Below are 72,089 nucleotides of genomic sequence, written 5' to 3'. Positions count from 1 at the left end.
TGCAAACAAATATTTATATAATGAACCAATATGTTTATAATGGAAGTATGCCGTAAAAATTAACTTAAGTTAAGCCTTACAAATAACGACTGCTAACTCCTCTTATAAAGCATTTTCCCCGCTGCTTCATGATGCAAATACTTTTCAGACATTTCTAAAGGTAGGTCGATTTGTTTTAAGAGTTCCTAACAATGTTCCTAATATTTTAACAAATATTATCAAATAGAATTTCAAGGACTTTTTCAAATGTAAAAAAAATAAGTAAAAAGCAAATGCATACAGGTGGCAACTTTAAATATATTTTGAAAACCATGGAAAGAACAACCATATTAATTGTATACATTGTATTAAAATAATTCAAGCGAGTAGCCAACCTATTTAACACTTTCTACGCCATTCTTGAGACTCTCCCTTATCACGCAACAACTCTCCACAATTTACATGTTTTCCGATATCTCATAAAAAAGCATTTACAGTATTAACAGTATTTCTGTATGCCTTGAACATCATTGTCAATCAATCTTGAAAAAAGTCGTTGACCAAAGCACAATTTCCCATGCTTATTCATTATGTTGTTTATGAAGAAACCTACTTGCATTCAGAAATATATAAGAGAAAAAAAATCTAACATAATTTCTCATGGGTTTTGTTTGTTTAGATGCAAAGGAAAATTCTTGACATATTTCTCACATTTACACATATTGTAAATACAAATTTTAATACGGTTAATAATGAAATAGAACAAAAAGTCAAAGGATTACACCAACATATGTTAAATTCACATAGCAGAGACACAGTTCTTTGTGCTTCTTTTTAGATATATTACTATTCAATTTTGTTCATTGAATATGAAAATGTCCTAAAAAAATATACAGATTCTTCATTTAGAAAATTCATATTTATTTGATTCATCTTAAAACGAATGATCCCTTTAAGACTGGATGCAGTTTATTTTAACACTTAAAAAATTGATAAAATTGATATCTCAGACCAAAACAAAGACGAGGGACATTCAAAGAATAAATACATGATACAGTATCGTTTACTAGTATATTTGTTTCTTTCTATGGGCATTTGACAAGGTTTCCCAATCCCTCATTTACATTTTCTGCTCATCACACATTTCTTCCTCGTTGTGTAAAAGAAAAACACAATTAAAACATTTGAAATTGTGTTTATGGTTTTTTAGTCATAAACACCTAAAAGTAAAAAAGAAGGGAACGATTCACCTTGAGCCAGTTGAAAATGTTATTTGGATCGCAATACATGATTTAAACAGCAGGGGGCGTCAGGTGTTTACTGAAAACTTGGAAAACGTGGATCTGCTGAAATTTCTTAAAGAATACAGTAAAAAAACAATAAAAGCAGTTGGTTTATATTAAAGATTTTAATATAAAAAAAATATATTTTTTAATATACATAAATATACAAAAAAAATATTGAATACTACTTGAGATCATTTTAAAAACATACATTTGCTCAGTTGTGCTGTTTTAAGAAACCACTAATATGAACTAAAATGTGTTAACAATTAATTAAGTTACCATGTGGTTACAGGTGGTAACTTAATACATTTAAAATACAGCCCAGCCGGCATTTCAACGTTGATTCACCGTTGAAACAACGTCAGGTACCATGGTTGAATCAACGGTGAATTACCTTTCGATTTTGCAAAACGGATCAACGTTGATATTGTGACGTCGTTTCACCGCGGAAGAAACAACGTTGATTCACCGTTGAAATCGCGACGTTGATTCACCGTTGAAATCGCGACGTCGTTTCACTCTTGCCTTTCGGGTTATGGTCTTCTGTCGACGTTGAATCACCTTTCGATTTTGCAAATTGAATCAACGTTGATATTGTAACCCTGTTTCACCGGCGTACATGTAATTCTGCTTAAACGTCAACACTGAGATGTAAACTATGATTTTCGGTACACATAGTGTTTTCAGCAACTAATAAAACTTGCTGTACATGATTTGCAATTGGACGGCATAAAAAAAAAAATATCTTTCTAACAATTAGATGTTCATTAATCTGCAGAGCAGGGATGAGATGCTTCATTTTCTAAAGAAAAAGTTTTGAACAATTACACCAAATGGAAAAATATTTTTCTTAGAATTTAAATATACATCTATATTCTACATTTACACTTTCACATAATTTATTGAAAAAAATCCTCATTCAACAACAAAGCACTTTATTAAGGGTTTAATAATATCAGAATGCAGAGGGGAAAAGCTTTTAATTCTAATTTCATTCACACTACAAATATACACAATAGCCTATATATAAATAATAACAAACATATGTACAATAACATAACACAACAATTAAGTGAAAAAGAATACAAGTAAAAGTAAGGAAAGTTTGTAGAACAAGAAGTCTTTAGTAGAACTTAACATTTTACTAGCAACAGTCATTAAAAAAGAAGGAAAAAAAGGTGTCTTCAAGGAAGAGTCTTCTTAAGGCCACTACCACCCATCCTCTCTGGTGCATATTTTAAATATTTGGACATGGTCTCCATTACTTTTGTACTGGTTGTGTTGTGTGCATTGACGACTGCATCTAAAGGGAAAAATCAAAACAGCCAAGATCAACAAAATTGCTATAAATTTATGGAAAAGCTTTTAAGGATGTCAAAGTTATTAGGATCACAATTGACCTTATGCACAGTAGCTTCCCTGTTTTCGATAAGCCAGCTCAGTCATTCTCGCACATTATACATCATATGTCTGCTTCAATTCAAACATCTTGATCCAGTAATACCAATTTTCTCTTCCATACAATTCTGTTCTATTATTACTGCAGAACTAAATCAGAACGTTCTGTGCATCAGGTCAATTAGGTGACAAAAAGAAATGTGCACAAATATTTTACAGAAAAATACAGATTTACAGTGGCAAGCTGAAAACACTATCTTTCTCATATATAACTTCATATACAAGAACAAGATGTACTATTAATATAAAACTAACTAACAATGATAATGTGGTACAAGAAAACGAATGTGGAGACATCGTTTCAGTCAGTATTTTTAGCTTATGTAACGTTACACTTTTTTTCCTGAAATTTTGTATCTGTGTGCACACGTATAATGTCTTATCCCTTAAAATCGATGTAGCAACCGCAAAAGCACAAAACGACACTGAAGCCGCACGAGTAACGTTAGGCCTCAATCGACATCTTTAAAAGTAACGTTAGCCCTCCGCGACACAAATGTGGAAAAGCATTCCCTGAATATCGAGTTAGTAAATTCATTCAACAAACTGTGCATTTACAATTTCCCAAGAACTGACATAATGCGTTTAACTCATGACCTTGCGTATATTTGTGAAATCAGTCTTACCTTTTTGATCCCGCGCCCTCGCAGACAACTTTCTTTCGTCCTCTTCCCTTGGCCAGACCGGTCTCGCTTCAAATGACGTCCTCGATCAGAAAGACGGTCAGGATAACGGTCATATTTTCAAACATAAAATGGCGCGCGCAGTTTCATTGGCCAGTTTCATGAATGACAGACAGATTAACCAATCATAATCAAAGCAAATAAGGTTAAATAACCAATAGGAATTGTTTCATTGTGGTAAAGCAGCTCAATCTTTTATTGCTGTTGATAATATTTATACCAGAAGGTTCATGATAAAAATGTAAATGGATAATAAAATAATAATAATAATGATCTTAATAATTTAAATTTTGTAAAAAAAAAAAAGTTGATTTATAAGTGTTTTTATTACCCTTTTTCAACCATTTAGCAATTTCAATCAAAATTGAAACAACAGCTGTCATTATTTCAACCATATTTCAACGTTGAAGGTTGGTAATGTACCGGTTGGTTTTCAACCATTTAGCATTAAACGTTATATCAACGTTGTTTCAACGTTGAAACAACAACTGTCATTATTTCAACCATATTTCAACGTTGAAGGTCGGTCATGTGCCGGCTGGGTACAGTCCGTCCTTTGTAAGTACAGGTTTTGACAAACTATCAGAAATGTTTGGGGTTATATTAAAGAGGTTATACCCTACAGCAAGTTATAGTCTGTATATTTATTTTTCAGATTGAATCATCTTCCTCTGCCTCCAGTCTTTTTTCAAGGTGAGTAACAATCTTTAGCTGCTCCTAAAGGTCTTCTTGGTAATGTCTGTTTCATTTAATTAGATTTTTTTAGACCCACACAGGATATTTACATTTGGATATTTTTAGTGATGGGATAATGGCTACGTTTACAAATAACCCTTTTAATCAAATTGATAGCTCAATCGGACTGAGAGGCCTGCATGTAAACAATCCAAATTAAATTTTGAATGGATCGAAAAAAACGAATTAATGTAAATAAATAAACCACTTGATAAAAACAACATTGTACTGCATAATTTTTAATCAATGAAGCCAGTAAATTTATCTATCCAAAAGAAATCCTGCAGAGCCCTGTTTAAATTCATTTTTTTCTATTTTAATTTTCTGGATTTTTTCGAGTATACAATTTCTATTCTATTCTATAGAATTACTATATACTTATAGTAACTAATACAGTTTATGCTACAAGTGTACTACTGTGTTATTTATGTGTGGGACTGACCTTTATTTTGGCGGGCTGCTTCAAAGTTCTTTTCAGTGCACGTTTTACAGTAACGCAAGCTTTTCTCAAAGCAAATTTTTAAATGGGTGTGAAGTAAACTCTCAGAGCAGCTCGAAAATTTTCATCTGTTTATGCCCTTAGAGTAAGACGCAGACATCAAAACTCCATCACATATGTAGCTACACATCCGCATTATTCCGTTTTAACCCCTGGATAACATGAATTCGTCTGCATTCCGCATTGCGGGAGTTAAAAAGCCCTACTTGTAACGGAACATCTTAAAAGACTTGGATACAGCAATTCTCTATGTTCCTGTCTCCTTTTTGTGACATTTCAGAGTTTTCCCGCTAACCTTTCAGTCACTCACTCTCCACACTTCAGCTGCCACCTCAACTCTGATTGTTTTTGTTTTTCGGGCTATGTTTCAAGGAGACCAAACCATTAACCATTTTTGGCGAGAGGGAATCACAGTTATTTAGAAAAAGTTTAACCTAATAGTTTGTCCGTTTGATTTTGTGAGGCCCCTGGGCATTGGGGGCCCCTTTTATTGTCACCACCTTAGACTCCACTAGCGACGACCCTATTGCTTTCCAACAGTCTTTCTAATTGCTGATGGGTGACTTTATGCCACTCCTGGCACAAACAAGTTCAAGCACCTCGGCTGACTATCCATCTTCCTTTTGATAACATTCCAGAGGTTTCAGTGGGATTTATATCCGCTGATGACCATGACATCTTGATCTGGTTGTCCTCCATCCACACCTTGATTGACCTTGCTCGGTTGAATTGAGCATTGTCCTGCTGAAAAAAACAATCCTCAGTGTTGGGGAACATTGACCGAGCAGAAGGAATCAAGTTTCGGGTGATTCAGGCTGGTTTCAAGCACACTACACAAAGAACGAATTTGTCTGATTACATTCCAGATAAGAACCCTCAGATAATCCCTTATCCTCTAATGTCTAACCATGGGATGAACAGGCATTGGAAAATATGATAACTGGACTCATCAGTTTATGCTATAATACATTCCTTTTGCAATCCTCAGCCTCTCATTGATCAAGTGGCTATGATCTACTTTTGCCCTGTCCCTAGGAGCCTATTTTGAATTGTCCTCGCCACTTCACCCCAGTTGCCGTTTGCAACTCTTTTTGCAGGTTGTCATGCCTTCTTCACTTGGAGATCAATAATGACCACTGAAGACTCCAATTAAAAGGAACTGTTTTATTGTATTTCTCATTAAAAGGACCATGAACTATGGCCGGAGAACAGCATCATTCTAGTCTCTCACTGAGGTGAAAAGAACACCTTTGTGCCTGTGGGAGTTCCTGGCCAAGTTATTCTGACCTGATAAGTCAGCATGATGGGCTGAAAAGCACTAGCTATGCGTCCAAACTTTGTGTCAGCGGTACTTAAGTAATCACATCCGGTGTGCCCATGGTGGAGTTTTGTGGCATTTGGCACTTTATCGAAAACAAATAGAACCAAGGCAACTGAGGATGTAATGAACAATGTATAAAAAGTCTTTATCGTCTCATAGCTTTACATTTAAAAAAAATCACAAGTGCATAGACACGTGGTGGCTGGCAAACCTTTATCTAAGTTTGATTTGCACTTTGTTTGCAGTTAAGGTATTTTTTTATTTAATTTTATGATCATAAAAATTTCAGTAGAATGTATTGTTTATTTCTTTTTTACAGACCATTAAAATGGCCTCAGGTTATCTTAAAAACTGGAGAAAGGTCAATTCCATGGTAAAGAAAATGGCTGAGGATAACAGTGAAGAAGAGTTCATAGATGACCAGTACATGCCCGAACTGGATGATGAGCATGATGCAGGGGATTACAGCAGGGATCAAGAAAGATACCATGTTGAAGATCCTGACACAGAAGACGAAGTATTGGAAGAGACACCTGAAATAGCTGATGCACGCCTAGAAGGAAACAGACTAGACCTATGTAGTGACTTGGCAGATTGGACAGTGACCCATAACCAGACACACAAATCCCTCAATGACTTGCTTAAAATTCTACACGAACATGGACACAGTGAACTGCCAAAGGACTCACGGACACTTCTTTGTACTCCAAAAGTAGTAGAATGCCAGGCAAAATGTAACGGCGAATACATCTATTATGGTTTGGAAACTGGTATACGCCGCACACTTTTGCAGTGCCCAGCTTCAACAGATCACATTGCAGTCACCATTAATGTTGACGGTGTGCCATTATTCAGATCCAGTGCTGCTCAATTCTGGCTGATGCTGGCAAAGGTTAAGGGGTTTGAGCCTTTTATCGTCTGTCTGTTCAGTGGCACGACTAAACCTGTACCTTTGGGAGACTATATCCAAGACCTGGTAGAAGAAATTAAGAGGCTCAGGGAAACTGGCATCCAGCACAATGGAAATGTCATACAGGTTCACATAAAAGCATTTATTTGTGATGCTCCAGCAAGAGCTTTCCTTAAAAATCTACCACACTGGATACCAGCTGTGAGAGGTGTGAAGAGGAGGGTGAATGGTTGGGCAAAGTAGTATTTAACAGCACGGATACATTCCCTAGCAGGACAGATGAAAAGTTCAGCCAAATGGCCTACAGAGCACAACACCAGCATGGGGAGACACCACTGATCAAAGCAGGCATTCCATGTGTCAGCTCTTTTGTGCTTGATATGCACTTAGTATGTCTTGGAGTAGTGAGACGCATTCTTTATTACCTGTGCAGGGTCCCTAATCCTCGTAGACTCTCTCCGAGACAGAGAGCTGAACTCTCCAGTGAACTCATTAGATTGAGGAACTCAATGCCTAGTGAGATGGCAAGAAAGCCCAGATCCCTTCAGGAGTTGGAGAGATGGAAAGCCACCGAGTTCCGGCAGTTTTTGCTATACACCGGACCAGTGGTACTCCATGGAATTGTGGACTCGGATTTGTACCATCACTTCCTTTGCCTGACAATTGGAATGTCGATCCTTCTTACTGCAGATCGCGAGCGAAGAAACCACTTCCTGCCATATGCAGAAGACCTCCTTAATCATTTTGTCATCAATAGCTCTGAGGTCTATGGAAATACATTCACTGTCTACAATGTGCATGCCATGAAGCACCTCCATGAGGATGTTGCACATTTTGATTGTTCATTAAATGAAATATCTGCTTTCCCTTTTGAGAACCATCTTAAAACCATCAAGAAGCTTGTCAAGACCAGCCATAACCCTTTGGTACAAGTGGCAAAGCGTAAGGCAGAGAAGGAGCATGCACAAAAAAATATGAAACAGAAGCAAACTCGCCCGCAGCCAGTGTTAGGAAAGCTGAGGGACAGCTGCTTCTTGCTCCACGATGGCAGCATAGCTTTTGTGACCGAAAAAAACCCAGATGGCAAATTGATATGCAGTGTCTTTCCAGATCACCAGACCTCCAACCTCTTTGAAAAGCCTTGCCTATCTAAAATCCTGAACATTGCTTTTATTGGCAGTACCCGCAGCAAGAGTGCAACGCAGCTGTTCCAACCTCAGGACTTGAAAACAAAAGCTGTTTGTCTGCCACATTGTGGAGGCTATGCCATCTTCCCTTTATTAATGTTGCTCTTATGTAGTTTCAGATATGGTTTTTGCAAGGGCTGTTTGGATTGAGGGTGACAAAAATTTTGAAGGTGTCATCCCAAAAAACTGGATCCATGAAGAGAAAAAGGTTGTGAGATGGCCAAAGACCCAGGTGCAGTCAGCACATTAAAAAAAATTAGACCCAATGGAAGACTGGCTCACTTTCCAGCTGGTGAAGATAAAAATGACATCAGGTATGATGGCTCTCTTAATAAATTAGTTTTATGTTTGTTTTGGGCATCACAGAGTTGTTGTTTTGTGTTTCCTTTCAATTTATTAAAGCTTTATCTATATGGCACCTTTTAAAAACAGTGTTCATAAAATGCTTTACAAAACAGTTTGTGATTTAGACTAATAACAACCCATGGTCTTTCATCGCGAATGGAGTGTGAAGTAGCCCAAATTCGTACGCTGTATCACAATTTAGAGGCTGCATCATTTGAAGGCTTTATTCAGAAGCTGATTGTTTCACAGCAGCAAAACGAAAACTTTTCAAATGTTGAGTTGTATCTCAAACACATATCACACACAATGCATTTATGTGAGAAGCGCTTTTTAAATTGTTTTCTTTTTGCAGTTAGCGTTTTAGCCGCCTGTTTTGCCTGGCATATTTGCTGGAGCATGCTCAGCACCTGAAGTTGAGAAAAAGTCAACTCTGAGCGGAAAAGCGCCCGATGTCATTCGCGTTGTCTATTGTCCAATCGAATGAAGGGAGAGACGGGCCTTCATTAATTAACTGTCAGGACAGCTGAGACAGTGGTTCCCTGGAATCAATTTTTAAATCCAGTACAGACGGCACTCCCATTCATCAATGGCAGCTGTCACAGATGCTAGGCGACAAGAACAGACCTCCTTAGGCCTTAGGCTTGACCATTCATCAGTCTGTGTCTTTTCAAGGACGTGGCCTCCAAATTGGGACACAGCTAGTGTGTTCCTCTGATAACTTCTATTACTTAACTGTTATGTGTTAGATTCCAATTACTTTATATTTCCACTAATCATGGCAATTGATTTCTTAGAGAACGAGAAAGATTGTGAGCTTTATGACTACACATCATCGGCCCAAACTGACCACGGAAATATCACCACTATGCCAGATAAGAAGAGGAAGAGAGTTTTAAAAAAGAGGAAATTTAATGATTATGTTGAATGTTAGTGAATAAATATTCCAATAAATATTTTGTACATTATTTTTCTTGGAAAATGTAGGCTTAATTATGTAACAATTGCAGGGCCATGTATGTCAGAAGACGATGTCTCAAAAGTCAAGACAAAGCCTAAGGGTTTTTAAAAAAATTTTTTGCAAAAATAACAAGATTATCACAAGATAGTGTGCAGAGTGATGTAAAAGTGACTTTTTGATGTTTGTATATAGATAAGATTACAGGATTTCAGGCATTTCCAAAGCCCCCAGAACGCCAGAAAAACCAAACCCTTGCTACCCCAGTTCAAACCACTTCCAAAGGTAAATCGAGAGAGCTAGCTCTATAGCTTAACTGTTTTAGGTCTTTTCTAATGCAAGCTTAACTGTTGAATAGACAGAGACCAATATTGATTATTGTAGTTTAAATAATCACAAGGACAACATTTTTATAAATACAACCTAAAGTCCAACCATAACTTAACCCTAAAATCTGAGGGAAATGATTAGTGAATAACAATGGTCTAGAAGCAGCTAATCCTGCTTGTAAAATATGATTTATTTTTTAAACCTGATTGGTTGACTGAAATGTTGTCCTGAGAACATCAACCACTTAGCAAAGTCAGGAGAGCATAATATAAAGGTTCATTACAAACCAAGTAATTTCAAATTACTTTTCTTTATTTTTCCAGAATTACCCATTGAACAGAATGGCGAGTTGCCTTTGAAAGTGAATTTCAAGGTAGGCTATGTGTGTATCCTTACACTATTGCTCAGTTCTGATTGGATAATCTGTAGATGTTAGTCAAGGAACATAACATGAATGGGTTTGATGATATTCTGAAAATCATCATGGTATGAATTGGTTGTAGATGATGAAGATGATCACAGCCCAATAAATGAGCACTCCAACTCTTCCAGTCATCAATCACACCATGGAAGTGATAGAGAGCGCTCTGCTTCTACTTCTAGACGTGGTAAAATAATCAACTTGTTAGATAAAAATGCTCCAACATGTTGCGTATGAAATAATGTTTGATTTTGATAGTTTGAAACTATCACATGTAAACTTTTAAACAAGTTTTTTTTAAACAGCACTCAATGTTCTTTAACTGTAATAAAATTTATTTTAAGTACATAATTCTAATATGTATTAAACATTTATTTGGTGTAACAGGACATTCCAGGCCAAGAAGGGAGCGCTCCAGCACGTCCAGTCACCAATAAAGCCATAGAAGTGACAGAAGGCACGTCACCCCTTCTCTTAGACATGGTAAGATAATCAACTTGTGTCGGTGCCAATAGCCTGTGGTTAGTGGGCCGAAATTAAGTGCCAGTGCACTTGCAGTCCAACCCAGGTTTGATGTCTTTTGCTGGTCCCACTACCCTGGTCCCACTATCCATTTAAGGCATATCATTTATTTAAGATAAATATATCTTAAAAAATATATAATCAACTTTTAAGGGAAATTTGTTGGATACCTACCTGGCTGTAATGTGAGTTTTTAATTTATCCCAAAGAGAAACAGAAAGACGACACTTTTAAAAAACATACACTTAATGTAGTGTCAAAGAAACAGTGACACATAGTGTACATATTCATGCAGATGCTGCTGCATATAAAAGGATATGTGGCAGACTGCAAGAGGTATTTACATTTTTTTAACATGTTTTGTTGGTGTTACAGGACATTACAGTCCAAGAAGGGAGAGCTCCAGTGCTTGTAGTCACCAATCAAGCCAAGGTACTGACAGAAGACACTACACCTCTACTTCTAGACATAGTAAGTTTTATCAACTAATCCTGACAAGCATATAAAGTCTCCTCCCCCTGCACATAGTCACATCTTCAGATGCTATTCAAACATGCTTAAATATGATAAATAAGCATTATATTATTATAGATATAGACCTATTTCAGACTGTAGTTAATATTCATAGTTCATATATTAATAAAGTTCATATTTATTTATAACATACATTTGACACACCTTGAATACATTTTGGACCACTTTTAAGCATGTTTTTATTTGTATTTTAATGTAGTGGGGATTATGACATCTGCCTAAAGTATGTATTTAACTTTATTTTGTATATGTTCAATGTGTAATGTGTATAGTCATTATTAATGGGACAACGCTTTGAAGAGACACTAAAGAGATTAAGGATATGCCATTTCACATCTTTTAATTATTCCGTCCTCCTGTAATTTCCTTGCTCCCTTTCCTGGCATCCTAAAGGCTAAGACGTGAAAAAAGGAAGCGAGGAAAGGAAATTGGGATGCACAAAAAGAATCGAGAAGCACCCATAGAGTGTACATATCAATGCAGATGCTGCTGGATATAAAAGGATATGTGGCAGACTGAAAGAGGTATATTTAAAAAAAAAATGTTGGTGTTACAGGAGATTCAAGCCCAAGAAGGGAGTGCTCCAGTGCTTCCAGTCACCATTTAAGTCACGGTGGTGACAAAAGACACTACACCTTTACTCCTGGACATGGTAAGATAATCAACTTTTTCGATAAAATTAGTTGGCTACCTGGCTGTGAAGTGAGTTTTCTATTTATCCCAAATGGAAACAGAAAGACGACACTAAAAATGCATACACTTAATGTACTGTCAAAGAAACAGTGATACATCGTGTGTACATATCCATGATGATGTTGCTGCATATAAAATGATTTGGCAGACTGAAAGAGGTATATTTAAAATAAAATGTTTTGGTGTTACAGGACATTCCAGCCCAAGAAGGGAGCGCTCCAGCACTTCCAGTCACAAATCAAGCCATAGAAGTGACAGAAGACACTACACCTCTACTCCTGGACATGGTAAGATAATCAACTTGGTAGATACAATTAGTTGGCTATCTACCTGATTATGATGTGAGTTTTCAATTTGTCCCAAAGGAGAGACAACAATTTTAAATTACATACAATTATGTAGTGTCAAAGAAACACCAATACATAGTGTGTACATACCCAAATGCCCTTGAGATGGGGTAGTGGGAGAGAGGAACAGAAGCAATGTGGGGGTGAGAGGGGGTGGGATTGGGATAGAACCACGGGCCGGGACTCAAACTCAGGTTGCCCAAAGCGCAACTGCGCCATTTGTCTGGACACTGCCTATTAGTGTCATGGTTCCACCTCTCCTTGTCAGGTATTTCTTGGTTTAGAGGTGGAATCATACAGAATCCTCTGTTTCTTGTGGGAGAGGGACGATTTGCTAATCCCCAGCACCTGTTGCTCGTTACCATCCTCTGTTTGTTTCCCCTATAAAGAGTCCTCATGTTTCTTTGTCTCGTTGCTCGTGCATTGTAAGTTGTTCCTTTACGTCTTACCTGTTGATGTTCCTGCCCTTCAGAGTTTGTCCATAAAGTCTTGTTACCTTGTTCCTGTTCCCCTGTATAGTAAGTGTCAGTTTAGTGTTTGTTTCAAGTGTTAGTTTCTTAGTTTTAGTTTAGTAAGTCAGTGTCCTTGTTTATTGTTAAGTATATATTTCCCTGTATGGTTTTCCCCCATCGTGGGTTTTTGTTTTGCCTGTTTGTTTAGTCTTGTTTATTGTTTAATAAAATCTCTGTTAACCCCTACCATCTCGTTTCGTCCTGTGTCTGCCTGCAATTGGGTTCTACCTCCCCCATACCGTGACAATTAGGCCATAAGCTCTGAAAGGTATTACAATTACAACACTGTGACAGTGCTGTTGGTCAGTTAACATATAATGTTATTTTCATAGTGTTTTTAATTACATTATATGCACAAGATTTTATTAGATTTTGAGAAAATTACCACATATACATTTTATAATACTTAATAATTGGCAGTTATTGTAATTTTATTATTGAGAAACTGTTAGAATGTATTTTGTGCTGTAAGGTGTCTAGGCATACATTATAATAGGCATACATTACTGGATGTGTTACTACACTAGGACTTCCATGAAACCAGTAAATGCTGATGGTGATTGACTATAACACAACAACATTACTCAATGTTCTTTTTAACGGTAACAAACTTTATTCTCCTTTCATCATTAAACCATCAAACCTGCTGCAAAATTATAGCAAAGCGTTAAATCTCATTTCAAGCGTTTGAGCATAAAGACTTGAATGCTTGAGCCACTGTTGCTACGTGGTGTGTGTGAGCAAGAGCGCCCACACCTGTGTGTTAAGAGCAATGTGCCAGAAAAGCCATTAACAATAATAATATTTATTCCCTGTATATTGTTTATATCACAGCAGTAAAAAATTACTTTTGAAAAGGTAGGTATATCATATATTTGTTATCAGTTACAAGCAGCATGAAGAGGGAAAACGAACCAGAAGGCCATTAGTGTTTATTAATTCATTTAGATTGTTTATTTTATTTATTCGATTTCAGTATATGTATTTCTATGTTGTTTTTGAAATTACACTGCCGCAATGCTCTACCACTTAGCCGCAGGAATACTAAATATAATTTTAATGCAAAAGGTTTAAAGAGACAGAAGGCATTCCACTTCACATTTTAAATCCCCCTTGAGTTCATATAGTGGATTTTTCTGGAGGAAGTGTAACTGTTTTTTGAGACAATTTTAGGTGGAACATGGCCAAATATAAAATTACAAAACTATAAAAAGAAGTACATCTGGATAGTTTTTAGTTCTTGTCTTGGAAATTTAGTAGGAGAAGTTTGCAGCAATTTTCATCTTTTTTTGGTATGACCTGACTTTTACCTTTTTATTTCAGAAACACCAAGGGCTCCTACTGGCCACAGAATTGATGTATTTCCAATGCCCATGTCCAGTAAGTAGTTTGTCTTGTATATTTGTAGATAGTCATAAGCATACTTTTATCTGCATATGTTGTGACACCTGACTAAAGGTGCAAGTATAAATCAGAATACACACAGGTTCTCCTCCCACAGGCAGTGTTTCTCAGTTCTGGTCTTGGGGACCACCTACCAGAATTTTTATGTCACACTAATTGGCCTTCCAAAAGATACCTGACTGACAACCCGAATATCCAATCCAATATGTGTGGAGAAAAATCTTTGGCAATCCGATTTGACTTTTAGTTATTCTCAGGATATTCATTTTTGATAATTCTATCTTTATAAATCTTTATATCAGAAATGGAATTTCTAGTAAAAAATGTGAATTCTTAATTTCGGTTTAAGTTATAAGTTAAATTTAAGTAATAAGTTATCTGTATTCAGACTTTAAAGTTCTTCATTTTGGATATCTGTTATTACATTTTGATGCCATTTTAAAATGTATTAATTTATGAGATATCAATTGTTTAATTTTAATGTTATCTTGTATTTCATGGTTTCAAAAAGGACATTTAAACAATTAAAATCCTGATCCTGATATCTGTAACTGACTTCTTGCATTTAAAAGTATTACGTGTTGAAATTGAATTTTGTGAAAATGGTTGTTTCAGATATCATGAATTGCTTTTTGGATATGGGAATAATACATTATTTTAAATATTTATAGGTAGAAGGTACCAATAGCCTACTTGTTCACAAAGAAGAAGCTGAACATTTTCACAACTAAATATATTACATTAATAAACATTAAATATATCAAGAAACATGTCAAGTACAGTTTTTACTGTTTGAAACTATGTTTATATTCATTTGCATCTTTAAAAGAAGGGAATTACCATCCCACTGTTTGATACCAATAATTCACATAATTTACTGAATAATGTATTAATGGTATAAAGATTTTTTTTTATTTTTTTTTATTTAATGAAAATGAATCAGTTTTTATTATTATTCTTGTCGATTTTTTTAACATTTTAGAGTTCCAAAAATGTGTCCTTAAAAAACTGGTGGAAATCATGCAGGAGGTCAAGAGGATTGGAGGTGCAGAACCTGCTAATTCGATGTTCAACATCAGAAGGATGGACACAATAGAGGAACTAAATGCCTTGGAGGAAAAGCTGGAAAATACCGAAGAGAGACATGTTCTGGTGAAAATATACATACTTACAAGTTTGCTTATTGATGCTTATTATTTTCTCCAAAACAAAAGCTTAGCATAATGGACACTAAAACGGCTTTAAAGTTACTGTATTATACTTTATTATTGTAATGCATGTTTTCTCAAAAAGTGTGCCAATATTTGCAGCATTGTTATTTTACAGTGAAAACCCACCAATAATCATACTGCATGTTTGCAAATGCTGCTAGTGAGAGGATAACTACTTCTGAATATTATGTTGAAATTGTGTTCATGGTCCCTCCCATCATGCACATGGAAATGATGACTGTAGTGTAGAAATAAAAGTATTAACCAATAAAAGTAAGATCAATGGATTATGTAAGTTCACTATAATAAACTATCATGGAAAGACTAAAGAGGTTTGTTACCAATACTGTTTAGTGATAATATCATGATATTTACTTTTTTCTACTTGGACTACCCAATTAAGTAAAATAGGAGGGAAAAACACCAGGGACTACACCACAAAGATTATGGACAGGTATGCCTTATTGAAAATTAAAAATACCCTAATCATAAAAGCTTTGATTTCTGATAATAAAAGAATTGCCTGTTGCCTTGAGTCATCACTTTTTACAGCAGCATTTTGCCCACTATTTTGCCCTACTGTTTTCTTACTAGGGGCTATGTAAGTAGGGGAGATGACTAGGATAATCCAGAATACAAATTAAGTGTGTGGAAAGGCAATGTGTCCCTCCCTTTATCACGGTTTCTATTTGCAATCCCACCTTAATCATATTCTCTCCCTACTTCCATATGTCACCCCCCTTCTTCGTCTCTCTTTCAGGATAATGACCAACAATCTAATGTCGCAGCTGAACATGAAGGGCCACGGCACAAAAAAAGCCTTCCAGGAAGCTGCACTGTACACCACTGTCTTAGGTATCTTCTACTATTACTTTGAGTGTGTTTTATGGAATTCATAATGATGTAAACAAAACATGAATTGGAATGGCATAAATAAGCAACACCACTGGCAAATCTAGGGGTGAGACCAGAGAGGCACTGTTTAAATCTTGTTGGCCCCTGAGGTGCCCCTGTCCTCTAAGGGCCTCTGTAGCCTACACCTGACATGCGTTTTGGTCGATAGGATCACAAGTGGACGACGTTAAATACAGGTGTAAATGGGGTGTAAAATGCTTTGAGCTTGTCGACTTTCTACCACTTCCAGAATTGGTTGAAACGCATTCGACCGGATTGTGCTTGTGGTGTAGACGTTCATGCGGTTGAATTTGGGACAGAACGCTGAGCTAGGGCTAAACCGAATACCATATTTTGTGCTTCGAAGCTTAGGTAGTAATTAATTTACACCGAATATTCGAAGCTTCAGAAGGAGTTGGCTGAACATAAACAATGTGGACCATGCTTTCAAAAATTCCTAGATCCGCCACTGTTCAACACAGATAATTGTCCACAATGTATTGCGAAATTAAATTAAATTCACAGTCAAGTTAATTCGGTTTATTATTAATACTTTTCACATTTCAAGTTTTAACATAAATTAACATTTGTTGATGTATTATTATCGAACATCAAGTAAATAATAACAGTTTAATAATAATAAATACAATTTGACTTAGCAATTCATGAAACCCAATGTAGTAACAAATCAAATGTTATTAAAACGAATTAAATCCTCTTTTAGCACAAACAGTTTTTAAAGTAAATTCTTAGTGACGCAAATAACATGCAAACCGTGTATGTAGAGTCAAAACACTAAAATGATTGCAAGCTGAGTGCACAAAACGGATAGAAAATACAGAAAAATCATTTTCATGTTAAAATGTCATACATAAATAAATATATAAAAAAGTTTCAGAAGAAGACACAGATAAAGGGATGAAGCATTAATTAAGACTTATTATTCGAATGAATGACTCACTCAATCTTTACACGTGATTTTCCGCCACCTACTGGATATTTTAGTTTAGGAGTACAATTAATTTTTTAAAAAAAATTTACATTTCGATATTCATTATTTAAAAAAAAATGTTCCAATTTTTAATGCCCATCTATTATCATTGTTTATGCTACGTTGAATCTAAATTTATTTCTAGCAGTTAAGTATTTTCAATTCTAGTTTATTCCTGCCTTGTACTGATTGGGAAGTTCAGTGTTTAATTTTTTCACATTAATTCCACACTTGTCTTGTACAAATATTTAGTTTTGTTTAATGATGATAGTGCATATTTTACTTTACATTTACATAAATAAAGACAAAATGTTTTACATTTAATCTCTGAACATTACCTCACAAAAAATCGGCACAATACCACTGCTCCTTCCAAACGTACTTATTAAGGTGTCTGTAAGACACGTGTATCCTCCATTCATCTTACTAAATAAATTTGGGAGCCGCAGTTGTCTGCATATATTTGTTATTTAATAGTGAAACACTTTGTCTAATCGGGCACCTTCCTGAAGTTTTTTTGGAACATATCTTTTGCGTAACATATGCAGCCAAAATGGCATATTGTTTGAATTGCCTGTTAAATTTCGAAGACAGTGTTTCTTAAAATAACAAAGCATGAAAGTAACAAAACGGCTTTTTGTGATTGGACGGAAGGCGCGGTAGGCCTACTTTTAACTGAAACCGTTCATCGAGGCATTTCATAGGCTACATGCGAACTGGACCATCCTGGACTCACTAATTATTTATTTTGAGTAAAAAACTGAAAACAATACATGTCTTTTTCTTTGTCATTGTAGAAGCCGTCAAAAAGTGGGACAGCAAGTCGACGGAGGCAAAGCCGTGGGAGACCACCTGAAACATGCCCCTGGGCGATCTGGCGGGTATCATGTAAACTGAAGTTATTATACATTTACAAATGTTCTTAAAATGTTTCGTTAGTTTGTATTTAATGTGACATCCAATAAATGTTTTGTTGTACTTTTTGTCAGTTGTCTTATTTTGAGAGAAATAATATAATATTGAAAACATTAAAATTAATTTATTCTTAAAATGAAGTTAAATTAAAGTATAGACGTCTTTCAACAACCCGAAAAAGACGTCATCTCAACGACCGAAAAAATACGTCTTTTCAACGACGCGAAAAAGACGTCGTTTCACCTTTCACTTCTCGACCACATTTCGACGTTGTTTGGACGTCTGGCACTGACGTCTTTTCGACGACTTTTTGCTGGGTGGGTAAGTTCTTATATTTGTCGCGATAGAAAAAAACGCCTAGAAGTAACGTCTAGTCTCGTGGATGCATTCGTGGACCTGTGCTGACTAGATATACGCCTCCTCGATGTTGTCTTAGGCAAAGGGTTCCTTCAAATGGCCCAAACTTTAATAAATATCGGTGCCAAGTACTTTGTAGTTGACGCATTATTTTACTACCAGAGATTGACGGATTAGTTCTAACATCACAGGATCTGGTAACATCATTCTTTAAACAAAGGGGAAAAAGTCACAATCAGGTACTGGTATGTTGCGGATATCTATAGCAGAGAAAATTATACATTCGGCTGGGTGGATAATTTATTTGAAGCAGTCAATGCGGGTGACATTTTAGATCATCCTCGCACATCTACTATAATAAAATCATAAGCAGCCCAAGGTATTTAGATTATTTAAAACTTTGCCAAACGGTTTTGCGGTGGCGTTTTGACTATTGTAAATGTTTAGTTGGGTGTTTCAAAACCAATCATGTCTCACTGTCAGGTGGTGTGTGGTGTCCTTTTATATTTGGACGTGAAGTGAGGTGACCTGCCCTTGAAGAGCACCAAACCACCTAAACAAGGTATGTTTTATGACCTCATTTCCTTTGCACATACCCCAGTCAAGTTAAAAGTAAAACTAAATGAACTTAAATGGACGTCTGTGTTTACAGATGGCTTTAAGAATGAGACAATGGCGAAAACGTCAAAGAGAGCTCGATCAAGTTCTATGTCATTCTGACAGTGATGATGAACATTTGGGCATTCAAAATATTTCTGTCAGTGTGCCTGGCACTCCAATTAGTTGTAGCAGTGACAATTTGCCTGGGACCCCACATAGTTTCATTAGTGACAGTGTTCCTGGGACATCAGATAGTTTTGACTTTGATACTGACATGGACTATTGGTCTACTGACTCTGAAAATGAACCAAATGATGAAGCTGAGGTGACAAGCAGCTTTGAAGACGACCTGAGACAGTGGGCCTTAGAGCACAAATTGACACACAGAGCGCTTAATGGTTTATTGCCCATATTAAGAAAACAAGGACACATATTGCCTGTGGATTGCCGTACATTCCTTGCTACACCACAATGTAACACAACAGAGCCTAAATGTGGCGGCCAGTACAAGTACTATGGCTTAGAAAAGGGTATCTGTCGTTTTTTAAGTCAGATGGACAGTAATGATGTGCACCTCAGTGTAAACATTGATGGCATCCCCCTTTTCAAAAGTAATAGTATCCAATTCTGGCCAATACTGGTGAAGTGTGAACAATTTGATCCATTTATTGTTGCTATATTTAGTGGACAACGTAAGCCAACTCCACTTGAGGAGTTTCTTAAAGACTTTTTGACGGAGTACAAACATCTCAAAGAAAATGGTGTAGTTTATGAAGGCCAGACTTACACTGTCAGTATTGATGCTCTGATCTGTGACGCGCCAGCAAGGGCATATCTAAAATGTATTAAGGGTCATACTTCATATGAGAGTTGTGAAAGATGTTTAATCAGAGGTGCACGTGTTGAGAGAAGAATCGTTTTCCGTGAACATGAATGCACTTCTCGAACAGATGACGGGTTCTCCAGGGTGGAGTACAGAAACCACCAAACTGATGTCAGCCCCCTCATTGAGCAGGAATTCCTTGTGTTACTTCATTTGTCTTGGATTACATGCATATGGTCTGCTTGGGAGTTGTTAGACGCCTGTTAATTTACTTGACTCGTGGCCCAAAAATGTGAAGTTTATCTGTGAGGCAAAAGGATGCAATTTCTCAAAAACTTATTGCACTGAGAGGGAAGATGCCAAGTGAATTTGCTAGACAACCAAGGGGCTTACACGAAATGGATAGGTGGAAAGCCACTGAACTACGACAGTTTTTGCTGTACACAGGACCTGTAGTATTGAGAACTGTGTTGTCCCCTGAAAGATACAAACATTTCTTGTCTTTGACAGTAGCCATGTCGATAATGCTGGAGTCTGATGACCGGATTCGAAATGCCTATCTCCAATATGCTCATGAACTAATCAAGTACTTCGTCATGTGCTGTGCTGACCTGTATGGCAAGACCTTTCCTGTATACATGGATTAATTCATCTCCATGAAGATGCCAGCCACTTCAACTGTTCCTTAAATGACATTTCCTGTTTTCCATTTGAAAACTACCTGCAACGAATCAAGAAACACGTGAGGAGCGGGAGAAGTCCCCTGGAACAGGTTACCAGGCGTTTGTCAGAAATGGAACATTCAGAAGTAATCAAAAGCAAAATGCTCCCGAAAGTGTTTATCTCTGATAAAGAAAGGGACAGTTGTTTTCTCTTGAGAGACGACAGATTCGCATTTCTCAGACAAAGAAATGCAGATGGTACCTTTGCTTGTGAAATCCTGCATCAGCGTCACACTTCACCATTATTTCACCAACCATGTAGCTCTGGACTTCTGAATATAGTCTGCATAGGAAATGGTCATGTCAGGATGAAAAAAGCACTACTACATGAAAGCGATCTGTTCCGCAAGGTGGCCTGCCTTCCACAAGATACTGGTGGATCTGTCCTCTTACCCCTTCGACATGGTCTGGAACACAAATTTTAAAGGTAGACTTTTCTTATTCTTTTATCTAGATCACAGCAGGGTTATCACTGCCGATCACCTGTTTGTTTTCTGCATCTTCCTCAGTGACTCCTTTCTCACTGCATCCATAAACATCCCCTTGCCTCCCTCTTCACTATTTCCTTCTCCTAATGTAACCCTCATCCCTCTTCAGCACATGTCCTGTTGCTCAAATAGAACACCATGGTGCTAGCAGGGCTGATAAATTTTTAAAATTGCAACTTGAATGCAATGTAAGAGCATGGATAAAAGCGTCTGCTAAATGCATACATTTCCAAACCGTATCAACCTAACCTCACTTGCTTTATCCACTAACTTAACATGGGCTGACCCTCTAATGCACTCATTAGTGATCTTGTCACTCCTAATGAGAATTTAGCATAAGCTAAATTAAAATATTAAAGCTTTAAGTTACATGCATATGCTCTACTTTCCAGGTCATGTACGTCAGGGCTGTTTGGAAGGAGGGTGAACAAGAGGAGGAGGGTGTAGTTCCTTACAATTGGATCGACAGGAACAATAGAACAGTTAGATGGCCACATAACATGAGCACCACAAAAACCGAAAGAGCATTAAAGGTTAAAATGAACCCCCAGGATGACTGGATGATGTTTCCTTTAATTAAAATAAAAATGACTTCAGGCAAGTAATTTTTATGAATCGAAAATTAAATCTATATCCAAGTCAAATATTACTGAAGAAATGTTTTTTTTAAGTTGAATTGTCTAACTTCTAGATAACCATCGTGAATGCAACAACTACAACCTGACCAGTCAGGCTGAGGAGGAGGATGAGGAGGTGGTAATTAGATCAAGGAACCGCACTAAAAAAGGAACTCCGGAGGGTTTTGTAAGAAATGGTATGTTTCTCATTCTTAAGTAATTCCTGTTATCTTTTGACACAAATTGTGGCTAAAATTTTAGAAATCAATATTTATGTACTCTTTTTTGCAGAATTAACAGATTCAGATGAGGAGGCGAGCGTCAGGGGTAATGACTTTCTATAATTAATTTATAATTCCGGTTTCAAAATGAATACGATTTTCTTATTTTTTGGAGATGTATATGCTTATTTTTACTTTATTAACTCTGTATAGGTGTCAAGGTACCCAACTACCCTACTGCACCAAGAAAGCTGCAGCCAATTCATGACCCCAACATGTTTCACATCGCTTGTGAGTACTGATGAAAGCTTATGAAGAAAGGTAATGTGTAGTGGATACACTACGTGATAGTTACAGGCTGATTCATGTGTTTCAGCCTCTGAACATGAAACCATGTCTGTCCAAGCTGAGCGTGCCAACAGCTCTCGGGGCGGTGAAATGTCCACTCCTTGTGAGTATTTACGTCTCCACTTTCATGAACCATTCCATTGCACAAATTTAAAGTTCATTCAACACCGGTAGTTTTTTTTTTACTGCATAATAATTATGTATGGGAATGACTTAAGTATTCACAACATTATAGTTACAGGCTGTTTCATGTGTTTCAGACTCTGTAAATCAACCCTCAGATGGCTTTGCGGAAGCTGCAGGATCTTGGTGTAGGGAAATGTCCAGTGAGTATTCACTTAGTCCAATGCACCAACAATTTCAAAATTATATTGATGGCAAAGTGTTACTCACTGCTTGAGAATCAAGTGTGGTAATGATGTTTTTACACACAAGACAGTAGTTACACGCTTAATCACATGTTTCAGACTTGTCTGGGCTGGTGGAACGTGCCAATGGGGGAAGGGAAATATCGACACCCAGTAAGGATCCATCTCAACTAATGTTCAGCTTTTTGTTTAATTTCAATAAATTTGCATCTTTGAAGGTTATTTTTCAGGATCTCAGGATGAAAGCACTGCACCTCTTCACAGAGACCTGTCGAAACCCAGTGAGTAGTAATCTCATCACACTTTGTACAGTCTCTTTTTTTTCAGGCCTTGTGAAATGTAAGAATATTCTTTGTGTTTTTCAGGATCTGGACATGTAGCAAGAGGTTGTGCCAGGGATGACTATCGCTCCAGGTAAAGAAACAGGATAAGCCTCAAGATCTCCAGCCCTTTCAATATTATGAGATGGTATTGTATGATGTCAGTTATAAAATGGCCAAGTGACTATAAAACATTTAAATGGTACTAGGTCCAGCGGTGTCTCCATACACAGCGATGTCTCCAGTCAGAGGTCCATGTCCTGGAACAATGATGGTTCAAGGCACGCTGCCAAGTCCAGACATGACAGATCACGACACGGGTCTAGATCTGAAGGATCACGCCATAGTGACGCCTCTAGATGTGATTCCAGATCCCGTAGTGATGCCAGATCCCGTAGTGATGCCAGATCCCGTAGTGATGCCAGAACCCGTAGTGATGCCAGAACCCTTAGTGATGCCAGAACCCGTAGTGATGCCAAATCCCGTAGTGATGCCAGAACCAGTAGTAATGTCTCCAGGCCCCCCGCCAGGTCAAGACATGATGGAAGATCAGGGCACAGTGATCTCACCAGCTCCCCTTATGACAGGCCAAGGCATGGTGAGTTGTCTAAAGTTGTCAAAGCACTTTGCAATTCAGTAAGTAGTAACGATGCACCACTAATCGTTACAATATTACTGATTTATTATTTCTCATTTGAAACGGCACAAATCTGTTGAAAGTTTTGTCATATGGTAATTTCTAAAACAGACTTTCTGTGGTGCAGATGCAATGACCGAGAATGGAAGATGGAGATTCCCATTGCCTTGGGGTGGTAGGTGTTGATTTATTGGCAGTGTGAGACAACAGGACACTCATGAGCAAGATAGAGAGTTTTATTAGGACAAATGTTCCTCTCCCTTTACTGATCTCTCTGTCCACACAAACCGCTTTTCAATTATAGCAATGGCTTGTTTTTCTACTGTCAATTGTATGGTGGTTTCTATCATTAGATATAAAATTTGTTTGAACTTTTTTCTTTCTCCTACACTCTACTGTATTTATAAAAAGAGTGAAGCTGCTTACAAAGACATTTGTGTACCAGCTAGCTAGCCTTGCTATTCTAATTTGAGCTAACCATTGTAATCATAAATGTTTATTTCAGTTTTCCAGAAAAAGGTCTTAGGCATGCTGGTTGACCTCCGCAATTGCCTAAACGAGCACAGCCTGCCTGTTCAGCAGTACACATTGAGCGGATGGAGACCATAGAGGATTTCGAGAGAGAGGAGCAACGCCTCTGTGATGCACAAGCCTTTGATACCCTGGTAATTTCACAAGTCTGGAAGTAATGGATACTCGCACTCATACACTGTTAGGTTCCTCTGGGGAGTGTCAGTAAACTTAATGGACTTATTCCAACAGGTGCTGCAAATTGTAAGAGTAGGAGGGAAGAACACCAAGGACTGTGTCCACAAAGTTCTTGACAGGTAGGTTTCTACATACAGTATGAAATGTGTGAGATGTAAGGGTGCTTTGGGATTTTCTAAGCGTGAAAAAAAACGTTTTTTTTTATTTAACCCTTGTGCACCTCTTGGTACATTTTTCAATAAAAAAATATATTTTTCTTTAGGCTCTTCACAAACTCCATGATGGCTCAATTCAATATGAAGGGAAAGGGCAAGAAGGGAAAGAAGTCTTTGGCGAAGACAAATATTTATAGAGCAATTACACGTAAGCCTCTATTTCATGTTGACCAAGGAAAGATAATTAGCTCCTGCCAATCTGTTAATGACTTATTTGGACAAAACATTTCCTCCCCTGATGAGATTTAAAATACAATGCTAACCTGGTGTATGACAAAATTGCTATCCACATCCCTAATCATTTATCTTTCTCTACTTGCAGATGGAGTCATGAAATTTGATGTCACAGCCACAGAGGACTTCATAAGGGTGCACACTTCAGAGCATCTGAAGCATGCACCGCAGAGAAGTGGAGGACAAACAGCAGTCACTCAAAACTGTGACATTCACCACAATGAATAATTATTCCTGTTTACACATTTTATAAATTTTCTTTCCTGTGTGTGTTGCTTTTGGTTGGCTTTTTTTGTCAAAACACTTTCAGTTTAGCACTTGTTTTGTTTTATATTATTGTTGTATATTTGTTGTTGTGGTACAGACCTAAGTTAACAGTACCAGTTAAATAAAGATTGAAATAAATGAGTGGCGATTGAATTGTTTTTTTGTAAACCTCTGTGTATGAGTAGTCGTATGTTTCAAGAAGGTGGAGGACCTGTTTCTTGTACCAGGTAACTTCCTGTAGCTTCGTTTATGCCTCTAAAATAAGTTTGAAATTTATGTTGAAAACACATCCACAACAACCACATTTGGACTATATCTAGACCATATATAGAGGTCCTGTGTACGTCATTACTGGGCGTTCAGTAGACGTTGAAAAAAAGACGTCATCTGGCGTCACAGTCCGCACCTGCGGTTAACCCAAATTGGACGTGCAAAAATGACGTACAAAAGACGTCGTTTAGACGTGTCCTTGCGCAGTGGGTAATTACACTTTTTTTGAGTGAATTTATAGTCAAAGTGCACACAATTGTCAAGTAAAGTGCTTAAATAATAAAGTACATAAATACGCAATCCTTGGCTTTAACCCCCAAAGCCCTACTCCTGTGTCCTAGGAAATATTCCCAGATACCCCCTTTTATTCCCTGTCACCCAATTAAGAACTACTGAGTTACAGGTTAACTCAGCTGCTAGCTTGCTACCTTGGCACTCATAAGATGCAGATGATCTCAGAAGTGGTGACAGCAGGGGAATCACTTTTGAAACATGTTTTTCAGTCAAAATCTCTCATGTTACTTCTTCAAATGGTTTCAGGGCATCAATAGATAGCTGGATCATGGACCAATCTTCTTCACTTAAGCACAGTGAGGTCTTTCCAAGACAGAGGACTGTGGTAACAGCTTCCTTCTGCTCAAATAGTATCTCCAACATATAGAACAAAGAGTTCCAGCTGGTTTCAATTGATTGTATTAGTTTGTCTTCTGGGAACGTTGGTTGTTTCTGAATTTATTTGAGCTTTTCTGCTGCTGTGGTGAAAGAAAGCGACAATTGCGCTGCATCTCTGCTGGATGTGAAGAAGATCAGGGAATGCCTTAATGGAGTCCTTTACTACTAAATTTAGGGTGTGTGCAAAACACGGATAATGTGCCCAACCCGCTTTGCGCACAGCAGCAACCATATTGGGACCATTATCTGTGATTACAGTTGTGTTCAAAATTATTCAACCCCCAATGCTGTAAATGGTTTTAGGGAATTTAGTGTACATTTGTAATTGTATTCAGAATGAAATCCTACAAGGACTTCTTAAAGAACCATATGCAACTAAAATGACATCAATTAGTTTTGTAATACAGTAGTAAATGTTTCTTTTGTGAATTCTTCATTGACATAATTATTCAAACCCTTAAAGACTACCACTCTGAAGAACAGAGGTTCAATGAAGTGTTTTCAATCAGGTAATGAAAACACCTGTGGATATCAGGGAGCAGCAATAAAGCCTAGTAAGCACCAATTAGGCAGCTTTAAAATGACTGTGATACTCAGCTCCTTCTAGACATTTACTGGTGTGGTTACAAACATGTTGAGGTCAAGAGAATGGTCCAGGAAGACAAGAGAACAGGTGATTACTCTTCACAGGAAGGGCAATGGCTATAAGAAGATTGCAAAGATGTTAAACATACCAAGAGACACCATAGGAAGCATCATTCGCAAATTCAAGGCAAAGGGCACTGTCGAAACGCTACCTGGTCGTGGCAGAAAGAAGATGCTGACTTCGACTGCTGTGCGCTACCTGAAGCGTAGAGTGGAGAAAAGTCCCTGTGTGACTGCTGAGGAACTGAGAAAAGATTTGTCAGATGTGGGTACTGAAGTTTCTGCTCAGACAATACGGCGCACCCTGCGTAATGAAGGCCTCCATGCCAGAACTCCCAGGCGCACCCCCTTGCTGTCCCCAAAGAATAAGAAGAGTCGACTGCAGTATGCCAAAAGTCATGTGGACAAACCACAGAAGTTTTGGGATAGTGTTCTGTGGACTGATGAAACAAAATTAGAACTGTTTGGGCCCATGGATCAACGCTATGTTTGGAGGAGGAAGAACAAGGCCTATGAAGAAAAGAACACCTTGCCTACTGTGAAGCATGGCGGGGGGGAAATCATGCTTTGGGGCTGTTTTGCTTCTGCAGGTACTGGGAAGCTTCAGCGTGTGCAAGGTACCATGAATTCTCTTCAGTACCAGGAGATATTGGTTGACAATGTGATGCAGTCCGTCACAAACCTGAGGCTTGGAAGACGTTGGACCTTTCAACAGGACAATGATCCCAAGCATACCTCCAAGTCCACTAGAGCATGGTTGCAGATTAAAGGCTGGAACATTTTGAAGTGGCCATCGCAGTCACCAGACTTAAATCCGATTGAGAACCTCTGGTGGGACTTAAAGAAAGCAGTTGCAGTGCGCAAGCCTAAGAATGTGACTGAACTGGAGGCTTTTGCCCATGATGAATGGGCGAAGATACCCGTAGATCGCTGCAAGACACTTGTGACAAGCTATGCTTCACGTTTAAAAGCTGTTATAACTGTAAAAGGATGTTGTACTAAGTACTAAGATTGAATGTCACTTGGGGGTTGAATAAAACTGATAATGATGTGAGCTCAGAAAAGACATGTGTGGTTATTTCATTATAAATGTTATGTTATATTTGTCTGACCTACACGTGCCTCTTTGATTTAATTGTAAGCAGGATGACTGAATGATCATAATCAATGTCAAACTGACCAAAACAATCAATTTCAGTGGGGGTTGAATAATTTTGAACACAACTGTATGTTATATTTGTCTGACCTACACGTGCCTCTTTGATTTAATTGTAAGCAAGATGACTGAATGATCATAATCAATGTCAAACCGACCAAAACAATCAATTTCAGTGGGGGTTGAATAATTTTGAACACAACTGTAAGTGGGAGCGCTAAGCAGAAGGATATCAGGAACGCAAAAAATAATATGAATATTTACCGAAAATAGAAAATTTCTACACACTAGTACTACTACACCGGATTCTGCAGCGAGTGCGACCATTGAGGGATGGGTCTCGAGTCTCACCGCCATCTGAACCGCTCGTCGAGTCTGCGAGCAGCCCCTGTACCCGCCTGGGGGTCGTGTTCACCTTTGATTTGATTATTGTTTACACCTGTGCCTTGTTTGTTTAAGCGTATTTATACACCCAGTTTTTCCCCCTAGTCTCTCGCTCTAAGTTTGTATGTTGTTGCCCGTTCCTTGTTACGGTGAGCTCAGATTTTCTCTTGTTATTGTGAGATTACCTCCTGTGGATTTACCCTTCTGTGGATTACTTTCGGAACTGATTTTTACTTTATGGATTATCTTAAACCCGGCCTGACAGTTCAGGAATTTTTGAGAAATGAATAGATACTAAATGCATATTTTGAAAATTGCAGCGGCTTTTTTTACCTTTGATGCATTTGAACATGTTGTTGGGGACTCTAATACAACATCAGGATCAGAATACAAAAAAACCTCAAAACCTGCTCTTTAGGGATAACTATTCCAAAATAAATTTATACAATTTAAATAAAAAATAAAATAAAAATTTAGAGCCACAGAACCTTAAAAAAACTAAAACTAAATATTGCACAACAAGCTAGGCTTTTTATAATAAATAAAATAAATAAGCTTTAAAATAACTATAACTATAATGGCTATATATTACAACTTGCTTTAAGCCATGTTTGCATTTTAAAAACAAGCTCCCGGACCTTGGATGGGCTGAGGGGATAATCTGCCCAGTTTTAGAATAAATTCTTTCAGATGGAACAGATGTGGTCACAATGCAAAGTCTTGCCTTCATGATCTCAGAAAGTGATTTGTATATTGGTGAACAGCTCCTCCACCAGGCCAGAGGGTCTGATGTGGGGGATAATAGGGGCTCTGCAAGGTAGGCCCATCTCCATCATAGCATCTGATGTCTTAGAAGTGGTAGCAGAAGGCCTCAAGCTTGCTACCCTCTCGTCAAAGTCTTCCCAAAACATGGCCCATGCACTGGCAGCCGCACCAGTGCCAACTGAAGTTCTATCTGAAGTATTCTCTTCCTCACTCTGAGCAGGGTTAATAGCTGCTGTAACCCTCTTTACTGTCTCTTCTGCTGCCTGCTGATTGACAAAAGCTTGCTTTTTGAACCTTGGGCCCAGGCAAGTAGCATGTGTTCCACTTTGCCAAAACTCTTAGTCATTTCCAACATCAGGGAATCCACTAGTCTTTTAACATGGTCAGAGCTGGAGGGATTTATTTGATATCGGGTAATAATCCTCTGAAGACCTCTTACCATCAAAATGACTTTGGAGGCAGTCACAAACCTATGAAGATTACAAATTGTAATAATTATAGCAAAATCAGTACTTCATATACTTCTCTGTTAGGAATAAGGATACAGAAAAACATGCATCATTAAGAGAGTTTAAAATATCTTAAAATTAATACTACTAGAAAATGTTGAACTACACTTACTTTTCTGTACTCACTTCAGTGGTGACCTCCTCAAATGGCTTAATAATGTCCCAATTTTTTTTTGGAAATGTTCCATTCATCTGGCGACAAGGTTGGCAGAGATGCATTAGTTAGTGCCAGGGTGGAGATGATTGGATCTTTGATTTCAGTTAATCTTTTCAACATGTAATATGTTGAATTCCACCTTTTGGCCACATCCTGTTTTAACATCTCTTGACCCATCTGTTTTTGTGTGGCCTTGAGCTTGTCTGAAGCAACTGTACTTCTATGGAAGTATTCAACTAGTGTCTTAACCTTTTGCAATATTGCTTGGACCTCCTTCAATGGAGCTCTGACAATGAGGTTCAGCATATGTGCGAAACAAGGTATGTGGTCCCAGTGGAGATAGTCTATCAGGGCTGAAACAATGTTGCTGGCATAGTCTGTAACACAAGCTACAATTTTGTCACACACACCCCATTCATTTGTAACTCTTGCCAGCTCACTTGCCAGGTGAGCAGCAGTGTGTTTCTCTGTCAAAACGAAGCAGTCCAGGAGATAGGAGGTCATCTGAAAGTCCTCTATGAAATGAGGACTCAAATGAAATGAAATTCTGTAGTCAAAGAGGTCCAGCAGTCTGTTGTGAGACAAACAGCAGAGGCACTCTTGATTTTATCCATTATATTACCTCTTAACTTGTCATACAGCCTAGGCATTAAAGTTTTTGACAATGATTTTCTGCTAGGTAGACTGTATGCTGGCTCCAGAAGATGTGAATACTCCTTAAAACCCTTGTCCTCCACTGTAGAAAATGGCTGAAAGTCACAAGCAATCATTCTCACCAGAGGCCTCATCAAGTTTGCTTTGTCTTAATGGATCCATTGGTCTTGTTACAAAACTGCTCATTGAAGGCCTCAGTTTCTTCAGTTTCTGTTCTAACTTGTGCTAACAGCACAGTAGGATGTGAGGATTTAAGGTGCCTCCTCAAATTAGAAGTGCTTCCTCATTTAGTTGAAAAACTTTTTTTGCATATGTTGCATTTTGCTTCAGTGGCTGAAGTTGCCACAAAATGAGTCCAAACATCACTCCTTTTTCTAGTCCTCATTCTCTTGAGATGTTAGAATATGTCTGAGGCTCTTCTCTGCACCTCACCTAGTGGGGGTGGGTGTGGAATGGTCACCTTGATGACAGTCTAGAGTGACAGTTGTCCTTCAGCTGAACTTTGTGTGACCCAAGCACACTATATTTCTAAGTAAATCACTTTAACTCTCCAGTTTTATGTCAGTTTGGTTACAACTGTTCAGGCTGACGTTATCATAACTTTAATATATTAAACTAACATTAATCATTCAAATTCAAAATGTTATTTGATTTCGTTTTATGTCGCTGTGTCCTTTTTGACCAGTCATTTCATACAAAAATTAGACCAATATATCAAGGCTGCCTAGGAAACACAATTATACCAGCAAAGTCAAAATTGGAATAAAAACTTTGTAAGTGTTTTGTAATTTTAGTCTTAGATTTTTGTATTTTATATCCTAATCCCAGTGTTTGTATATTGATAGACGAAGACAGTGAAATGACAAATCAATCAATATATTATTGTTTTATTTTTATATAAAATAACACAAATCCTCAAGAAACAGTAACAAAAACATAGTGACAGGAATGAGCAGACCATTTTTATTTCTAGGAAAATGCTAATTACACATATTTTAATAATTTTATGATAATTCCTAAAATATAATCCAACATACAAAAAATACAGTTTTACTTTTATAGTATTTTATACTGATCCGGCAAGTGGTCACGTGACAAAAGAACGAACGACTCAAACTCGAAGACTCGGGACATGAACTAATCAATTCTACCCACGTGATGAACGAACGACTCAAACCCGAAGACTGACTCGAGTCGGGACTCGGGAGGTGAGCTAATCAATTCTCCTTCCGGCTCTGACTGGATTGGTTTAGCTTACGAAGCTGTCACGTGATGAACGAATATTGAATTATATTTTGCTAAAATGAACAATAGGACTCGAAAAAAGATTAGTTCATTTTGGTGAACAAGACTGAAAGGTGCGAGTCAGTAAAATGATCCGAACTTCCCATCACTAGCAATGATTAGACTTTCCATGTTCAGCCAGAATTAAAATGAGTGCCAAACATAAATCCTCGAAGGTTTCTTTAGTGGAGGAAGTTAGAAAAGACCATGTTAGGGTGATTAACTCATTCCCCGCCAGCCTTTAAAAAAAAACTATGGATAAACAATCTGTCAAATGAAAGCACTGAGTCTCAGCTTTAAAACAAAAGAAACCGTATTTTTCTATCTTCATTTGTTCGTTTTTTATCACTCCTTAGATGCGGGTAGGTTTCTTCAATATGCATCACTTTGATTAAACAGCTGAGATATTTAACGTTTTTTGCCAAAGATTCCGCCCACATTACACTCAGAACAATCATTAAAAACAGCTAAAACATATACGTTCTAGGTTCTGGGATTCTGTACTTTTCCTCAAAGGTGTTTAACAGCGCCACCTGCTGTACAACACACTGATTGCTGTAATAACTCAACTCAACTCAACTCAACTTTATTTATATAGCGCTTTTTACAATTTTCATTGTTACAAAGCAGCTGTACATGAGACACATTTAATACAAGTATGAATTCTAAAGCAGCCCCCCCGGCCAGGCAGATAGTGCAAAACAATATGCAAACGGTGGTGAGGAACCCAAAACTCCCATCGAGAAAAAAAACCTCAGGGGAACCCAGGCCCAACCAGGGGATTCCAGTTCCCCTCTGGCAAAAGCTGCTGCCTCTGCACAAGCTCAACAGTGCTTGCACAACAAGGCTTAATAAAAATATAAAAATTAAGGATTAAAGATTATCATTAACAATCTAATAGCATTTGAAATGTTGTAGGAAAAACAAAGTTGTCGCGTCCTTTATCCAGCTCTATCCTCTTAGCACTTGTCAGGTCACCGCTTCCCATTCTCAGCTCTGCCATCAGGTCTGGGCATGAACTGCATCCTGCGGTAACCTTGGAACAAAGAGACAAGACTGGCTGAGAGTAGAGTACTGTTCTGCACTCTTTGATGCAACAAGTACATAATTTGTTGTTGGATGTGTTCCTGGTTCCGGTTGATCTAAATAATGCAGCCTAAATCCTCTGAGGATTAATATTATGGAGGTGTAGTGTATGCAAGATTAAAAAGATGAGTCTTTAGTCTAGATTTAAACTGACAGAGTGTGTCTGCCTCCCGGACCGTGCAGGGAAGAATATTCCAAAGTTTAGGCGCTAGATAAGAAAAGGATCTACCACCTGCACTTGATTTTGAAATTCTAGGTATTACCAACTGACAGGACCCCTTAGAGCGTAATGTACGTGGAGGTCTGTAATACAATAGAAGTTCATTCAAATACTGCGGCGCTAGACCATGTAGGGCTTTATAGGTAATAAGCAAGATCTTAAAGTTAATGCGATGCTTTATAGGTAACCAGTGCAAGGTTGACAGAACCGGGGTTATATGCTCATACTTTTTTGTACGTGTAAGAACTCGAGCTGCCGCGTTTTGAACCAGTTGCAGTTTTTGTAATAGGCCCGCAGGGCAACCACCTAGAAGTGCATTACAGTAATCTAGTCTTGATGTCATGAATGCATGAATTAATTTCTCTGCATCTGACAGTGACAGCATATGACGTAATTTAGATATATTCTTAAAATGGAAAAATGCAATTTTACAGGTGTTTGCGACATGGCTTTCAAATGAGAGAGTACTGTCGAATACAACGCCAAGATTCTTAGATGATGACGAGGATTTTATGGAGCATCCGTCAATCGTTAAGCAGTATTCTTGGTTGTTACGCATAGCAGTTTTCGGTCCAGTAAGTAACACTTCTGTTTTGTCCGAGTTTAGTAGTAAAAAATTGTTACTCATCCACATTTTTAAGTCAACTATGCAATCCTTTATTCGATGAAACTGCTGGGTTTCATGAGGCATCGAGGAAATATAAAGTTGAGTATCATCAGCATTACAGTGAAAGCTAATTCCGTGTCGCTTTATTATATCTCCTAGAGGTAGCATGTATAATGCGAAGAGCAGGGGTCCCAAGACTGAGCCCTGTGGTACACCGTACTGGACTTGTGATTTGCGGGACACCTCATTGTTTATTGCTACAAATTGAAAACGGTCGGATAAATAAGACTTAAACCATTTCAATGCTATTCCGTTAATGCCGACGTAATTTTCGAGTCTATGTAGAAGTATGCTGTGGTCAATGGTGTCAAATGCAGCACTGAGGTCTAGCAGCACCAATAACGAAATACAGCCACGGTCAGACGCTAAAAGCAGATCATTTGTAACTCTGATCAAAGCAGTCTCTGTACTGTGACATGCTCGAAATCCAGACTGGAATTCATCATTAATGTCATTCCTTTGGAGGAAGGAGCATAATTGAGTTGAAACTACTTTTTCCAGAACTTTAGATATAAAAGGTAAATTCGATATAGGCCTGTAATTCCCTAGTTCTTTAGGGTCGAGTTTGGTTTTTTTTAAAAGAGGCCTTATAACAGCCACCTTAAATGCTTTAGGCACATGTCCTAATGTCAGAGATGAGTTAATAATACTAAGAAGAGGATCTATAATTTCGGGGAGCATTTCTTTCAGTAGTTTTGTAGGTATAGGGTCTAGCATGCATGTTGATGATTTAGATGATCTAATGATTTTAGACAGTTCATCGTGATCTACTGTAGAAAATAATTGCAATTTCTCCTTAGGGGTGCTGTAGTTAGTTTGTTCAGCGGATTTCACTACAGGTTGCATTGTTATAATTTTTTCTCTTATATCTTGGATTTTACTCGTGAAGTAGTTCATAAATTCATCACTGTTATGCTGATAATCAGAATCTGACGTCGATGACGACTTATTTTTTGTTAATTTAGCCACGGTGTTAAATAAGAACCTAGGGTTGTGATGGTTTTCCTCTATTAGTGTTGAAAAGTAGGCGGATCTAGACGTTTTTCTAGTCTGAGTGTGTTCATTATACCACGGTGTTGGGCTGCTATTTTTAATTTTCTTTAAACGCAGAGGAGCAACTGTGTCTAATATTTCCGAGAAAGTAGAGTTAAAATTTTCAATAGTAGTGTCAAAATCGTCAACGTTATTACTCATGCTAGATATTTTAGACAATTCAGGCAGATTATCGAGAAACGCATCTTTGGTAGTTGAAGTAATCGTTCTACCATATTTGTAACAAGGAGTTTGATTTGCAGCCGTAGGCCATTGAAGCAAACATGATATCAGATAATGATCCGAAATATCTTCACTCTGCTGAACGATTTTAACATCGTCCACATTTATACCATAAGAAAGTATTAAATCTAAAGTATGATTATGAAGGTGAGTGGGTCCTGACACATGTTGACTAACGCCCATGGAGTTAAGAGTGTCTTTGAAAGCCAGTCCCAAGGCATCTGTATCATTGTCTACATGGATATTAAAGTCACCGACGACAAGGACTCTATCTGCGGCCAGTACTAGTTCTGATAAGAACCCACCAAAATGTTTAATAAAATCTGTGTGGTGCCCTGCAGGCCTATATACAATAGCTAGAATAAATTTTAAAAATGTTTTGTCCTTAGTATTAGGTGTCGATACGTTAAGTACCATGACTTCAAAAGAATTGCATTTAAAATTAGACTTCTGAGAGGTAATAAAATAATTATTGTAAAGTGCGGCGACACCTCCCCCTCTACCTTTTAGACGAGGCTCGTGTTTATAGTAATAATCATGGGGAACGGATTCATTTAGAGTAATAAAATCATCTGGCTTTAGCCATGTTTCTGTCAAACAAAGCATGTCTATTTTATGATCGGTTATCAAATCGTTTACAAAAAGTGCTTTATTTGAGAGCGATCTAATATTAAGCAATCCGAGTCGTAACAGCTGATTATCTGTATTTTGTTCATGTTTGATTTGTTTAACGTTTATTAAATTACTTTCAAGAGGTTTACGCAATATCTTATGTTTGCTAATCCGGGGGACAGACACAGTCTCTATTTTATGTTGTTTGTAAAAAGGGATTATTACATGTTGTATATTTTGTGTATTCTGTAACGCGAGACGGCAAGCAGACAGTTGGTTAAGCCATTCTGTCTCCTTCCTGACCTGGGCCCTAGGTAGTCAGACTTTAGCATTATTAAGACTGTGTGCCAAATTTCTAGAGAGGAGGGAAACCCCATCCCAGGAGGGATGGAGACCATCTCGTTTTAACAGGTCAGGTCTGCCCTCAAAACTCTTCCAGTTATTTATAAAATCTATATTATTCTGCAGGCACCACTCAGACAACCAGCCATTTAGTGATGATAATCTGCTATAAATCTCATCACCACGGTAAGCAGTAAGGGGGCCAGAGAATATTACAGTGTCTGACATCGTTTTTGCGAGCTCACACACCTCTTTAATATTATCTTTAGTGATCTCCGATTGACGGAGTCTAACATCATTTGTGCCGACATGAATAACAATCTTACTGTATTTACGATTAGCCTTAGCCAGCACATTTAAATTTGACTTGATGTCAGGCGCTCTGGCTCCCGGTAAACATTTGACTATGGTGGTTGGTGTCTCTATGTTAACGTTCCGGACAATAGAATCACCGATCACTAGGGCACTTTCAGCAGGTTTCTCTGTCGGTGCGTCACTGAGCGGGGCAAACCTGTTCGAGACTTTAATCGGAACGGTTGAGTGATGTTTTGTCCTGCGACTCTGCCGTCTCACCGTCACAAAGTTTTCCAGCTGCAGGGGATTTTCAACCGGAACCGAGCTGTGTACGCTAACATTGCTCGCATCCGAAGTGTTTTCTACGGTTCTTACACTCTTACTATCCTCAAATAAAGATTGGATGCGAGACTCTAATTCTAAAATCTTCTCCGTCAGCCTAACTACTTCCCTGCATTTATCACATGTAAAACCCTCGCCGCTGACAGAGAAGGCTAAGCTAAACATATGACATGAGGTGCAAGTAACAACAATAGGAATAGAAGCCATAACTCACCGGGTATGAAGTGCAATCCTAACTTACCAAGGTTGCTTGATGAGTCTTAGTATATACGCTTAAAAAGAGAAACAGTTAGCACACAAGACAAATAGGGGGAGATGATATTCCACACTGTAAACAGAAGGCAAGCTAACACGCTAATATATGCTAGCGGCGTTACGCTTCAATTAATATAGATTTTGAAAATAAAGTAATAAATAATTCGACAACGACAATGATAGGTAACTATAGTAAAATACACTAATATTTAGACCAGGAACAAATGTGATGTGAAGCAAGTGTCAGAGGATACAAACTAGCCGCCGGCAGCGATGCAATCAGGTGTGCAACAGGTGTCCTGAACAAAAAGGACTCGTCTTTGGCAGGGAACCATTTTTTTTAAATACAAGATAACTCATAAATGGCAGTGAAAGAGTTAAGAGATAGCTAACATTACAAGAAAAAGCGAAAAAAAGGCAACTTTGACCTAAAATATTATGACTCATATCTAAATTATGGTTTGTGATTTCATAGCAAATCTCAATAACATGATTGTTCATAAAAGAATTTACATCAATAGTGCAAGGCTAAGACCTTAACTAAAGAAAACACTGTTCACCATAATGGTGACCTCAAAATCAATTGTTCTTGTTCATGTTTTCTTCAGTGATTGTGTTTTTTATCAGCAGGTGTTCATCATTAGTGATCAATCATCACTTCATTAATCACATTAATTATGTCATTAACTTCGACATTGCTTCAGTGTTACTTTAACACATATAGATACCCAACAGTGTTCATTTAACACTGGCCAATTTGTTTGTCACCCTGGGTCATTTCAATAACTTTATTTTCACATCTTATCAGAATCAGAAGAGCTTTATTGCAAAGTGTGCTTGCACACACAGGGAATTTTCTTTGGTGTTGGAAGCTTCTGTGCAAATGCACAATGTTGTAAGTATAGAGGTATTGTCACAGTGCAACATTGAGACAGACACTGTGACCACACACAAACAGTACACCCATATACAAACATGTACTTACCTTAATGCACCGTCCGATTGCCGGATTGAAAATATATACACTGACTTTTGTTAGTTTGAATTATATGTTTGATGTCAATATTGTGTTGCTTCCTGCTGCAATGTACCTGTGTGATGTGTTTGCTGAATTTGTCTAGATTATCAGTACAAACCAATTCAAACCACATTGCATAGCATTATCTCATAGCACATTGAAATAACCACCTTTTATTTGAAATACAACAACATAGATTTCATACACTTACCAGTTTCTGTTTTGGTGCATCAAACCAGTTCAATAGACAACCTGGATTTTTATACAACACTAGCAGCCTGTAGATATTGTACATAGTGTACAGTTGATTTTCTTTTTGTTATTTTGTCACTTTCTGTTTACACCTTCTTTTGCTGTAATTTTTGTACTTTGATGAAGAGAACAAAATAAATGTATCTTTCTCACACCAACATTTTTTGTGTCACTTTTACATGTAGAAATAAAATGTAGATATAATGAGGCACTATATTGCTAAAAATAACCATTACATAGTGTCCTTATTCACCTTCTATTCCAACACTTTATATACAGTAAGTGCATGTACATCATTCTCTTTCATATCAAATTACTTTAACTCATACAGGAATTTATTGCAACACTTCAGTTAAATAAATTTAAAGAAATCTGACCTTTTTTTTATAGATTCAATGGTTGTTTGCTATCTGGGCAAATGAAAAGTCTTACTGCATTCAGATAATTTAACTCAATTTATTTCAATCTCACTCAATACATTTATTTCCGCTTGAAAACAGAAATTCAACATTTAATACAGTTCTAAATTTGGACCTTTGGACAATGATGTCAGATGTCGTCGAAAACAAAACTTATATAAACCTTTCACTTTTGGCCCCTTAAGGGCATCTTCTTAACATCAACAAAGACATTTTTCTGACATACCCTTACTCTAGGAGTGATAGAATAAATGTGTGTATTGTTGATATTAGAACAGACATTCTTAAAAAAATCTTACATTCATATTCCACCTATTGTTTTGTTTAAAAGTATCAGAAATATTATTTAATTAGAGTCAAAATATATACAAAATTAAATTAAAAATAATTTAATTAAATCAAAAATGAAAATTAGACTAACATCAAAAACTTGACGTCCATTTGAGACGAATAGGGCTTAAGTTGTACTTTTAACAAACCATCGTGGTTGTGATCAGTATTTGTTTTAGTTGTGCTCATGACTATTGACTTAAATTTTAATAGTTTTTGGCAATCCATGTGTCTTAAAGTATATTTATTGTGAGATCATCACTTCGAAATGATCTAAGTAACTTTGAGTGTGTTGTGTTAGAGATGTGACAATAACGTGTAATACTAGAATCTGATTTTAAAATCGTGTTAAGCCTGTCATGATCTCAGGATGTACTCAAAAACTGTCTGCCAACAGATTCAAATATAGACATGGAGAATCAGTGTATGAATTCATGATGCAATGCAGGCTGGGTAATATTGCAGTACAACACTCCATAACAAAACACCATAACATTAACAGGATCAAGACTAAAAATAGCTTCTTAACTTTATTACTGTTTGAAACAAATAACTACATATTTAACTTCTCAGATCTTCCCTTCAAATGCCTATACAAAAGTGTTTGTATTAAAATCACAATTGTAACCATTGAAAGGCAAAAGGACAAGATAGATATATTTCACAATAGAAAAAGAGACACAAGGCCAACTAAAGCAAACACTTATCTCAATAATGGTTAATTGATGAAGTGCAAAATTGCGGGTTTGTTTTGGTGGCAGAAAGGACATCATTGTGCGGACTTCAAACCTTTGACATCAGTTTGATTTTCATTTTTGACCTGTTTTTTTATGTTAATTTGAAGTCAAGGTGTCCGCTGGGCAATTAAACAGTATGTTTCGATCATTTTTTGGTACGCCGCTTTGGTGCACTTTGCTGCACAACCATATCCCATAATTCCTCATGTCTCCTGTTGGAGCACTCCATCATCATTGCAAACTCTCTATCTCTGTTGAATTGAGATAAAGCGCTCTGCATCTTTAACCCTTCAATCTCTCGTGTCATCCTGTCTGACCTCTCCTTAAAGCCCTGTGCCAGCAGAGCAGCTTGCTCCTTCAGTTTACTCTCCATAGCATGCTCAGCCTGCATTTTATGAAGCTTCATCTCCTCATCCATCTTCCCCTTCATCTGTTTCATGCTCTCTTCATAACTTCGTCTCTCTGCGTCCATCCTCCATTCCAGTTGTTGCTGCTTCACCTGATTAGCTTGGATTTTCTGGTTCTGGAGGGCTGCTTTCATTTGTTCCTCTGTTCATTTATTAACACAAAGAGAAAATAAAATAATTAGAACGTTTTGCTAACATTCAAAGTAGGTTAAAAACGTTCCGGTTCTAATTTAATGAATTAAGAGGGAGGCATGAATTTTTCAACCGTTCAACCAAGTTTGATCTCAAACAAGGATAGAGTTGAACACTTGGTCAATTACATCAGACTTCAATTACAACTACATATGGTTGCATTTTTTACTTTTTTATAACGTACATGGGAAGATTCTACATTCCTAAAAACCTTTGAACTTTTTTAGTAACTTGGTGTTCTGAATGTACAAACTGGGAAATTTAGATTTAAATCATTAATGGGCTGTTTCCCTGACAAGGATTATCTTAAAACAGGACTAGGCCTTAGTTACATAAAGAAATTTAAAGGGGTTGTCAGTAGTTTTACACAAATGTCTGTGAAGTTTCTGCTCAAAAAACACCACAACGGAGAAACACGCTGTTTTGGAGTGTGTGTGTCTCTTTAAATGAAAGGGAGCTCCTAGTCTCCACCCCCTTTTCAGCAGAAAATGTGCTGTGATCCTGTGCTTCCAGCGACAAAACAATAAAGTATGGTTACATAAAGCGAAACAAGGTCTTGTCTTTGAACACCAAACACTTTGTTTTCGATAAGCACAACGGTTTCCCCTGGGGTCATTCGCGAAGCCCCTACAGTCCCTGTGGGTCCGGTCACGACCCCATTCGGGAGAGAGAACGGTGTTGCGTGTTTACTAACCATACACACAGTCTTCTGAAGTGAAGATACTCAAGACAAATAAACGTTACACAGGACAATCCTGTCGAATGTTTACAAGCCACCGACATTGCTTTCAAATAGTGAACGGACAAAACGTGTAAAAGTGACATTTTATCTACTTTTAAGTTGCCACAGGTCCCTGGGGTCTTTTTTCAAAAATACCGGTACTTAAAATGTCTTTATTTGCAGCTTTGCCTGGTTCAGTGTGGATGATTTCCATTGAAAACTAAATAACTCCGTTGCCTTATTCCCAGTCAACATGATGATGTCAAAGCAATCTCACAGTGATGTCACCATGAGTTTACAGAAAGACCGAAGACTCGAGAGATGAACTAATCAATTCTCTTTCCAGCTCTGACTGCATTTGTTAAATGTGCATGGCTGTCACGTGATGAACGAACAAGTCAAATCCGAAGACTGTCAGATAAGAGGTGAGGTGATCTAATCATAGACTAAATACCCAGGTAAACAAGTAATTCATCTTTTCTGTTTATTAAAGCATTTTAGTTTTGTATTGGTTGTAATGTTATCAACGTTTGCATTAGTAGATTTGTTAGGAAAGGGACACGTGACATTTTAATTATTCCATTTTTTTTTTTTTGCTAATATGAACAAAAGGAACGATATGACTCGAAAAAAGATTTGTTCATTATGCTGAACGAGACTCAAAGGTCCAAGTCAATAAAATGATCCGAATTTCCCATCACTACACTGTAGAGTCAAAAGCTCAACTAAAGCAAACACTCATCAACATAATGGTGACTTCAAATGAGAAACCAGTCACATCTAAACCTCTTAGATCAGAGTTTGAGCACACAGTGAGTTTGCTGTTCGGTTACATTTTGACCTCATCGTGAGTCTATAGCTCATGGTGAAATCCCTGTGAGATCACTGTGACATCATCGTGTTGACTGGGCACACTGCCATTTCTACAGTAATACCTTTAGTCATTTAGTATATTAGTAATATATTGTCAACAATGTTTTACGGTAAACTACTGCAATGACTGTATGAAGATACATCATTAAATGATCTATTAATAAAAAAACATCCTCTCGATTCTTTGTATGTCTGGAGCATGTGAAGAATTGACAATAAAGCTGACTTGAACTTGAACTAGAACTCACTAAAGTCACACAGTCTTAGATGAATATCAAGTGTTAAAAAGAGATGAACACAATAAATCTGTCAAGATCTCACTAGAGGAGAACAAACATCATTTACATATTCACTTATTACAGACACCACTTTCACTTTATTTCTGTCTTCTTATTTCAGGTCTTATTGAGAATTAACAGATATAAATCTAGTTAATTATGGTGGTTTGTATTATACACCAATAACATAGATTTTGTGATTTATAAACATGTGTTTTGTAAAGTAAATACAGCTTTTATAATTGAAAGATTTCGGTAGAAAATGCATCTTTCTTTGCAATTGAGACACAGTTAGAGACTTTACATACAAATGTCATCATAAGTGACAATCAATCATGAATGATTCTTTTATTATGCACCCAGCATGCATTTCAGCACTCATTGATTTTCACCATTGTTGAGATTCATATGTGGATTGTTGATGTCTCTGTGTTTCCTACTCATTCTGTAATAAGCTTTGTCTATATTTAGCGAGAGCATTTTAAGAAATTGGAATACAATGCTTTATGTTTTAATGGTTTGTATCAATTGTTCCACCATGTGGTCACTTTTGAGCATACCCAGCAAGCAAAAAGGTTTGTTCCATAGACTACTCCAGTCCACGTTCATCCCCACCCTGAGTGTTTTGGATGTCTCTCTAAATAACACATGAAGTTAATGAGTTAAATCATGTTGAGTTAAGGAATCAATAATCACTTAATTATCTCAATAATGATGAAATAAAAACAATAATCAGTGAAATAAACCAGAAATAATAAGAAGTCACCATAATAGTGTTTAGTGTTTCCTTTAGTGGGGGTCTCACCCTTGATTCAGTATGTGTAGTTTGTTTTTAGTTGTAATAGTGTGTTTCTGAAGTACATTCAAAACAACTTGACAGAAGGTGAAATGGATTGTTTCCCTTTAGGTGGTAATTGCAGTAGAGGACATGATAGTCAAATGCAGATGTGTTTTGTTATTGTATGACTACGTCAGGTGAAAATTATTGTGAAGGATTTTTTTACTATTCTAATAGTAGAAAAATCACCTGAACAATTCAGACATCAAGAATCAGCTCATGAAACTCAACAGTGGTGACACTCAACAAAAGAAAGCTTTATGCTGCAATGCATTTTGGGTAACAGCCTAGAACAGAACTCCTCCATGACTCCCAGCATGCATTGCTGCATGAAGAAAAGATGCAACTCGACCATTGTTGAGATTCATAAGCTGATTCTTGATGTCTGGAAGTTTAAACAGTAAAAAAGTTTAGAACTTTTAAATTCCTGCTGTTTCCATCTAAACTGTCAAAACAGAGATGTAATCTGGGGACATATATGTCTAATAAATAACACATCAGCACTCAAAGTTGTGCAAATTTTCCCAACAAGAAACTAAATTATTTTTCTTTTCTTGGCTCCTAGATTTGTACTTCAGAAAACTTCTTGTAGAAATCAAGGGTAAAGCCCAACTAAAGGAAACACTGAACACTATTATGGTGCCTTCTTATTGCTCATGTTTTCTTTAGTGATTGTGTTTGTTAACAGCAGCTGTTCATCATTAATGAGATAATTACATGATGTTTGATTCCTTAACTCAACCTGATTTAACTCATTAACTTGTTCATGTGTTGTTTAGGGAGACATCCAAAACATTCCCAGTGGTAATGCACGTGGACTGGAGTGGTCTAAATAACGTCTAAATAACGTCTAAGGAACACATTTTTGCTTGCTGGGTAATGTCTTTTCCAAAACAAACATATTCATCGAAAACAACATTCACTTGCATATCTTTAAATATATCAGTGCGGTTGTGTGTAGAAACACACAATATTGTTTGTTTGTGAATATGTTTATGAAATGCCTTAACTATCCTAATTTAGCTAAGGCCTAGTCCTGGCGCAGGCTAATCCCTGTCCAGGAAACCTCCCTTAAGAGTCTCACCCTTAATCTCTTTTTGCTTGTCAGTCAGTTGTTTGTCAGCCTGCAAAATGGCTTTAGATTCCACAGATTTCTGCTGTCGAAACACATTCAGGACCTCTTCAGCCTATTGACACATAAAAAATAAAAATGGATAATTATGACTTTTTGCGGGAATGCGAGGGCATTGTTGAACATTATCAGAGTATCCCATCAGTCAAATCACCCCCCCTTACCATCCCAATTATATTAAAATTAAAATATACATTTTATAATGTAACTCCTCTGTGTCGGGTGGAAACCTACTTCATATTTCATCCTCATTGATAAATCTACCATTTGTCACCCGTTCCGTTGGTCTTTACACTCTTAACCAGATTGTTGACTTAACTAGAATTTTGATTGGAAAACCATTATAAAGAAAACTGTTTCAACTACAGCTTTGAAAGACTTGCCTTTAAGAGTCCAGAGTCAAGAGCCCGACTAAAGTGAACACTTATCACAATAATTGTGATTTGGTGAAATTTCAACATTTTTTCAAAATTAATTGCGGGTGCAAAAGTGATATTGATTCAATGTATTTAACATTGAAAAATCAACAATTTTTTAACATTGATTCAAGGATTTCTAGCTGTTAGCTTGCTGTCTGGGATACTCTACATATATTTGTATTATTAAAACATCTAGCAAGCTAAGCTTCTTACTAGTTTATAATTAATATTAAATTGCTGTTGCTGAGGAAATGAATTGCTGTTCCTTAATTATTAGGGTAAAAATAACACATTTGACAAACCTTGACTTCTTTATTGACCTGGCTTTTATACTTCTCTACAGTGTCCTCCAGATCCTTGCAGAACAGATTATAGCCACCAGGTTGGATATAGAACCCTTGCTGGAGTTTTGCTGCCATTGGTGCAGAGAATGATGACAGAAGATCCTCACATTTTCGTTTTGAAGCTTGCTCATTTTGGCTTAGATATCCATGAAAGAGATCGCTGATATTTTCCTATAGTCATAACATTTATTGTGTTTAAGCAGTTTTCAGCTATATAATGCATCACAGGACACTTTTATATTCACTGATGAAAAAATGCAACACAGCTGTGGAAAAAACTAAGAGATCACTCCAGGTTTGCCTTTAATCAGCCTTTATGTAAGTATTGTGGCAATTCCAGTCCAGTGTCTGTTGAAATTCGATAAATAAAGCGATCGCATCAGGCTGTCAATCACTCTTTTTGCTAAAGTGCAAAATTGTTTAATTTATAATTAACACTGCGTGGATCTAAAATAGCATTCCCAGTCAACACGATGATGTCACAGTGATCTCACAGTGATGTCACCAATAGCTTTCAGAATACTCACAATGAGGTCAATGTGACTGGTTTGTCATTTGAAGTCACCATTATGTTGATGAGTGTTTGCTTTAGTTGAGCTCTTGACTCTACAGTGTTTGTCTTGTCTTCATCTGACTGGTATAACTGTATGTTTTTCCCTTTATAGATCACATTTGTTATATCAAGTAATGCTAAAGGAGTCTTAGATATTAAAGTAATCATGGGTGAATGTTGATGAGAACACTGTCAGTTTGTGAGAGGGTGAGATTCAGATGTTCTTGAAGTCTTTGATTTTCTCAACTCTCTATTTAGACTTTTAGCAGATGCTTGTTGAAGAAATCCTTCCAAAAATCTCATCTGCCCAACACTCCTCAGCCTCAAGCTTTAAAATATGTAATAACAATCACTGAACTAAAATTAAACATGAGATCAGTAAATAGTGGCGTGCCAGTGTTCTCAGAGTGGGTACACCACTATTTTTACCTTGCCATAACAATTGTGATTCATAAAGCAACAATCACAACAGGCGTAAAACTAGTATCTAAAAGTTAAAGGTGAAGAGTCCAGCTAAAGCAAACACTCATCACCATAATGCTGACTACATAAAATAAATTCACATTGAGCTCACATATTACTCACACTGTCACAGTATGACAAAGGCTTAGAATCATAGTGATCATAACGTGATCTCACGTGTTGACTGGGTGACACAATGCGGGTAAAACAAATGAAAGTTATGCAGTCCACATCGTTAATAAAATAAGCTTTTGCTCATAAAGGGTTCCTCAAATCTTACCCTGGTGGGCCGGAGCACTGCAGAGTTTAGCTCCAGCCCAGTATCACTAGAAAATCACAGGTATGCAAGTTTGATCAGGGTTGGAGCTAAACTCTGCAGTGCTCCGGACCTCCAGGGTAAGATTTGAGGAACCCTGTTATAACACAATGCAAATATAATCTAAAATAAAAAATGATAATAAAATTATATTCTGAAGGTTTATAAAGATCGCATATCACAGGCAGTTTCTGCCAATCTCATATTAATTTTGAGTGTGTATAAAGTAGTATTGCACAAGTTGTATCTTCAAAGAGTATTTATAGGTTGATCAAATTAATAAAAGAGAGATAAAGCTGTACGATTATTTCTGGAAAAACACCAGCTGCTAGAGGTGACCAACACATCATCACATTAATCCCTTTATGTTTTCTACATAATGCTCAGACACGCCAATTGTCAACAAAACACAGACGTATGACTAAGGGCAGGGTTTTTTTTCTTTCTTTCTTTCTTTCTTTCTTTCTTTAGACTTGCTTTTTCGGGAGAATTGCCAAGTAAAAAGGAAGAGAATCCATGTGATAATACAGGGAACCGGAATTAGTAATATAACTTTCCGAAACAAATTGGAGTGCTGGGGGAGTGTGTCACGTCCAACTAGTTTTTTAACAAGTTCACCATGTTAATCATGAGTAGCCAGCACATTTAACAGTGTAAAGATGTCACATTGCATGACATAGCATGATACTCGATCTTTAAAAACATTTTCCACCTGAAAATGTTACCCCTGCTGAGCTTAAATTGTGAAATAAAGTTTTCTGTAAAATAACTGTGCATATAGCAATGTACTGTAAAACAGTCGACTGTTTCTGTTGTGTATTTTGGGGTTCCTCTTGTGTTAAAGAGTATACACAGCGTAAAGAAATATTCAGAGACTAGTTTATCGTATTTCAATTTCTTCAAATGAAAACACTATAATTTTCACTTGGAATTTGGGGGAAATATTATCACTAGGTTATAGTGAACAAAAATAAGAACTTCCAGAGAAACTACATTGTTTTATAGTAATCTCTTTCTCTATAAATACACATTCTGCAGGACAGTGCAAATTGGTTTATACCCATTGTAATGTAAATAGATCTAGCCTACCTCTAGAGATTTTAGGTATTTCCCATCAGTGTCCCTGAAGGAATGTTTCATAAAGGTTTGTGTTGCTATGCTGCTGAGACGCTGGTGTTCTGGGGACACATCCTTCAATTCCAGGGGGAATGAGTTCTTAAGATTGTCCATTCCACTTTGGTACACCTTAAGCCCATCCTTCACTGCAGCCTCATTCTCAATCATTGTCATAGCAATGACAGTATTTTCCAGACATGGTACAGCCCCACTAGAGATGGTGTCCACGTATGTTTTTGCCAGATTACCAAAAACTTCAGAGAAGGAAAAAGACACAATTGCTAATTTCACACAGGTAAACTGTTTTTTTGTAAACTTTTACAGATCATGTGTGAAAGAGACCTTTCCAGCAAATCCGTACTGCCAGTTTACCAGTAAAAAGTTGTAACATTACCAGCAAATTACCAGTATGAGGCAATATATGAATGAAGAATAAGAAATACTGGTAAGAGAGTGTATGACAAAGGACCAGTGCTTTGGGCCAACCATAACATTTTGACGCAGATGACGCGCATACCCTCCAGCGGGCACCTTGATGTTGAAAAGATGTCAGATTGCATCAAACAAAACTTAAAATTTACTTAAAAAAACAATTAAAAAAATCCAAATCAGAATGACATTAAAAACTTGACGTCCATTTGAGATCAAACTTTAGATTTAACGTACTTGAACTTACGTTGAACATTGTTTTTAAATGTCAACAAACCACGGATATTGTGCTCAGTGTTCTTTTTACTTTTTTTTTCTTGACTTTAATATTAAAAAAATTCACAAACCGTGTCTTAATGTACATTTGTTGAGACATCAACACTTTAATATCCCCATAAACATTTTGAGTGTGCTGTGTCGTAATATCAGAATATACTCAAAAACTTTACACCCACAGTAAAATTCTCAAATATTCTCTCCCTTTGCCAATACAAAATTGTATATATTTAAATAACAATTACACGCATTGCAAGAGAAAGAAAAAAATCCTCATTAACACAAGTGTCACAAGCTCAACTAAAGCAATCACTTATCACAATAACGGTTATTTGATGAAGTGAAAAATTGTGGTTTTGTTTTGAGGGTCTGAAGGACATCGGTGTGTGGACGTCAAACTTTCAGTTTGATATTCATTTTTTAGCTGTTTTTGATGTCAATTTGAAGTCAAGGTGTACACTAGGTCATTCTGTGTATCTGTATACAGTCGTGGCCAAATTTTTTGGCAGTGACATGAATGCTGTGTTTTGCAAAGTTTCAAATTCATTCATGTTGTTTAAGCTTTAAAGGTTATTATGCCGAGGGATCCAATGCATTTGAACTCTTTCACCGCCATTGATGAGTTATCTCGTCAATTAAAAAAAAAGCTTCCCCTCCAAAGACGAGTTATTACGGCAATCAGTGTTTGTACTGTTTTACAGCAGGTGGCGCTATTACACACCTTTGGGAATAAGTACAGAATCCCAGAACCTAGAACGTATATGTTTAAGCGTTTTTTAAGCATTTCCTATTAGTTTAAATAACATATTAAACACAAGTAAATGCTTCCATTCAAATGTACCAACATTAGTAGAGTCAAATACCATCAATAAGTGGACAAGAATGTATAGCTTTGTTTTGCTGTTATAAATGTGCATTATTAACACATTATTACAGCTAACCTAAAATAAAGTAAAGAATTAACAATGATAAGAGCCAAAATAAAGGAAACACTAAAGACTATCAGGGTGATTTCTTATTTTTCATGTTTTCTTCAGTGACTGTGTTTGTCAACAGCAGGTGTTCATCATTTATGATCAATAATCACTTCATTTACCACATTAATTATCATATTATCTTCAACTCTGCATCAGTGTTACTTGTTAACACTCTGAGGGAGAATTATATAAACACGAAAAGTGTTCATTTAACACTGGAGGTTTTGCTGTGTACAGAAGCAGCAAACTCTGCAAAAACACAATATTTATGTAATTTCCAATACTTTTGGCCAGAACGTTATGTAAACATAAATGTTTTTAGCTGCAGGTTTTTAAGCTTTTCGGCATGTGTCCTCATACATTAGATCAAGTTTTCTAGTACAGTGTTGTTGGGTCAAGAGCAAGTGTGTGTTCCAAACTTAAAAAAAACTGCATTCATTCGGATATTAAATTATGCCCCAGTATATTTTCAAATAACTTTGGCTGCCTGTGTGAACAGCACATTTATGTATTTGCAGGTAAATTAATTTCTGTAAACTGATGGTAATTTACCAGGATTACTGTGTTAGAGGGGCTTATGATATAAAAACGCACAGAAAAACAGAATGTAGTATAAGATTTTCCACTTCATTCACCTCTGCCAATGACTGTATATCCATCTTTCAGCTTCTTCACTTGGCTTTCCTGAAAGACCAACTTGCAGAAACGATTTGTGACCTCCAGGAACTCAGGGGAAAGGTCAGCGCGATCCAAGCTTTCCAGACGAGACACATTCTCTGGAGCAGTTGGAAATGGGAAAGTGAAGCATGTCCTGGAAGGGAAGAATTTTTGGATGCATTCTCTGGGCAGGTTGTATTCCAACACTTTTTTTGAAGACCCTAGAAAAGATGAAAACATGCTGTAGATCCTCACAGTTCACATTTTATGAAACTATATGCGTCACCTCAATAAATTATGCATTTTAGTCAGACAAAAGATGACATTTTGACAAGTCTATTATACTAAAGGGTTAGAACATTTCTATAGAACAGATGATTCCAAACGGGTGGGAAATTTCTAGAAAGTTTCCATCGTAAGGTAAACTGCCATTTTTAAGATGTTTCTCAGATGTTCTCCAGATCAGGGACGTGCACAGGGGGGTTGCTCAGGTTGCCCGGGCAACTGCCCATATGCCCTTCTCGACTCACGTTGCCCTTCCGGGGTGGAAAAAAATTAAAAAATAAATCGTACAATGGATGCAGAATTTCACGTAGGCCTAGATAAAAAAAAAACGCAAAGCATCATTCACTTCCATATTCGGTCACCGAAAATGAAAGTCAGTAGAGGAAGGGCAAACTCTGTTTACATGGCTGCGGCGCTGCACGCGACCGGCACCTGAGCTGAGACTGCATGAGCGGTCCTAGAAGGAGATTGTCGCGGTTGTCAGGTGAGACGACTCAACGTTGTCAGAAAAGGTGAGTTTGTGATGTATAACAAACGAACGATCATCATCATCAAGTTTTATGAAATTAATTAAAATCTTCATAAATCCACGCTGGGGCACGGTGGCTTAGTGGTTAGCACGTCCGCCTCACACCTTCAGGGTTGGGGGTTCGATTCCCGCTTCCGACTTGTGTGTGTGGAGTTTGCATGTTCTCCCCGTGCCTCGGGGGTTTCCTTCGGGTACTCCGGTTTCCTCCCCTGGTCCAAAGACATGCATGGTAGGTTGATTGGCATCTCTGGAAAAATTGTCCGTAGGGTGTGAGTGTGTGAGTGTGTGAGTGAATGAGTTAGTGTGTGTGCCCTGCGATGGGTTGGCACTCCATCCAGGGTGTATCCTGCCTTGATGCCCGATGACTCCTGAGATAGGCGCAGGCTCCCCGTGACCCGAGGTAGTTCGGATAAGCGGTAGAAAATGGATGGATGGATGGATAAATCCACGCTGAGTTTGCCACGTTTAGCCTAAATAATAAGACAGATATAGGCTACTATTTTTTTGCTGATAGATAGTTTTTTCACATTTCGTTTTAGCAAGAAGAATGAATGATGGAAGTAATGCATCACATTAATTATTTTTTCCAAAAAGGTTTAAATGCCTGAATGCTATCACTATTTTGGGTATTGTTTGAAGCCAAGATGCCCACTGAAAAGAGGCGGATTCAGGAGAGGGAGAGAAATTCAGGGAGGCAGCAAAGAGCAGCACATCTATACGACGGCGTTTTAGTACCATGTAAAAAAAAAAAGATTTCGAGAATAAAGTCGAAATGTTACGAGATTAAAGTCGAAATGTTACGAGCATAAATTCGAAATGTTACGAGATTAAAGTAGAAATGTTACGAGATTAAAGTCGAAATGTTACGAGATCTGGTTGCATCAAGCTTATAAAGCCACAATCCTTAAGGATTTATAAAAAAATTACAAATGTGAACTAAAGAGGTTTTAAAAATGACTGCTGGTGTTTGCAAGGCCTTCCGAACTAACTCACTGGTTCAGAAGACGTGCTTAAACACAACTTAAACTCTAAAAATACAACATTCACGTAAACAAAATACGTTTTACGATGAGCTTATTCTCGTAACATTTCGACTTTTTTCCTCTTAACATTTCAACTTTATTCTCGTAACGTCTTTTTTTTTTTTTTTTACGTGGCACTAAAACGTCGTCGTAGCACATCACTACAGGGTTGGCTGCGAAAAAGCCAACCAGCAGGTGAGACAGAGACTTTGCACTGTCTTTAAAGATGACATGACACTGTGTAGGCGAATTGATTTATTAATCAGAGTTTTTCTCAGTCCTTCATATAGCCCGGGAGTTTATTTTCAGTTTTTTTGGGGGGGTGCCCTTTTTTCAGGTCAGAGCAACTGCCCCTCAAAATTCCTGTGCACGTCACTGCTGCAGATCTTTAGCAGACATCTTACAGATGTAGCAAACAACCATTGAAGCAATGTTAAGTATTATTTGCATTGGATTTTGCACCTGCAATTAATGTAGAAATGTTTTTGACATTTCCACAAAGTCGCTAAACTCTTTACTTTAACTCTTTTAGGACTTGTGATTTGCTTGTGACTTGAAAGGAATGACTTGGTTCCTCCTCTTGTGAAATCAGCTACTGAGTTCATGGGTGGAAAAAAATATGTCAGGACTTTTACTCTTTGGCCCCTGAACTTTCCATCTCTGCCCTGTAGCACACTGACATATAGCCCCAGTCTGCTCATGGCGACTCAAATTCAATTCCGTCTCGAGATACTTTGCTGAACCTGCTCCTTATCTCTGGCCAGTGCTTTCCTATCAGCTCTATACTGTAATGTCCCCCAAAATTGTGTGAAAGCCCCTAAAATATAACTTGAAAAACGAATTGCATCGAATTAATATCACTTTTGCACCTGCAATTCAACTAAATTGTTGAAATGTCATCGAACTACCATTATTGTGATCCGTGTTTGCTTTTGGTGAGATGGTGGTCTAGTGGGTTAAACCACTGGACTGGTAAATCAAAGTTTGCTGGTTCGATCCCAGAATCCACCACCAGTGTGTCTTTGAGCAAGACACTTTACTCCATGTTGCTCCAGGGGGATACTCCCTGTAATAAGTGCACTGTAAGTCGCTTTGGATAAAAGCGTCTGCCAAACTACATTACATTAACTAAATGTAAATGCTTAAGTTGCTTTATGTTGAGGTTGATTCTCTACTGACTGAGGTGAGTGTTCTGGTTCACAAGTGTAAAACTACTTTGGCACTTAGACATCAACATTTATCTGGCACAAATTAAACTAATTCAGATGAACAGATCTACCACAATGCAAGCTGGAAGAAATTAATGAGTTCTTTACTATGTTGACACCGAGCAGGAAGCATCCTTTCGTTGGTTGTCACCATTTTTGAGTTTCATACACTGATTCTTGATGTCTAATTGAGTATATGGTGTTACTTAAAAGATTATGGAAATCATAACACTGCTTTAACCTCACATCATAGTATCACAATATTCACAGATTACAAGCACACAGACAACTTCACAGAGACCATAGCACAACTTTAAAAATGACTAATATCGTACAATGCCACTGAAACATATGAATTATGACACATGAACAACCAAAGAAATTCTAAGAAATTCAGGGGCAGTCGTGGCCTAAAGGTAAGAGGGTTGGACTCGTGACCAGAAGGTTGCCGGTTCAATCCTCAGGTCAGGCGGGTAAGGATTGAGGTGCCCTTGAGCAAGGCACCTAACCCCTACTTGCTCCCCGGGCGCTGCAGCGATAGCTGCCCACTGCTCTGGGTGTATGTGTGTTCACTACTCTCTGGATGGGTTAAAAGCAGAGGTATATCTCGGATATGGGTCACCATAACTGACAAATTAGTCACTTTCACTTTTCACTAACACTAAATTACTCGAGTCAAGAGCACAACTTAAGCAAACACTGATCACAGTAAGGGTGAATTGATAAAATGTCAACATCTTATCAACATTAATTGCGGGTGCAAAAGTGATATTGACTCTATGCAATTAGTTTTTATCATTGATTCAGTGGACTCTTTCTATCAGGGCAGGTGTGTCTGTTCGATCCCAGGGATTGCACATACTTAGAATGGATGTATAGTATAATGCAATGTAAGTCGCATTGGATACAAGCATCTGGCAACTGCATAAATGTAAATGAGGCCCCAGGTCAAACCCATCTGGGCCCCACTTGCTGGGATGTTGATAATTAAATGAAATTCAATTTAAATCTCCATCACATCTCCTGAGCTATGCAAGAGCAATCTTTTAGTAATAACAATATCTTCTGGGCACTTTTAACTGCTTTTAATTACCATGTTTCAGCTTCAGAGCGAACTCCAGGTACTCATTCTCTGATGCATCTTTGCCCTCGATCTTTCGCTCTAGAGTAAAGTCTCTCACAGCCCAGATGAAATTAGGGAAGAACTTTACAAATTCGCTGGAATCATCAGCATCCTCATCTGATGATCTGACTTTAATAAGCTCTGTTAGTTCAGCAACATATCTGACTGTTGGTTCAGGCAAACACAAATCTGTGAAGTATTAAGCAAGTTCAAAGCATCAAAAATTTTGAGAATTGTGGTATTCTTTGTTTTATTAGCTGAGAGCATTTGATCAATTAGATATTCAGAAAGGTTGTAAAACACATTACGCCCCTAGGACATGAACAACAAACTGCATGAATACATTATGCATCAATTCTGCGTACATTATGCAGCAATTATAAAGTCTGCAAATTGAACTGTCTGACTATTTCCTTTATTTGCTTTTATTTTTCCTATTGTTTGTTGGGACTTTAGTAGTTATGTGTTATGTGCTCAGAGTTTATAATATTTTTTTGTTGATTTATGCTTGTTGTAATTCATATGCTAATTCTTGATGTCTGTGTCTTATGTTGTAGCTCTTTTCTTAGTGTTTTATATGTCAGAAGGATACTGAAGTTCCTCAATAGCCCTGCTGTCAATTGTTCCTCGGCTGTTGTAAACCAGAGTGCTGCTCAGCAACACAGCCAGACAGAAGATGTTTTGGTCATTCTTTAAGTTCTCCTGAAATAAAGAAAATCAAGATGTTGAAATGAAAAGCTTAAAGCTTTATAGAAATTGTTCACTGAAGTACAAAATACAACTTCTGGGATCAATTTTAACAACACTAAATGAGTGCAACTCAGTTTTTGTTTCAATGAACATGTACGTGAAATGTACTGTTTAGATCCAAGAAGTTACTCATCAAAGACTGTCACAAAATGGGTGTGATCGAAAAACAGAACCTAGATGAAGAACAACGAGTATAAACATTTACTAACAAATCCATGGAAAACAAAACCCACGAGGGGGTCAAAATAACAGGAGCAAACGAACAATCCCACACGAAACGGCTGGGAAAATAATCCAGTACGTACAGGTGACAATACCACACGAAGATGTCTAAATGTCTAAATGTAAGATACTCGATCAATCCCACACGAGAAGGCTGGTAATAAATAATCCAGTGCGTACAGGTATGACACAGCATGAACCAGAACAAACCAAATACATAAAAACAACGAACCGACCCAGGACTAGTGAAACACAGGGTTTAAGAAAGGAAATACTAACAGGGGATAATGACACAGGAGAAGCGACGGGCAGGTGACAAGACTAAACATTAAAGGGAGACAGGTGACGGAGATAAAACACTAATGGGAGACTAATGGAGAAACAAGGAGCGGAGCTAAACGGACAGGAGGACACGCGGCGAATTATCAAGACATACCGCCACGTGTCTCCACAAATAACCAAACATAAACACAAGACATGGTACTGTCACGGTCCCATCCACAAGGCATGCAAGGACAGGAAGGACGGAACCCTGACAAAAGACATTTTAAGACAAGGGTTAATTCTTGAAAGCCAATAGCAAGCTGAATTATACGTATGCAGTACCCAGTATTTCCACAACAGAACATTTGAATCTGTCATGAAAGATCAGCCCCGACATTATTTTGTGCTATTGATCGTTTCTCTAACTGCTTCATAATACAGTATCCCACACCATCTCAATATTAAAAGTTTCTTTATCAATGCACAAGTGTTCTTACAGAAACACTGCTGCAAGGATTTAAAGAGGAAGAGAATCATCTTAATAAGAGTCAAGAGCTCAACTAAAGTAAACACCGACACAATAACGGTGGTTTGCTCCATTAATGTTGACAAATCAACACAGTTTAACATTGATTCAATAGTTGCTTGCTCTCAGTGTTTCTAGTGATCTTGAAGATGTTGAAAAGCTTGTTCAGGTATGTTTGATTTGCTGATAAGCTAAACTTTGCAGAGGGGTATTGCACAAAAGTAGAATAAAGAAATCCAGGATAATTCAGCAAGCGCGGCTTGATTTAGTCGGCTCGGCGGATCCTAGCTTAATTGGTTGCATGTTTGCTAAGCCAGGATGACAACGTGAAGCTAAGTCAAGCCAGGTGTAGATAGCTGGGATGAGAGCATGTTCACGGCATTCTTAAATAGACCTCGCGATCGCTAACAGAATCACTGATGGGAACATGGATAAAAGTCGCGCTTCATACTTCACGGCAGCTGAACAACAGGTCCTGATGGAGTTCTATGAAGAGGTGAAAGATACCATAAGAAAAAAAGGCAAAACCAATGCCAGAATTAAAGAACGCGAGAAAGCCTGGAAGACAATAACGGACCGGCTTAATGCGTCCAAAACTGTACAGTTAATAAAAGTGCTCCACTGGAACTGTCATAATTAGGCAATAAATAAAGTAGTAAAGGAATCACTTTTGAAGTCCACTAATCAACTAATGCAAACAATTATCGACAATGTGTCTCGTTTAATTATTTTTCTCATGTTTACGTTTTTTCCATTGTATCTTTCTATCCTTCATAAAGAACAATAAAAGGACCTGGTAGCAAGTTAAAGTTAAATATAAGAACATTTTGCATGCTGGTAAGTGACTTTAAAGTAGATAACAGTGAAAAATGAGGTGAATAGATTATGTGTCTGCTGACATGTTGACTGTCTGTATGATTGTAGCAGTTTTAAAGAAGCCCATAGAACTGGCACAGGGTGCGGCCCACCAGTAAATCTAAGTTTTGTAATCTCAATTACTGCAATAAAACACATTTATTAAACCTCTGATGGCAATTTGACAAGCAGTCTTCATTAGCATAGTAATATAACACTTGGCCTGAGTAATAATACTACAACTTGAATCAATATAAAAAGACTGTTGCAATTACAAACAGCCAACAGATTTAAATGAAATGAGAAATGACTATATATGTAATATTTTAATACAGGATAATTCAAATGATGCAACATACTTAGAAAGACCATGGACACGCTGCAATCAATCCTGTGAGGAATTAATTTGTTTGATGCATGCAAACACATTAATATGAATATTTTTTTTTACATTTGATTAACCTGTATTATTTTTTTTTTACTGTATTGCATTGTGTTATGTTTACTAGATTGGATTAAAAATATATTTTCAATTAACACTTGAAATATAGTTAAAATTGTACTCGTTATTGACTTTTTAATACAGCAGGGCTCTCAAGTCTCATGCATTTCAACCTGTTCACACTCTCACACGCCACGCCTTGTATTTCTCACGCAGAGAAATTTTCAGGATAACGCCCACCAACTTGCGCCGCTATTGGAGGAATCAAGTGAGTTCCCCATAGAGTTCAGAAGGCCCTGCCACGCACCAGCTTATCAAATTAAAAAATATAGCTACCGAACTGAACAGCCAATCAGAAAATAGCATTGCTGTATCCGGGTAAGACTTAGATATTCCCTCAACAACATGCCTCTTGTTTGGCCTAGGCTATTTCATTACATTTTATCCAGAAAATGCACAGTATTAATTATTGCATTTGTCTATTTCAAAGATGTCAGGGAAGAAGGAAGGAGCTGAAGGATCAGCTCCCTAAAAAGGTGGCCAGGTCAGAGGAGGAGACTGTGGAGAAGACAGTAGTGGAGGCAGTAGATGAGGCAGTGGATGAGACAGCTAGGGTGTCAGTAGAGGATGAGTCTGGAGGACATCATAAAGGAGACAGTGGAGAACCCACTGGAAACAGGGGAAAAGAGAGGATTAAGTAGAGCAGCCACCTTAAGTTGTTTCTCTCTCTCTCTCTCTCTCTCTCTCTCTCTCTCTCTCTCTCTCTCTCTCTCTCTCTCTCTCTCTCTCTCTCTCTCTCTCTCTCTCTCTCTCTCTCTCTCTCTCTCTCTCTCTCTCTCTCTCTCTCTCTCTCTCTCTCTCTCTCTCTCACACACACACACACACACACACACACACACACTCACTCACTCACACAAACCTGCCCCGCAGAACCCCCGCTTCCAAAATCTCATTCTGAACTCAGTTCAAAACTTGAGAGCCCTGATGAAGTAGCACAAAATATATTTACATGGTAGATGAAAACAAAAAATTGTGGCCTTAGAATTTTAGGGTTCTATCTTGCATTTTGGTCAAAATTGAGTTATTCACAATTCATACTTTGTGACAACTTATTTACATTATGCAAGGTTTTTTTAATGTGTACATTTTGGGACTTTTTAAGAGAACAAAAAGGTTCTATCTACAAAATTGTGCAAGTGAGGATTTTCAGGAACAGCTTTCTTTGTCATGTGGCCGGGCTCCTCAGTGACATTGAGAAATATCTGAGGAAACAGTGCAACCCAATTTCTTTTTAAAAAGAAACCTCAAGGTTGACTGTTTTATTAAAGGAGTGCCGCTTAAACTACAGTATTTTAGGTTTTGTTGAGGATAGTTTTATTATATATATAGACTAGCCAGCAGCGCTAGCTTCCTAACTCCTGTGTTTACATACACCCTCATAATGCAATTAATTCCTTAATTATTGCCATATAATTGTTAATTTCAGCCATACTAATCTCTAGAAAGTAATTTGACCTGTCCAACCTTCTGCTGATAAAACGTATAGATACAACAGTTAGGACAGCCTTTTATGCACACCCTGAATAAGAAAAAAAATCCTAAAATAATTAATAATGAAAAACAGAGTCTCTGCTGAATTCTTCTATCTTCATTTTTTTTATAAATGTGAGTAGTTTCTTCAAAAATGCATATTTTTGATTAAACAGATGAGATAATTTGCATTTTTCTGGCAGGTAACAGTTGGTTTTTACATGAAGAGATAACTCCATGGCGGGAAAGAAATTAAGAGTTTTGAGTTTGATGATTCATTGAAGTGTTTGATGTTTCATTAATTAAATACATTTTTTGACTCAAATTTGGTTGATTTGACACGGAACAGCAAACTTGTGTCTGTCTTGATACCTTTTCCACGTCTCCAAGTCCCTCAGTGTCCAGCAGCACCAGTGTGGTTTCTTTTTTTGTGGGGTGGGGCACACACCACATCCAGATTCCCTTTGTCTTCGACTGAATTGTGTTGCCCAATGCAAACCCTGATAATGCCATATAAAAAAGTTAATAATAATAATAATAATAATAATCATAATGGATATAAGTAACTTATGTACACATAAAGCATGATGGTGATCCTTGGCACTTTGGTTGAACAGGATTCAATCATGTTCAGTGGTTCCACATGTTTTGAGTCATGTTTTCTTAACATGAAATGAACATGTAGAAGAACAGATCACCATTATTAGTGTTTGCTTTAGTTGGGTTCTTGACTCTTAAGTATTCTTTAGTTGTCCATATGTGTTAAAATACATCTGTTGTGGCAAAGAGAATTATGATCCAGTGGGGTCAGAAAGTGATAGTTATTTAATCACTGTGCAGTTATTTAAGATCATTATTTATTGATATGTGAATACAGAGTTATGATACAATTTGAAGAGATTAAAAGAGTGCTATGGACAAATAAGAGAATAAATGATTTTCACAACACTGTTACAGTTCTGAATCAGTTAGACATGAAGAATCGGAATAAGAATCTTGAAAATGGTGACAATCAACTATAGAATGCTTCATGCTGCAATGCATGTTGGGTAACATCATAGAACAAAACTTAGTCATGACTCCCAGCATGCATTGATTGTTGAGGTTTGTATGATGAGTGTTGACGTTTAAACGTATCGATAAAACTTTGTTTATTTTGCCCCAAAAAATTAGCATTTTTGTGACCAGAGCATAATCAATAATTAATTCCAAATCACTTATTATAAATTAAAATTGCTTCTTTTTTGTGTAACACCAAAAAAGCCAATCAGCTATAATCGTCCTGTTGTGGCGGATCACTTTCTTTATGCTCTTAATATACTTTCATCAAAGAAATGGAGGAGCTGATTTAACAATGTCAAGCAACAAGTTCCCAACTAAAGCAAACACTGATCACAATAATGGTTTGATGAATTGCGGGTGCAAACGTGATTTTGATTCAAGCGTTTAATATTTTTAACATTGATTTAATGGTTGCTTCCTATCAGGTTATATTAGAGTTTAGTATTCTGTTTTGTTGGCATTTAAAAGAGTTTTTGTGACGTCTGTTTTAGGAGTTGTGCAGAAGAGTATCTTGTTGGGTTTACTTGATTCACTCATGTTCTCTCTACTTGTTAATTTCATGTTTAGAAACATGACTCAAACATTTGAAACCACTGGCAGGGTTTGAAACATGTTAAACCAAAGATCTTCTGTTTTTAGTGTAAGTTTGAGCTAGAAACCTACACAATTGTGTTAAATCAGAGTGATTTATTCAAGTAAAGTGAACAGCATAAAAAATATTTTTTTTGATTGTAGGTTATTAGCAGATGGTCATTAAGTATTGTGCCATCCATAATAAGAAGTAACGATTTACTGTTCACATGGCCTAATCCTGCAAGCAAGCTTGCACTGGCTCTTTATGGGCCAGCGCAGTCAACCTCGCGAGAGTTTGCTCACAGGCAAAATGCCTACACGGACAGCCCTCACCTCATCCTCCAATGTTGATTTGTTGATCACTTCCCAGTCAACACTATGGTGTCATTTGTTATATTAAGTAATGCCAAAGGAGTATTGGATGTTAATTTAATCATGGGTGAATGATGGTGAGAACGCTGTGATTCTGCTGTTTTGAGACAGGCAGATATCATAAATGTCTTCTAAATGAATAACACAAAAACATTGCAACAATTTATACTTAAGACACAAATACATCAAGAATCAGTGTATGAACCTCAACAATGGTAAGAATAAACTGTGAAGCTTTATGCTGCAATGGATGCTGGGAGTCATGAATGAGTTTTGAACTACGATGTTACCCAGCATGCATTGTAGCGTGAAGTTTTTTATTCTGGTGATTGTCACTGTTGTTCAGTTTAATATGCTGATTCTTGATGTCTGTGATTTTCACAAAACTCTGTTAAGACTTAAAAGCAAATATTTCTCAGTCTTTATAACTAAAATCTCATCTGCCCTCAAGCTATGTTGAAATGTCAAAAATTTGAACGTTAATAACGGATGCAAAAGTGATCAACAAATAAGCAGTTGGGGTTTAATGGCCAATGTTTTACCAGTGAATAAATTCTCAGGGGCCCTTAAGCTAGCCCTAATTGTGCCCGTAAAGTGCAAGTGCAGGCTTGCTTGTGGGGAACACTTTTACATGCCATCAGCACTGCATATGAGGGTTTAACCTGTTTGTTTCCCAGCAAGACTGTTCATCAGGTAGGACTTCCCGGTGCGGTATAGACCCACCACAGAAACAACCACCACCGGCTGCTCAATCTTCTGCAGGATCTGCAGCGCTGACTCCTGCACATACAGCTTCCCATCTGACGTCGTGTCAATCAGGCAAACTGGCTTGTCCATGTTCACTGGAGATGAAGTTACACCGCAAAATCCCCAGTGTTAAAATTAACTAGACAATGAAGTGTTAAGTGCTGACAGATTGATAAACATAATCACTGAAGAAAAAATAAACAACAAGAAGTCAATCCTTGACCCTTGATTTCAAATCATAAAGTTTTTGTCCAGCTGTAATATTGTGCCTATTATGTGCCTTTATTATATCAAAGCAAAGTAAAAATCGGCCAAATGTTGATGTTGGCATTTGTGTGTGAAATGGAGCCTGAAATGCATGAAAGCTGGCAACCCTATTTACACGTTAACACTATTACTTCTTTTTTGTAGTCATTACTATCGTCCAAAACAAAAGGATAAATATTTACATCATTCTACACACAATGGACACACAACTATCACACATTGACATATTCACATCAAACCTGCCTAGAAGTATATGCATTCTGAATTACATTTACATTTAGGCATTTGGCAGACACTTATGTCCAAAGCGAATTACATTCGTTTAGTCGATACATTTTACATAGGTATTTGCAATCCCCTGGGATCAAACCCACAACCAATTCTCTTACCACTGAGCTACAGGAAAGCCAAATTACAGTCGGTGTTACTCAACTGTCCACACAATTAACATTCCAGTCAACACCTAGAGGTCAAGCGATGATCACATTGACGTCACACCATTGTCATACTGTGACAGTCTGAGTAATATGTGAATTTATTTTATTTAGTCACCATTATGGTGATGAGTGTTTGCTTTACCTGGACTCTTCAAAATAAAAAACTTCACACTGTAATACATGCTGGGTAACATCGTTGTTCAAAATTCATTCATTCATGCATGTAGTTTCTCGGTTTATTCTTACCATTGTTGGTGTTCATACACTAAGACTTTAGGTATTTGTGTCTTAAAGGAGATAAAACACATAGTATATAAAGGTTAAAACTGCTATAGAGCTCAAATAAAGCAAACACTCATCAACATAATGACAAACCAGTTACATCTTAACCTCTAAGATCACAGTTTGAGCACACAGTGAGTTTGCTGTGAGGTTACATTTTGATCTCATCGAGAGTTTCCCAAAGCTGATGGTGACATCATCGTCTTGAGTCGGAAGAACACGCTTTTGGAGAGATGACATACTTTGTAGGATTTCTGTGAATTAAAACGCACAAACCAGAAGAAATATTTACATTTGAAAAATTCACATCTTAAATATGCAACCGTGTTGAATTTCAGAACTGTTAATACAATGCATTTTTTCAGTTCGTGCTATTGAGAATGTTTTTGCTTCAAGCACATTCGTCACTATTTTACTTCCATATTAAAAAGGATTTTGTAAAATACAAAATGTAAGTTTGTATTTCAAATATGTATTAACAGTCAGATGTTTTCTCTCCGCTGTCTTAAAGTTTCCTGGCAGCAGTTTTTTGTTCCTTCTCTGTAAATGTCTTTGAATTCATGATATTTTTCGTAACTATCTTTGATTCTTTAGCAGAGATCATAACAAATATCATAAGTATAATTTTGCCAGTTCAAACAAGTAAGGCTTCTTTTAAAGTTTTATGGAAAAAAACACAAACTTGTATCAAATTACAGAACTAGATGCTGACTTATAAAGATATTACACTGAATAATTGAAAACAAACTGACACAATTGAACAAAATAAGAATTAATGTCATACCTGTAAGTGGATCTCTGTGTATCAATCTGTTAAGTTTCTGAATGATAAATGAAAGTTCTCAGCTTGTGTTTTATAGTCACGCCGAGACGATACCTAAGATGGTGCCGTGCAGACCAATCAACGCCACCCACGTGCTTAGCATTCTGCTTAGAACTAACTTAGATTGTTTTTTTAACGAAATTAAAAAGTCACATTTGCCATCAAATAAATAATATTGAGTATAATCAAAGTACATTGAGAGAAAGACAAGACCAGTCAGTGACTGCATTTACCCCAAAATCACTTGCAAAAGCCTTGATGACGACACACCTATCGTCCATGTTCTTTAAAATCATGTGACATGGTAAAATATACAGCAGCAGTTTTCTCATAAATGGAAGTTAAAATATTTCCAAGGTTTCGTGCAAAACAGGTTTTGCAAGTCTGCTAAATAAAAGATTTGTGTCTTAAACAGGTACTACAAAAGATAACAAGCTGCAGAGAAAAGGGGTCACACCCTTACAAGACGTATAACATTAATACAGCAGAATACTCGGAAATGTTACTGTAAATTAACATCAGTTTCGGAACCTGTGCTGGGGAGTATTTCAAATACAAAATACTTAACCCTTCACATGCATAGGGCCCGGGGGGTTAACGCTTAATATATATATATTTATTTAAGTTATTCATTTGGATGTCACCATCATGGTGATCAGTATTTCCTTCAGTTGGGCTCTTGACGCTTAACTTTGACTCTCAAAAACAGAGATTGCTGCTATGGAGGAATTTCATGATATGTCTTTATGTTTCTGATCATAATTCACTATGTATTGCTCTTCATTTTAAGCCAATTTGTATGAGATTGTGAAAAGTACCCTAGACAGCTGTGATTTTGATGTCCGGTAGTGTTTAAGAATTCTGGGCACTTTTTCAGGACCCTACTCTACTGTATGACCAAGTCTGGCCTTGTTCCGCCCCGTTACAATGACTACAATCAACTTTGAGCAAGACCTCAGTTTAGTCACTGTTCATGTTCTCTCTACTTTTTAATTTCATAAGAAAACATGACACATACATGTGGAACAACTGTCCATGATTGAATCATGTTAAACTTCTGTTTTTAGCGCAAGTTTGAGCTAGAAAACCTATATAATTGTGTTAAATGAAAGTGATTTGTTCAAGTAAAGTGAACTGCATCCAAAAAATTGTTTATGAGATGGTAGGGGACTTGTGTGTGTGAGAATCATAACCCATCGGTGTTGAGCGAAGGAGGGGTGGCTGCTAGGCTGAATAAGAGAGTATGAAAGGAGGAATGTTTGGATGAGTGCCCAGAAATGAGTGAGATTAGCTGAGGAGAGTGGGAGTGTGTGTGTGTGTGTGTGTGTGTGTGCAGCCGTGAAGGAGGAGAGAAAGGAGCTCTGTAAATATTTTTCATTTTTGATGAATAATTTTTGCCTTTCGTTTTATACGAATTTACTAAGAGATAATTGTTTCAGTAATTAATAATCATAGAAAGTATTTTGAGGCATTTATTTTCAGACTACTAGTGACTGGAATCCTTATTTTACAATCTTAGTACCCTGCTATTTTTTGCTCTTTTAAAAAGCAACTTTTTTGAAAAGTTGAATAATTGACACTGAATAATTGAATAATTAATAATATTCAATTAATATTGAATAACTGAATAATTGAAAACAAACTGACACAATTGAACAAAATAAGAATTAATGTCATACCTGTAAGTGGATCTCTGTGTATCAATCTGTTAAGTTTCTGAATGATAAATGAAAGTTCTCAGCTTGTGTTTTATAGTCACGCCGAGACGATACCTAAGATGGTGCCGTGCAGACCAATCAACGCCACCCACGTGCTTAGCATTCTGCTTAGAACTAACTTAGATTGTTTTTTTAACGAAATTAAAAAGTCACATTTGCCATCAAATAAATAATATTGAGTATAATCAAAGTACATTGAGAGAAAGACAAGACCAGTCAGTGACTGCATTTACCCCAAAATCACTTGCAAAAGCCTTGATGACGACACACCTATCGTCCATGTTCTTTAAAATCATGTGACATGGTAAAATATACAGCAGCAGTTTTCTCATAAATGGAAGTTAAAATATTTCCAAGGTTTCGTGCAAAACAGGTTTTGCAAGTCTGCTAAATAAAAGATTTGTGTCTTAAACAGGTACTACAAAAGATAACAAGCTGCAGAGAAAAGGGGTCACACCCTTACAAGACGTATAACATTAATACAGCAGAATACTCGGAAATGTTACTGTAAATTAACATCAGTTTCGGAACCTGTGCTGGGGAGTATTTCAAATACAAAATACTTAACCCTTCACATGCATAGGGCCCGGGGGGTTAACGCTTAATATATATATATTTATTTAAGTTATTCATTTGGATGTCACCATCATGGTGATCAGTATTTCCTTCAGTTGGGCTCTTGACGCTTAACTTTGACCCTCAAAAACAGAGATTGCTGCTATGGAGGAATTTCATGATATGTCTTTATGTTTCTGATCATAATTCACTATGTATTGCTCTTCATTTTAAGCCAATTTGTATTAGATTGTGAAAAGTACCCTAGACAGCTGTGATTTTGATGTCCGGTAGTGTTTAAGAATTCTGGGCACTTTTTCAGGACCCTACTCTACTGTATGACCAAATCTGGGCTTGTTCCGCCCCGTTACAATGACTACAATCAACTTTGAGCAAGACCTCAGTTTAGTCACTGTTCATGTTCTCTCTACTTTTTAATTTCATAAGAAAACATGACACATACATGTGGAACAACTGTCCATGATTGAATCATGTTAAACTTCTGTTTTTAGTGCAAGTTTGAGCTAGAAAACCTATATAATTGTGTTAAATGAAAGTGATTTGTTCAAGTAAAGTGAACTGCATCCAAAAAATTGTTTATGAGATGGTAGGGGACTTGTGTGTGTGAGAATCATAACCCATCGGTGTTGAGCGAAGGAGGGGTGGCTGCTAGGCTGAATAAGAGAGTATGAAAGGAGGAATGTTTGGATGAGTGCCCAGAAATGAGTGAGATTAGCTGAGGAGAGTGGGAGTGTGTGTGTGTGTGTGTGTGTGTGTGTGTGTGTGTGTGCAGCCGTGAAGGAGGAGAGAAAGGAGCTCTGTAAATATTTTTCATTTTTGATGAATAATTTTTGCCTTTCGTTTTATACGAATTTACTAAGAGATAATTGTTTCAGTAATTAATAATCATAGAAAGTATTTTGAGGCATTTATTTTCAGACTACTAGTGACTGGAATCCTTATTTTACAATCTTAGTACCCTGCTATTTTTTGCTCTTTTAAAAAGCAACTTTTTTGGTTTCTTTTTATTTAATTTTCTTTTTCACTTTTGATCCCAGTGCTAGAGCTATTTTAGCGTGCTCTTATTTTTACTTTTCCTTAAAAGCAATATTTCGGTTCATTTTCATTTAACTTTCTTTTTCATTTTTGATTTTAGTATATTCTTATTCTCACTTTTTGAAGCATCATTTTTGGCCCATTTTCATATTTTATTGGCCATTTTTAAAAGTTCCATCCATCTATCCATTTTCTACCGCTTATCCGGGGCCGGGTGCGGGGGCAGCAGTCTAAGCAGGGATGCCCAGACTTCCCTAAAAAAAAGAATAAAAAGAAGAATAAAAGTCAGGCAGGAGCTATGATCTGTGTTAATATTATAAAGAATTTCCAGCAGAGACCATTAGGACCCGCGGTATAAAGGCTTTTAGCAGAAATACTCAATGTGTATCTTCCATCCAAACCCACATCTTTTGTTAACAACTAACTTTTGTATTCTTAACTTTATTTTTTTCTGTATGTATGTTCAGTCATTTAATTTGTATTGAACTGTATTTATTGTTTTCATTTAACTAAATCAAACAAACAAACAATAAAAACTTTTAGACTAGAGAAAACCATTAAATTCGCATAACCTCATAACTCTGGTACGATGCACTTGGATGTACGATGATCACGGAGCACTTTCAGATCAACAACGATTTTCAAGTGGTAGCCGTAGCCTACTTAATGCTTTCGGGAAATACAACCCACATCATTGTTTGTGTGGATTCAAATTTGAGTTTTTCAATATTAATTATTACAATTCCAACTGAGGTTGCTCAAATATTTGTGGGTGCTTAGCACCTTTTGTATCCCTGTAATACCAGAGAGGGACAGGCCATTCAGACTTTATTGTCTTCCCTTCTTGACCATCAAGGAATGTTTGTAATAGTTATAAGTCTGTCAACTGTCCTTAGTGCCTTTAGCGCTTTCTAAGGAAACGGACACTGATTGTGGAATGGAATTCCAAGATCTTTATAGATTTTTTCCTTCACGTCCATTTCGTTTGACCACCTATAGACCGCTTTTTTGTGACCTACAGGGCCTCCTCTATGATATGACATGAAGTTTATCCCTTTCGGATCAGCTCTTGAAAAATCACCAAAGTTGTAAAGATCTGTTGCAATACCTGCATCTACCACGGCGCTGTTGGATTACAAATGAACCAGACAGCAGGTGAACGTTTTGAACAATGAGTGAGTCACAGGAGAGATTTGTTGCGAAGCGCTGCATGCTCGCTGACTGAGTTCATCAAAAACTTTCACGGGATGGGGGCCAAAGAGAGAAGAACCCAAGCGAACACACAAAAACTTTATCATAAAACAAAAACCAACGAGGGGGCAAAAAACATAAGGACAGGGTCAAAACTAAAACTCACTGTATAGACAGGACCAGGGAAAACAAAATATCAAGACATGGTATAATCCTCAAGGAAAGGTAAACAGTCACACGACTTGGCAAGACGAGCAAGGCAAACATATCAAATTAGCTAGCACAGGACAATAGACACAAGGAAAATTAAATAGGGAGACAAACAAGGGACAGGTGTGGGTTAGAGTGAACCAATTCCAATTTCTATCGATGTTTATGGAAGCTAGCCCGGTTTAGTGATTAATGTTCATAACCAGCTAGTAATACAGTTTATGTAAAGGAGGCCAGCTGAGAGCTGTAGCAAAAGACGTTAGCCACACACTCATTGTTAGAGCAGGACTGTCTCCCAGATAGGACCGTTGGAGGGTGAGACGGTGGGAGTGAGACGGCCCGTAACAAATACAAGTGTGACAATTTCTTGACCGTGACATCCCTAACGTTAGTTGGCTTACATTTCTGTATAAATACGGTTTAAGTGTAAGTTACTCTGTTTAATTTGCTTAGAGTTTGTTTGTAGAGTAACTTATACTAAAATGTAGTTTTAATTTAAAAATCTTAAAGATACAATTGTATAGTAACTATTACCTATTGTCTAATGTGGTATTGTTTGTTTTAGGACACACTTGCAGGCCACTGGATGCTGACTACTGAAGGTTAGGTTATGTGTCACGGTGTTCAGCACAGCTTCATGTCTGGCCTTCCCACTCTGTTCATAGCATGTTACATATTCAATCTTGAGTACCAGGATGGGGCAGCGTGTATCTTGGAGTCCACTGAAAGGTATTAGTTGAACAACTTCCTTACCTGCATTTTATAGATATGTTAATGTTATATACCTGTTAAGACCTTTAAAACAATATTTCTCAACGAGAGATGGATTTTTTTAGGCCAAATTATTTAGAAGTCTCCGCTATTTAACACTAGCAAGCTGATGATTTAATTCATGTGTTTTAATATAATATATTTTGTATATATAATATATACCATTTAGTTTTTGACTATTTGTAGATATTAATCCAGAGAGTGGAACAAGAAGAAGCGTCATCTGAAATGGCAGGATACAGAGGAAACAGGTTGCAGTGAACTCACATGTTGCCGCTCTTCTAAACACAATGATGAATTTTCAGTGTAATCGATGAAAAGTAAGAAGCACACACAGATACACACACACAGGTCTCATCATTGAATTACATCATTTTAATATTCTCTGTCTCTGACTGTATATGTTGTCCTCTGTTTTTCTCTGACTATAAATTGAATATCTAACATTATTCTCTTTATTCTTTTCCATAGTTCTAGCTACTTGTTGTGCTCTGATGGATCAAGATGTGGACCGTTTTACAGACTCACTTGGGCCTTGTTTTGCGATGTTGTTACATGATGGATATGTTGGTTAACGTATTGTTTACCATGAATGTTTAAACATTCATTGTTTAAAGAGCCATGTTGGCTACTATGAAGTTGTAACTGAATAAAAATATTTAATTTACAACAAGGTAAAAAAATTGTCTGTAATGTATTTTTGTATCAATTAAAAAAAAAATGTAAACACTGTATATCCAGTATGCAAAACATACTGGATATACAGTGATTTATGTATTTCTTCTAAATACAGTAAATTAAAATCAAGCAATTTGCTTTAAAAAAATACAGCATTTTACTGTTGCTATTCAAAACTAAAAAAATGTCCTGTATTCTGCAATTACAGTAAATGCCTGTAGATTAAATTACAGTACTCTGGCTGTGAAATTTACAGTAACTGGCTGGCAACCCTGCTGCCAGTAATTTACTGTAAATTTTAAAGGATTTTTTTACAGTGTGTGCATGTTTAAAGCGCTAAAGACCCAACTTCATGTTCACCTGTGGTGTGTTGGAGCGCAGCACAACACATGCAAGCTGCCACCTATTGTACTGGAGATTAATCAAAATGACGTCCAGGATTTCTTTCTGCACATACACAATAAAAAGCTTCCCACACTCCAACTAAGCATTATATAACAATTATCTAAGAATGATAATAAAGTGCACATAACAATAACATTAAACAACGTTATTAGTACAACAAAGTTAAATTAGTACACAAGTAAACATAAGTAACTTTACATAACAGGAACATTTTGAACATTATAAAATAGCTTCAGATCAAAAATACTGGTTGGTTCACGCAATAATTACAATTCTGTCATCATTTACATGCCCTTTACTTGTAAATTTCTTTGTTCTGATGAGCACAATTGACAATTTGGGTACAAATTTCAGCAACCAAACAGATCTCATCCCCCATTTTTCTTGGTATAAATAGTTTACACTATAGTTTAATGGGTAAACATTAACGTTCACTTCTGTTTTAACAGCTTCATACCTCTGGCAAACGTGTCCTCTAAAAAGGTTATTTCAGCTCTAAAACAAAGTTATGTGTTATATGTTGTATTGCTGAAACTGGTACTTCCAGAAAAGCAGATATAATTAAGAAATTTAAAGAAAATTTAATTTAATTAATTATTGGTAGAGACATCATAACAGTAGCTTGATGACATCAAAAGAGCGTAAGAGGCAATACAACAAAATCTGGGCTAGAGTTTCAAGGGCACAGAAGGCAGCTAACAAAGAACCAGTCAGTTCGACTGAGTTCACAGTCAGCACTTTGAGGAGGACAATCCTGGCATGTTTTCAGATTCCACCCTGTCCAGCTCTGAAAAGAACAAAATATTACACCCCTGCACAGGAAAGAAGTTTCAGAATGGTCATGTTTGTTTCAAGTTAAACATAATGCTGTGGATGCTCTCTTAAACATCCTTAGGAAACATGGCAATGCAGAACTTCTCCATACTGCAAGGATGCTCTTTGGAAATGAGAAACATTATGAGCTTACTGTCAAAGGTTGTGTTGAGAGTATCCAGTTTAATGTGGCAGATCAGGTCTCAAAATATCTTAACAGATATCCTGCTGCTATGACAGACGATCTGCAGTCACTTGACCTCTCTTTTAACATAGAAGGGCTGCCATTGTTTAAGAGCTCAAACTTGTCCCTCTGGCCAGTTCTCTGTTCAATAAATTTGTCACCATAATGCACTTTCCACCTGTACATAACCACTGCTGCATCCAAAACCGAAAGCTTTGTCGAAGACACTGTTCAGGAATTGGCACAACTAATCCAGGATGTTCTGACCTGGGGAGGCAAACAGTTGAACATCCAACTAAGGTGTATCACATGTGATGCTCCTGCAAAGGCAATGGTGAAGTGTATAAAGCAGTTTTCTGGATACTATGGGTGCAACAGATGCAATCAGATGGGAATCCTGGGAAGGTCGGATTACATATCCCAAAACAAATAACATGACCATGAGGACAGATGAATCATTCAGGAAGTGCCGGCAACCCGTAGACCAGGCCTATTCAAATAACGGCCCGGGGGCAAATTTGGCCCGATTGAAATTATTCTGACCCGCGGCAGATTAAAAAAAGAAAAAGAAAAAAAATCTACGAATCTGCAGAGGCGCACAGACAAGAGTACAGGAAAAGATTCTAGAGCGGAGCAGGTCGTCTCTATGGTGACAAACACTCATTCTAGCTGATTCAATGTTCTCACGCTGCCTACACATGCATCTAACATGGCGTTGTCCAAGCCAAACCGCAAAGTTGACAGAGAAAATCGTAAGTTTCAGAGTGAATGGACGGAGAAGTACTTATTTACTGTACCAACTACGGCAAGCAAGCGAGGGACCGATAGACCTGTGTGTTTACTGTGCAACGAATCAGTGGCTGTGGCCAAAGAATATAATGTGAAGAGACATTTTACTATAAAACAATCGTCTTTTTCTGCTCAATACCAAGAGGGCTCAGTGGAGAGACAACGTAGAATAGACAGATTGGTAACTTCTTTTGAGCAAAGTCAGCGTGCAATTGGCAGGTTTTGTACAGAACAAGAGAGAGCTTTCATTGCCTCTCTACGAGTGGCGTGGATACTCACGAGAAAAAAGAGGCCCTTCACCGAGTCAGAGACCATTAAAGACTGGATGATGGCGGTTGTTGACGAAATGATTGTTGACCAAAAAATGAAGGACCACGTGTCCTCATCTATTAAAAAAGTACCACTGTCAGACACCTCAGCTCTTCGTCGAGTGGATCTACTAGCAAGGATGTTTGATAAACTACTGGAAAACATCCAAAAAACGGAGCTGATGTCCATTGCTATTGACGAATCGACAGATACAACTGATGTGGCGCAGATGTGCGTTTATGTGAGATTTTACGATGGAGTTCGCTTTCGTGAGGAGCTTCTGGGACTCATTCCACAGGTGAAGTGCTGTTTCAAAATGTTGGCTGGTTTTTCAGTGAGCATAAACTGGATTTACAAAAGGTTTGCTTGCTAGTAACGGATGGAGCACCAGCTATGCTCGGAAGAGTGCAAGGACTAGCAGCCAGACTGTCAGCTGTGGCACCTCAAATGCAGTTTTTACACTGCATTATTCAGTCTTGAGTCTGTCTTGTGCGCGAAGCTCAGCGGTGAATTGAAAGACACTATGGACAACGTCAAAAGCATTGTCAACTTCATCCGCTCTACTTCAAGCCTTAAGCATCGTCTTTTCCGTCTGTTGCTTTCAAAACAAAGCTGAATGTATTTGTGTCTGACTTAACCACAAACGAGTTGATGCACTTTACACACCTTCGTGGATTTTTGAGTAGTACGCCTGGGGCA

General features: G+C 37.3%; 2 protein-coding genes across 3 annotated transcripts; one reads left to right on the top strand and one right to left on the bottom strand.

Annotated features, from left to right (window-relative positions):
• Positions 1–22,235: 22,235 nt before the first annotated feature.
• LOC130421278 (uncharacterized protein DDB_G0287625-like) lies at positions 22,236–23,812 on the top strand. The gene is made up of 8 exons (XM_056749079.1): positions 22,236–22,251; positions 22,337–22,411; positions 22,569–22,634; positions 22,776–22,829; positions 22,895–22,957; positions 23,042–23,090; positions 23,206–23,526; positions 23,761–23,812. Exons 1-8 carry the CDS (start codon positions 22,236–22,238, stop codon positions 23,810–23,812), a joined length of 696 nt encoding a protein of 231 aa, XP_056605057.1.
• A 14,645-nt stretch (positions 23,813–38,457) lies between these two features.
• Positions 38,458–62,949, bottom strand: LOC130420987 (guanylate-binding protein 6-like). 2 transcript variants are annotated; one of them, XM_056748599.1, is made up of 11 exons: positions 62,673–62,949; positions 62,044–62,142; positions 60,818–60,997; positions 58,521–58,648; positions 54,152–54,261; positions 53,530–53,720; positions 49,371–49,613; positions 47,027–47,307; positions 44,565–44,777; positions 43,796–43,898; positions 38,458–39,951 (listed from the first exon to the last, which is right to left on the bottom strand). In XM_056748599.1, the coding sequence occupies exons 2-11, from the start codon at positions 62,126–62,128 to the stop codon at positions 39,548–39,550; spliced, it is 1,938 nt and encodes a 645-aa protein (XP_056604577.1). In that variant the 5' UTR covers positions 62,129–62,142; positions 62,673–62,949; the 3' UTR covers positions 38,458–39,547. The 2 variants fall into 2 exon arrangements, with proteins under 2 accessions (XP_056604577.1, XP_056604578.1); XM_056748600.1 differs by lacking the exons at positions 38,458–39,951; positions 43,796–43,898; positions 44,565–44,777 and having other exon boundaries at positions 47,018–47,307.
• Between the last annotated feature and the right edge of the window lie 9,140 nt (positions 62,950–72,089).

This window comes from Triplophysa dalaica, chromosome 5, assembly GCF_015846415.1.
Source record: "Triplophysa dalaica isolate WHDGS20190420 chromosome 5, ASM1584641v1, whole genome shotgun sequence".
NCBI classification, from domain to species: Eukaryota; Metazoa; Chordata; class Actinopteri; order Cypriniformes; family Nemacheilidae; genus Triplophysa; species Triplophysa dalaica.
Note: the sequence above shows the minus strand (reverse complement) of the source record. Positions and strands in the feature narration are given on the sequence as shown.

Coding starts and splice junctions, on each gene's coding strand:
- LOC130421278 (XM_056749079.1), top strand. Junction 22,412..22,568: donor CGGTGAAATGTCCACTCCTT/GTGAGTATTTAC, acceptor CATGTGTTTCAG/ACTCTGTAAATCAACCCTCA. Junction 23,091..23,205: donor AGGGATGACTATCGCTCCAG/GTAAAGAAACAG, acceptor AAATGGTACTAG/GTCCAGCGGTGTCTCCATAC.
- LOC130420987 (XM_056748599.1), bottom strand. CDS start 62,128: ATGTCATCTCTCCAAAAGCGTGTTCTTCCGACTCAAGACGATGATGTC. Junction 58,649..60,817: donor TCTTGCTGGGAAACAAACAG/GTTAAACCCTCA, acceptor TGGCATTATCAG/GGTTTGCATTGGGCAACACA. Junction 49,614..53,529: donor CGCTCTGAAGCTGAAACATG/GTAATTAAAAGC, acceptor CATCTTTTCTAG/GGTCTTCAAAAAAAGTGTTG.